At 43.1% G+C, this 72,089-nt stretch overlaps 2 protein-coding genes and 1 long non-coding RNA gene across 3 annotated transcripts in view; all 3 read left to right on the top strand.

Moving 5' to 3' along the window:
- Positions 1 to 16,037: 16,037 nt before the first annotated feature.
- LOC149995087 (uncharacterized) lies at positions 16,038 to 21,059 on the top strand. The gene is made up of 2 exons (XR_016507846.1): positions 16,038 to 16,386; positions 20,722 to 21,059. It is a non-coding gene; the product is annotated as an uncharacterized LOC149995087 (long non-coding RNA).
- Positions 21,060 to 40,657: 19,598 nt separating this feature from the next.
- Positions 40,658 to 46,779, top strand: LOC149995088 (cell adhesion molecule CEACAM21-like). Its single transcript, XM_090259114.1, has 3 exons — positions 40,658 to 40,721; positions 41,580 to 41,732; positions 46,499 to 46,779. Exons 1-3 carry the CDS (start codon positions 40,658 to 40,660, stop codon positions 46,777 to 46,779), a joined length of 498 nt encoding a protein of 165 aa, XP_090115240.1.
- Positions 46,780 to 71,032: 24,253 nt separating this feature from the next.
- Positions 71,033 to 72,089, top strand: part of LOC149995089 (cell adhesion molecule CEACAM21-like) — a 5,972-nt gene continuing 4,915 nt past the window's right edge. Inside the window, exons 1-2 of the mRNA XM_090259115.1 lie at positions 71,033 to 71,096; positions 71,980 to 72,089. The exon at positions 71,980 to 72,089 is cut by the window's right edge and continues 241 nt beyond it. Of these exons, the coding sequence (XP_090115241.1) occupies positions 71,033 to 71,096; positions 71,980 to 72,089 (174 nt within the window). The remainder of the gene's footprint in view (positions 71,097 to 71,979) is intronic.

A 72,089-nucleotide genomic window follows, 5' to 3' on the forward strand; every position in this document is an offset into this window, starting at 1 on the left:
AAGAAATTGAAAGAAAAGGATTAAATCATGAATTAGAAAAAGTGGACGCCTCAGACAGTTTGGTGCATGCTCAAATTTTTCTTTGGATATGCTGTTTGTGAAGTGTCTTGGATGCTGTTCTAATGTTGTCTTGAGCTGACAACTTGGTGTGCTGGTGCTGGGTCTCTTGGGAGCGGCTTTCATGCAGACCAGTGTCAAGTATCGTATTTGCCTTTCTGTCAGCGACCTTTTTAAAACTATAAAGAGTCTACAGTGTATGGGTATCTGTCCTGGCTTCACTACACATGGGAAAAAGTGAGTTGAACTCCAAGATTAGGTTCACCGGCAGCAGGCCTGGGGTAGGTTAGCAAACATTCCGAGGAGCCCTGGGGTCCTTTCTAGTCGGCCAGGTGCTCATTAGGCAGAGTCGCTAAAAAGCTTCTGGTGGGTTCAGGACGCTGAAGCTGGTGGGTCTCCTGTGAGGGTGAGGTGCCATTCAGGGAAGGTGGTGAGTGTCAACCCCTGCCCCAGAGCCACACATCTCAGTCTGTTTCTGAATTTTGTGTGATCTTGGCAAGGCTGAGGCTCTGGTATAAGTCAGTGGGATCTCTAGAGCCCAGAGTTTGAGGCTGCCAGAGGCCAGGGTGTGTGGTTCTATCAGGTCTCTCTCGTGGGGAATTGCCAGTCAGGTCTGTGGGAAAGTGGGTGGAATGGCTACACTCCAAAGCCAGTCACTGACCCCACTGTGTCTGCCCAGACTTCTAAATTCCAGCCTGCACAGCGATTCCTCAGCAGAGGTTAAGAATCATAAAGTGGGCAAGAGGAACTGCAGAAAGTGGGGTAATTGCTTTTCTCCAGGCTGATGCTGCTCAGAGGGAAATCCTTCACGAAAGGAAGATGGCAACTGTGGTGTTAGGCAATGATTCAGTAGAAGGATCCTGGTTGCTGACTCCCCTGCCTTCTTCTCAGAGCCTTAAACCCAAACTCTGCTCAGGCAACTCTAGTCCACACTGCCCTCCATCCCCAAAAGCCCAGGGTGAGTGGCTGTGAACTAACTTTTATGTGTTGGCTCTTTAAGAGGGTGCTTGTGTGTCCAGGATCTTTCATCTCTCCTTGGCAGACAAAAAATCCCCTGCTTTACAAAACCGATATTGTGTGGGTGCCTCTTCCTGGCTTTGATGCCTGGGCTGTGGAGACCAGCGTGAGGTGTAGACTCCATGGTTTTCAGAGTGAACTCCCCAAAACTGAGATATTCCTTCATCAGTTTAGCTTCAACCTTGACAGTGAGGCCAGGCCCTTTTGCATCTTTGACCTTCCTACTCTAAGCCAGCGCTGGTCTGACTGTCTGTCACTCTAAATGCCAATAGTCAAGAGGCAGGTGCTGATGTAAAGACAAGAGGTTCATTGTCATGTGCCAGCCACCTGGAAGATGGGGGACTCATGTCTCAAATCCCATCTCCACATCTCAGTGCAGGGAGAGGTTCTTATAATGAGGCAGAAGGGGACAAAACAGAGATCAAGGGAGGGGTTGAAAAGTCCCTACATGAAGACAAGTACAGCCTATCCTGACAAGGCAAGTTGCATCTGGTGTGTGTCATCCTGGTTCAGTCATCCTGAATTCCTGTCATCCTGGCTTTACATGCTCCTTGACTGAGAGCTGAAGGTCAGCAAATCTCCTATAATTGGGATTCCTTGATGTCAGAGTCCATATATTTCTTTGTTTTTAAAAATAATTTATTTGTTTGTTTATTCATTTATTTTTAGAGAGAAGGGAAAGGAGAAAGAGAAGGAGAGAAACAACACTGTGTGGTTGACTCTCACTCATGCCCCCAACTGGGTACCTTATGAGTAAACTAGTCATGTGCCCTGTCTGGGAATACGAAGCAGCGACACTTGGCTCGCAGGCCGATGCTCAATCCACTGAGCCACAGCAGCCAGGGCTTCAGAGTACGTATTTCAAAGTTAGTTCCTAGGATTCTTATATAAACATGCTGTTTATCTACAAGTTGTAAATTTGTCAGAATCAACATTTGTAGAAACAAGGTCAGACAAATGGTGTGGTGGATTATAATTCCCCACTGTTACAGTACTAGTCTCAATGTGACTTCCTCTGACAATTTTTGGTTATGACTCCTCTTCAACTACTTTTAGTTGGATATACAGGATGAGTTTTAAAAAATTAACGGTATTTCTAGTTTTGTCCTGAAAGGTGGTGAGTGTAAGTTCCACCTGCCATTTTGAAAATCTAATACTCTTTTGAAATGATTAACCATCAACTCGTTTTATATAACTAAAGTTCTTTTACTCACTAAAAGTACAGGAAGGTTCCTGGTTTGCAATACACTTCTATATCAAGAACAGCATTGACTCTTTTTTTTTTTGACCACGTCATGAGTCTTTTTGGAATATCCTTATCTGATGATTAAAAAATAAAGCCATTATAACTTTCAAAACTTTCATGGCTTTGTATATGTGTTCTAACTGTTTCCACATTGTGATAAGTCAGTTCCTTTAAAATTTCCTTTTATAGCAGGCACACAACAAAATGTTTATTTTTAAGCACTATGGTCTGATCTGTCAGCTTCAGATACAATAAAGGCTTTGAGCCACATAGAGTATCAGGTGTAGTTCAAGGAAGGGAATGGGGGCCTTAGAACCGACACAGAAGAAGTGCGTCCTCTGATGCGCTCTCAGTGCCACCAGTGGGGCACTCAGTACCTTGGAAATGAATGGACGTTTAGAACATACCTGTGAGGGCAACACCTGGGAGAGGTGGATAAGCTCAAAAAGGCAGGAGACTGTGGGGCAACCTGTAGGGGGCAGGGAATATTTCTTCAAAGGAGGGAGCTGAAAAGAGTGCAGACTCCAGCCTCCAAGGGCACAGAGATTTGCCCAGTAGGAGAGGACACCAAGTGAGCAGACGCACATAGAAAAAGGGACAAGACACAGGGTGAGAGGGGACAGAATCCAGTGGGGACTAGGAGTCTAGAGTGAGGAGGGGTCCAGATGTCATGACACGCAGATGTGCAGGGTGGACTTTAGGGCTTAATGGGTTCACCTCCCACTGAGGAATGACTAGAGAAAAGAAGGGAAGACCAGCAGAGGTCCCAGGACAGAACACCAGCCAGGGAGTTGCCATGACTAAACACTGGGGGTGGGACCAAGGTGAAGGGACCATGAGCACAAATTGAAGACAGGGTTCACAGTGTCTGCATCAGTCCTGGGGAGCTGAACTGATGGTTCTCCTTGGAGGCTATGGCCTGACTGTGGAAGCATCATCTGCAGCACCAGGGCAGCAAACTCTTCACCCTCATCCAGGCTCATCCTGTGGCAGAGACTTCGAGTCTGCAAGAGCTCTGGGGCTTCGAGGAGGGGAAACTGACTGAGGCCTCAGACCTCTGAAGAGGAGCCTGGGGATTGGAAAGGGAGAGAGTTGGAAGGAAGACAAGAGCCTGATGACCTTAAAGTTCATCGAACCCAAAATCAAAAGAAAGGCTCTTTAGAAGAATTGGTGATATGGGATTTCTCCAGACCTCAGAGCTATTTCCACAGCTTTCTGTCTTCAGACACTGAAGTCTCTCCCTTCAGTATGGTCTGCTGTTAAAAAGATGAATCCAAAATTACTCATCTAGTTCATACTTTTTCAACCACAATACATTCTGGCATTGTGTAGGAGGTCATCATGCCCCCAAATCATCTGGTTTTAAAGAGTTTTCACCCTCAGGAGCATGCTGACAACACTGGAGCAGAGGATCCAAGAGAACAAAAGGAAATAAGGACAGGATTTTTCCCTTGTGTATAAAGCGGCGTGGCTTCTTATTGTTGCTTAGAGGTTAATATTTATCCTCCTGTTTTGAATGAAATATGTGGATGATTGGAAGTCTTTCAATCCATAAACACATATGCTTTTCAATTTATTTTTTATTTAAAATTTTCCTAAACCTTTGGTAGTTTTCAGTGCTTACCTCTTCCACATAGTTGGCTGATTTTTTCCTAAGTATTTTATTCTTTCTGGTGCTATTGAAAATGAAACTGTTTCTCTAATTCCATTTTGGGTTTGTTCATTATTGTTAAAAAGAACGGGAAGTCACGTTGACTATTTTGTTGTCTGTTGCAACTTTTCTGAAGTTATTAATTCCAGGAGTTCTTTGTATGTGAAGTGTAGAACTTCTAGTGTTTTTATATATAAGATTAAGTTGTCTGGGGGAGAGAGAAATTTTCTTCTGTATTTTCCAATTTGAATACCACTTTCCATCTAACTGTTTCATCCAGAGCTTCCCCTAGTATGTTGAATACGTTGGAAAAATTCCCTTTCTTATTGTTCACAATTTTAGTTACAGTTTGGTGTTTGTCCGTGGAGTATTGTGTTAACTATGGTTTTCATCTGTGGCTTCTACCGTCTCGAGTAGTTTTCATCAAATCCTGCAGTCCCCTCTTTCTTTACACCATAAATACATCTCTCTGTAGAGTTGTTTCAGCACATTATTCAATTTGCAAGCCAGGACATAAAGTTCTGTTCAAAATAGACAACAATTTCAAATTAAAAAAACTTCTTCAAAACTTCCGGCCAAGGAGCCATAGACAGACACGCTGTGTCTCACTCCACAACTCAGAAGGAATACAACTACCTCAAAACTAGAAACAACAAGATGTTCCAGATAATCAAGCTACATGGAAGTCCAGCAAACAAAGGATAAAGAAGAAGTATTCATCCAGACAGGTAGGAGGGGCGGAGCCAGGGCGGAGAGGATGTGTCTGGCAGAAAACTCAGCACAAGTTTTAAAAAGTCAGGAGGGACACCTGGGGAGCGTTCCCAGCTCCTCACTGAAGCTTGCAGCCCAAGGTTCCAGCACTGGGAAAAATCAAGCCTCATTGCTTATGACTGTGCAGACCAGTGGGGATTGGGGTGGAGGCAAACACTGCCAGTCTCATCAGAGTCCATTTGTTTAAAGGGCCCCAACGGTCCTAGAACGTCCACAGACCCACCCACTCTGGCAACGACAGCCAGGGCAGCAGCGAGAGGGCACCAGTCTGGCGCACAAGTGGGAGAAGAGGCTGGGAAAGGGGTGAGTGCTGAGCAGGCGACATTGTTCCCTCTCAGACCCCTCCCACACATACAGCGCCACAATGTAGTGAAACAGGTCTCCCTGTACAGACAAATCCCTAAGGCTCCGCTCCTCACAACATAAGAGGAGTGACAGCTCTACCTGGGACATGGAGGCAAACAAACTCAGGAGCCTTTTAGAATGAGGAAACGGATCAAGGTTCCAGTGGGAGAACTAAATGATGAGGAGATAGTCAACATAACAGATGAGGAGCTAGACAACCTAACAGATGAAGAATTCAAAACACTGGTGATAAGGATGCTCACAGGTTTGAAAGAAATGCTTGAGTATGGCAAACGCATAAGAATTGTAAAGGCTATGCTAAGTGAAACGAATAAAAATCCTTACAAAACCAATGGTGAAGGGAAGCAAACCAGGTTCAAATCCATAATTTGAAACATAAGGAAGAAAAAAATAGTCCGCCAGTGTGGAATGTGAAAACAAGAATTGAAAAAAATGAGGAAAACTTCCCAAATATTGCGAGGAGATGGATGTACAGGTCCACGAAGCACAGAGGGTCCCATGCAAGCTGGATCCAAAGGGGACCACACCAGGATGCATCATGATTGAGATGCTAAAGAAGAAAGATAAAGACAGAGTTACGGGAAAAACAAGAGAAAGGCAGAGAGTTGCCTACAGTGGGGTGCCTATAGTGTTACGGCTATGTAGGCGAGGTTGAACACTCTGAAGCGGTGTATAAAGTAAGCAAAAGATTTAATAATGGCCAGGAGTTGGGCAGACCCTGAGCTGGTCTCTAACATGCTCCAACCTACGATAGAGTCTAAAATGCTGAGTTTTTATACTGATGAGTCCCCCTTTGTTTCTTCTTTGGTGGGAAACAATCTTAGGAAGAGGGGGCTGGGCAGGACTGCAGGAATGTCTTGGCAGTAACAGGAACAGAAATTCGCAAGGCTGTAAGATTATCTCTGGCCGCAGCATAGCTCTTCAGCCAGGGATAAACTCCCTGTGAAGCAATCTACCTTCAAAGGGCTAGACATTCTGCCAAGCACAACCTTCACAATGTTATAAACCAGACACAAGTAAATGGAAGGTGATAGGGGCTGAGGTGCTTTTACCTTGTAAATCACTAATTGCTAGAACACTCCTTTTTACATTTCTTTTTTTAAAGCCTTTTAGCAAGTCCTTGCTACTTCTTACAAAGAACATTTAAAGCCTTTACATACTTGTATATTTAGCAAACCTTTGAAACTTTTTTACAGGGAATTTTGGTGCCCCTACAATAAGACTATCAGCTGATTTCTCAGAGGATACTTTGCAGGCAAGAAGGGACTGGCAAGCAGTATTCAAAGTGATGGAAAGCAACCTACAACCAGGACCACTCTATCCAGCAAAGCTATCACTTGGAATGGAAGGGCAGATGAAGTGCTTCCCAGACAAGGTGAAGCTAAGGGAGTTCATCATCCCCAAGTCATTATTATATGAAATGTCAAAGGGACTTCCTTAAGAAAAAGATCAAAACTATGAACACTAAAATGACAACAAACTCACAACTATGAACAACTGAATCTAAAAAATAAAAACAAAATCCAACTAAGCAAACTGGAATAGGAACAGAATCATAGGTATGGGGATCATTTGGAGGTTTATCAGTTGGGAGGGGGGATGGGGAGAAATGGGGAAATAGTGCAGGGACTAAGAAGCATAATTGGTTGGTACAAAATAGATAGGGGGAGGATAAGAATAATATAGGAAAGGGTGAAGCCGAATAACTTATATGCATGACCCATGGACATGAACTACGGGGTGTAGGATTGCTGGAGTGAAGGAGGATAGTGGAAAGACGGGAGCAAAGGGTAAAAAATTGGAACGACTGTAACAACATAATCAATAAAATATACTTAAAAAATGAAAAAAAACTTCTTCAAATGCAAGTTCACGAAGACTAGGTTGGGCTGTCTTTAATGAATAATAAAGTATTTAACACCAGGTAAATGCCTTCCTACTCACTGTCCAGTTCCCTAGGCCCAAGTGTTGGACAGAGGACATAAGCCTGCCTCCACAACGTACACAAATATTTGTATGAGGGTCAGAACATGTTTTTTTTTTAAAAACCTAATAATTTCTAAGAAAAGATCAATGAAAGGTTATGACAGGAAAATTTCACCTGATGGTGATGTTATAGGACATGTGGGCTGGGAAGGGGTTCTTGGTGCTGATCATACAGAAATGCCCATGGAAAGATTTCAGGGCTCTCTCTGGGACTTAATGCTCCCTCAGAATAGGAATCTTTAGGCAGGTCCTTTATGAAGAGGCCTTTGATTACTATTTCTTAGATCATTCCATTAAAATGTAATTGAAATTTGGTAATTGCCAATTCTTTATCTGGTCTCTTGAAACACACATAAGTCTATTTTAAAGTTTGTTGCCAGTGTTGAGAACCAAAATCTACCAGTCTCAGATAATAGGGCCCATTACTTTGAATTTTTTTCCTCCTGATGTTCCTGCGTCCCACCCTCTGAGGAAGAGGAGAAGCCTACTTTGGGTTGGGGACTTTTACAGCCAAAATGTAAGAGGACTTGTGGCCAGCATTTTATGATAATTTTTGCTTTGTTTTGTGTCAAGTAAATTAGCAAACACAAATGCATATGGTTCCTTCTTTTCTTAACATCATTCCAGCCTTTGATCAGGAGTGTCAAATTCTGTCTCACTGCCCTATTGCATGGCCTTTAGTAAAGCCTTACCTTTATTTTTAAACTTGCTTGATGCAAGTTTTATTTTAACAAAACCTCCCTATAGGTACCTCATCACGTCATCTTACGCAAAGTGTCAATAATTAACACATCTTTAATTTTTCCAATTTTTCCTTAATGTTAATTTTTAAACAGGTTTTGCAATTGCCTTGTCTCTCTTCTGACTTGATGTCCACAGCGGGAGATGACCTGTTTTCTCAGACCCTCCTTGTCCCCAAGTTGCCTCCAAGCAGCCCTGGCTTAGATCCGTGAAGACGTGCCTGCATGAAAGGGCACGTTTCCACAGCGCCCTAACCATCCAGTGTTCTCATTCCTCGTTCTTGTTTACTGCATCTTCAAGGACAAGACCACAGAGATTATGAGAGATACTCTGTCATAAAACTTGACTCCTCTAGTAAACATGCAGGTCTGTTACGTCAGCCACCCGCAGGCCTGCACTGAAGGAGCATCATTCAAGCCCTCTCTGACCTGCAGCTTAGGGCAGATCTCAGTGTTCTTATTCTTTGTCTTTATTGTTTGTACAAGTTCCACGTACCTGTCCCTAGAGAGCCTGCAACCAGAATTGGGGAATGGGAATTAAATCTCTTCTCTGGTTCTCTTCTTTCTCTGCTTCCTGTGGCCTCTGGCATATTTGACTAAGATCCTTGGGGACCTGGCCACAGGTGGACTGTGTACAAATATAGGTGAACACGGAGCAAAGTCATTGAGGAATAGGGTTTGCTCACGGTCATGACGAGAAACGAAAGCCTGGGAGGTGTTAGTGTGGTTTCATGCAGACCTAAGGAGTCAAGCAGGAGGGTTTATTGTGGAGGCTCAGAATGAAGTTGATAATGTTAGTGAGGGTCTGACCTGCTTGTTGAGGGAGGAGCCACTGGAACTCGTGTGTTGAGGTGGGGGAGCCATTCTCCCAGACTAGGATGGGCATGTGGGTAAAACACAGGGTTGGGAGAAAAAACTTAGCTTTGAAGACTCAGATTAGTTTCCTGACATTGGTACAAGTGGGAGCAAGCGATGTACAAGCAGACAGGTGCCATGACAGGGTGTACGGGACAGAAAATAAGGAGAAGAAGAGAGATTAAGATTGGCACTTTCCATAGTCAGGGATGACGTAATGGGGAGCAATCTCTCCATGGTTACAGTGATGTATTAGTGTGATTAAAATATTTTAGTAGTAGGTAGACGTGGTGGCTGCACCCAGTGTGACTGCACTAAATGCCACGGAATTAGTCACTGTTAATGATTTTTTTATTATGTAAATTTTACCTCATACAACAATCGTGCTGAATTAAGGAAACTGGATTCAAAAGAGAAAATTCTTCTGATTTTATTTATATAAAATTTTAGAAAATGGAAAGTTATCTATCAAGAAATAAAGAAAATGAGTAATGGCCCGAAATCTCTGGGAGTTGACTGGGGAACAGTGGAAGGGTTTACAAATGCAGATGAGAAACTGTTGGCTGAAATGAATACACGTGGAGTACGTATGCATGCCAATACTCAAAAGATTTTAAGTCCACATATAGGCGGTTTATTGTCTGCTACATACAGATTAGTCAAGCTGTAATCCATGCTGATTGTCATGAATTGCTTGTGTGGTCAGGAGGGGAGCATATTGTTTCTTTATTGGTGCTTTTCTGAGTGGGCAGACCTCGGGGGCACCCACAGGGGTACAATAATGAGAATACAGGCCATTGTTTAGCAGTGACGTGTACTGGTTATCTCCAGCATACTAGCTCACTAAATCACCAAAGTGAGTCAGTAAAATATCTTACTTCCCTCAACTCTCCTGCCTCCTGGCCTTTGCACATGCTGAGTCCTCTGCCTGGACCTCTCATTCCTGCCCCCTCATGAGCTCTGTGTTTGCCTGGGCTCATTCTCTACTAGATGCTTCTCCTTAAAAGTTTTAATTGGTCTTTTGTCTAGCTCAGAATTCCAGTTATGTGTGGTCATAATGCTCCATATTTTCCCTCTTTAACCATTATCATATTTGTAAATGTTGTACTCATTAATCAAAGAACACACACCCTGTGATCAACCTCTGTCTGACTCTCCATTAATGACTAGAGAAAGAAACAGACAAAATCTATCTCAGTCCTCAGAGACCTGACGTGCTGGTGGGGGAGTCACACAGTAATCCAAACAGCAGCAGCAACTATAATGCGTGACAGTGTGTTAGAATAAAATAAGGCATACTTGGGGTGATTTTCTTTTTTCAATTCAATAATGTTGGCTCAGCAAAGATGATGTGAACTTATAGGAGCAGAGAGATCAGAAGGTGAGAGTAGATGAGGTCAGAATAAAGAAGCCATCAGCCAGAACCTTGGCTTTCCTCTCAGTGAACTGGGGAGCCACTGAGGGGTGTGAGTAATCTCTGTTTGTTGAAGGAAACCAATGTCTTGCCACCCTGACAACCTGGTTTCAGAATCTTGATGTTAAGCTCTTTATTCAGAAAAATCTCTTCACACTCCCCACATTCCTGCCAAGAGATTCAGAGAAAATGTGCTTCAGGAGAAACATTAGGATGCTCACTTTAGGCTCCTTTGATCACATATGTTAAATAAAAAGATTCAGGAAGGTACCTGCTGGCCCGATACCACCTGTGTCCCACGGATTCTGAGTTATTCAGAAAAAAAGTCTTGCCATGAAGAATCTGCTCTCCTAAAATGCCTGTAAAGTGCTCATTCTGATTTCTGAAACATGAGATCCAATTTTCCTTTTTTTTTTCCTTTTTCAAAAATGTTTTATACACCCAATGTTGCCTCACAATCATTGGAATTTTTATGCTTATGTGTATTCTCCGTGACATATATTAAAAACTTTATTTTCTCTGCTAATTTGTCTCCATTCACTTGATGATTAGTGCAGCCAAAGGGGAAGAAAAAATGTGGGAGGGAAAGATTTACTATTTTATAGCCTCCACCTTAGGCAGAATTAGTGAGGCTGCTTGGTTGCAGGCACGGGGTTCAGTGAGAGGACAAGTGCAGTCCATCCTGGGACAGGTGGGAATGGTCGGACAAGCATGAAAAAGAGTGCCAGTTTCTGTACTCATTAAGAACATTAAATCAAAGAATTATCTGAAGAATAAAATATGGGGAGTAAGAAAAAGAGAGGAGTTGTGCAAAAGATTTGGGAAAATTTTAGAAGAGCACATTGAGGTCAATAATTTGGCTGGGATTCAAAATCTTAAGGCATCCTGAAGTGTGTTTAAACTATTAGTTGTCAAGTAATTGTTAAAGGAGTTGTCAAATAATTGTATTCAGTCAAGAAGCCAACCTTGGCCTAAAATTACATACTTTCTGATAAACTTCGTGAAAATTCCAGAAATTGCAAATGAAAAAGCCAGTCAAAGTTTCCTTAACATTATAAAACAAAGTGGAAAGGTGAATAGTAAAGAGATTACAAGAGGCATGAAAAGACTTTAACAGTGAGGGACATGTTTATTTTCATTGTAACAACTTCTCTGGTGCATGCATTTTGAACAACTTCACAAATTTATACTTTCAATATGTTAAGCTTTTTATATTGAATTAAAATTCAATAACTACATTAAATTATATAGACATATGTAAAACGTTGCCTGAAGTATAAGTTGAGTAGAAAGTACAAAACTGAAAAAACCAAAACCAAACTCTACATGACATTTTCTTGTCCATTGTGCTTTTTGTTCTCTAGGGGCGGCAGAATTACTCTGCAGCTGGAGCCTTTTTGGGTCAAGACTGACGGCCCCTCAGAAGCACCCACAGCCCAGCAGGGTCCAGCCTCACCAGTGTCATCCTTTACTCAGTCTTTCTCACTCTCCCGGCTTCCCATGCAGGACTCCGTCTGCTCCTCCATCCAGCAGACCGTCAGCCCACCAAAGCGCAGTCCTCTGCAGGCTGCTTTTGTGTGTGTAACACCCTATGTTCTCTCAGGGGAAAATGGCCCTTAACTCTTCAGGATCAGACAGAGGTCACTTTCTCAGAAGTGCTCTCTGTGATCCCCGGACCAGCAGTGGTTCACGTACATGGTGTGGACGCACCAGAAATTCCTTCAGGTCCCTTCACTGGATTGTAACTAACTCCCCAGAGAGCCTCTCTCTGTTACAAGGTGAACTCGATAGCTCACATATGTCTCATTCTCTTCAGAGTTTCCAGGGCCCAGCCAAGAGCCTGACACATCAGACATGTTTCGTAACACTTATTAAATCGATAAGGAACCCAACAATGGAGGCCTGTCACCCTGTGTGACACTTGCAGTCAAGTTCTGTTCCTTATAGACACAAAGGCATTGGTGTCAGCATGAGAGGAGGCCACCGCATGCTGGGGAACATGCCAGGGTCAGGTCTTTACTTCTTATACAATCAGGTGGAAGGAAAAAGATCCTCTAACACTGAGGGGTTGGGCCACCCTTTATTCCCCCCAAAATCACAGCCCTCCACATCCCACCTGTGAGTTACATCTCATCACCCCTGACCTGTGCCTTTCCTCTTCTCATAGATACCTGATGCACAGAAAATGTGGATCCTCAGCCCCTGGTAGAGTTACTACCACAGCGGGGAAGGAGCACACACACCCTGACCTTAGAGGAACCAGAGATGAATTTTCATTCCCATAGTTTCTGGTTTGTGGGACACCTGCCTGTTGTTTTTGAAACCTCTCTCTAGTCCATGATGTCCGGGGCGACACGGGACACGTCCTGTGCAGAATGGGACAGGAGAACCCAGAATGTGTGGTTGCTTACATTTCGGAATGGCAGAGGGTGCTATGAGAACGCCTCTTTCTCTGGTTGATTTGTCATGTTCAGCTGCTCCACCTCCTGGGCCCTGTGGGCAGACAGGGACCATAAATGACTTACATGCAACACCCCAATACAGCGATGGAAGACACTCAGGGTATTTTTGGGACAAACCCTCCAGAACAGCACCTTCTCCCAAAATCATCAGGAGAACCCCTACCAGGCCCTTCCTTTGAACCCTTGAAAGCAGAGAGCTGTGTCTGAAACAGCACATCCCCCTGGTGGCACTGTTCTCCTGACACTGGACTCATAGTACTCGGGACGATGTGGCCTTTTCACTGATCTTACCTTGCACTGACTGGTCAGCGTCCCTGTGCAGCTGCTGACATTGGCTGCAGGTCTACTCCTGACCCCCAGGGGGCAACAGTGAGACACACAGGAAGGAGTCCGGTGGCCGTGGCTTTGGCTGAGAAGATAGAGAAGGAGCCTGATTTTCCTCTTCTGCTTCAACAGGCCTTTCTCGGGCGTCCCTCCCGCCTGCTGTGCCCCACCTGGTTCTTTAGAGACTGTTATAAAAGAGGGGCTGTGCAATCACCTGACAAGCTCAGCGGGCCACATGGCAGGCCTGCCAAGCCTCACAGGATATTCTGTTCAGAAATTTGTATCTGGGCAGGTGACCACAGGTTGTTTACCTCCCAGGCCTATATTTTCCTTAGCAGAGGTCAGTCCTTACCTTTGAGTCCTGGCCCATTTTCTTCATCTCTGACAACATAACTGACACGTCAGAGGGATGTTCTTTGTTGGACAATCTGAAGACACAGAGTCTGGGACAAATGTAGGAAACCACAGAACCTTTAACTTACCTGGTCCCCTGCATACCTTCTTTGTGTCCTTTACATGCAATTATTCTGTATCCACCAATGTAAAAACTATGTTTCTCTATTTTGCCTTTGTTTTCCTATTCTAGATTTCCATACTATGTTTTCACACCTATTTGAATGAATTTTCTGTAACTTTTTTCACCTTCTACTTTGAGTATAATGTATAAAATAAGCTGCGAAACTACTCATCTTCACAGGACTTGAGACCTTACTCCCAGGCATATGAGGTCAGTTTACTTCAGATAAACTTGCTAAATTGCTCCAGAGGTTGGCGCATTTCTTAGTTTGGTGGAGACTGGAGGCACCTCCTCTCTCAGGGCTCTCTGTCCATCTCTCTACCACATGCCTGGCACCACCATGTGCAAGTTTTTGTGACCACAAGAGAGCCACCCAGGCAGAAACTAGAGGTGGTCCCAACAGTCAGCGAGCTCAAGGACAGGCATGACAAACATACATGGAGACAGATGACAGATGCTCTACCTGAAATTGTCCTTCAAAGACCAGGAAACGCACAGGCCACCAATGTTCACCACAATCCTTTCTTCCTGGAACATGCAGGACACCTCCCTCTTCACTCATAAAACTTCAGGTCCCACTGAGACTCCTGGTTTTGAGCCTTTGTTTCTGGAAGCAAAAGACAGTCTGGTGACAACTGAGATAAAAGAAGGGTCTCTGCCGTTATTACTTAGCTTGACCCCTTCTTACCCCAAAGCCATCCCTATTACCTTCCTGCTGGGAGGAAATAAAACTTCCTCAGAGCATTAAGAACTTGGGGAAGACCCAGTGCTCACCTGGTTTTCTGTGTCAGAAACAGAAGAAAATTCTGATTTTTGAGGACTCTGGGGGCTCTGTGTGTGGTGGTGAGATCAAGACCAAGACACAGCAGAGGACAATGCAGGAGTGAGTGGGTCACCTTCTCAGAGATACATGTGCCCCCATCAGCCTTGCTATTGCACATGGGTAACCACAGGCCAGTAATGTCAACTTCTCCTGAGTCCTTGTTAGTTGCAGAGTCTCTGACCCCCTGCGTTTCTGCTGAATCTGAATCTGCAATTTAACAGGATCTGGAGACTTCCCCTGTTCACAGGAGAGGAACAGAAGCGTTTCTACCTTCACATGAAGGGATTTCATGCTGAATGGGCAGCCCATTAGCTGGAGAGGTGCTGAAGGTGTACTTTTTTGGTGAAACCTGGGCATCACAATGTTTCAAAATTTCCCAGGTAATTCGATGCACAGCAGGGGTGTCATCCTTGTGAAAGGTTGTTCTAAGGCAGTTCAAGAACTTCTCTCCGGAGGGAAAAGTTAAATGTGAAAGAGAGGCTGTGGGAGAAGCTACTGTGCACCTGACAGGGAGCTGTGGGGAATGCCTGGAGCCTGGACATGAGAGGTTTGTGCTTCTCCGAACACAGTCTGTGTGTGTGTGTGCAGTGTTCATAGGCCCCAGCGATATCCAGGACAACAATATATTGAAGGACAATAAACTGGTAAGAAGGCATACTGCCGGCAAATATGAGGGCAGAGAGTGGGAGGGTCCTGGGCACTGACCCTGCCCCTAGCCCACATGACAAGAACAGTCACCTTGCCCCAGAATAAAGCTCAGCACACAGGTAGAACTCACAGCATCTTTCACCATCCCGACAGTGGTGCCTGGGAGCCTTACTGAACCTCAAGCTTTTCTCAAAGTGGGAGCCACAGAGCAGGTGGCAGACACCATGGGATCACTTTCAGTCTCTACCTACAGAGGGCTGGTCCACCGGCAAGGACTCCTGCTGGCTGGTAAGTAGGAGATAATCCCATAGGTTAGACAAAGTATCTGACACAGATGTTGGCTGGGATCTCCTGAAAAAATCAACGCTCTGAGAAAAGAGAGAAGGCTTCTGTTTGGACCTGAGGGTAAAGGACAGAGGAGCAGAGTAGGGTGGGGAAGGGGACCCAGAAACGGGAAAATCTCATAATCTGTAAGTGGTGAGAGGCAAGAATACAATTGCTATTCATTTCCTGTTATTCATCATTTAGTATTGAAGCATGAAAACTGAAAATAATAATAATTAATATTAAAAAGCATCACAAAAATTAACCAGAAGCTCTAGATATATCTTTACTAAAATCTCAGAAATTTGCAAATGTACCCCGTGATCTAAAGGACCCTGGCATCACTCGTTCATTCAACCCCATGTATCGGCAGCCTGTTGCGGTTGAGGAGGCACAAGATGAGACAAGGCCCCCTTCACCTTGATCCCATGTTCTATGTAGAAGAGAGGGACAAGGAAAGATCTTGCTATGATGTCAGGTACCCACAAGCACCGTGAACGGACAGAGCAGGGGAGGAGAGAATGTGAAGACAGAGAATGTTTAGAGAACTTAGTCAGTAAACGTGTCTTTCAGGGTGTCAGTGGGGGTCTGTGTACAGTGAGGCGGTGAAAAGACAGACATTGGAGAGAATTATTGGCACCAGTAAAAGTAACATCTTCAGAGGTGCTGAAGTAATGATGTCCGTGCTCTTGACCTTGATCATGGGAGACACTCATTCATCCCCAGACCATGGTTGAGAGATTAAGAGACTTGCTTTGGATTCAGGGCCTCATGTTTCCATCACAGTGCATTGATATGAATACTGATCAATTTTTTTTTCTTATTTCCTAGTCTCACTGTTATCCTTCTGGTGCCTGCCCACGACAGCCAAATATGGTTTTCACAGTGATCTTTATTTTGAAGGGAGCGATGTGACTCTATTGATCCGCAATAAACCTTGCAATGTTTCAAGCTACATTTGGTATAGGGGGACATGCCAATACAATAGTAATATAATTGCAATTCTTATACCTGATATAAATAAGATTATGAGAGGTCCTGCACACAGCGGAAGAGAATTAATGAGTTTGGATGCATCCTTGAGGTTAGTGAACGTCACCGAGGCAGATACAGGAATATACACTGCCGCGGTCTACCTACCTGGTGTGATAAAAGAAGAAGGATCTACAGTTCTTGTTGTAAAGAGTGAGTGATTGTTCTCTGACTTTGGTGTGTTGGGTGGGGTGACTTCTTATTCACATATGGGACTAACAGCCCTGGACTCTGCCTCCATCCGCCTCCCATTTTGTCTCAGGTTCGACTTTGGCATTTAATGCAGGATACACATGGTACAGACAAACTTCCTAAAATCTCACTTCCCTTCCCAAATTCTAGCCCTGCAGACAGTCCCTGAACACAGAAGGACCAGTCCGATGACAGTAACTCAGCAGAGGGAGAGCAGCCTCAGTTCATCCCCCTGAGCACCTGCCTATGTGCTTGACCCCGAGAATGACCCTGCTGTACTAGGTCAGAGAACGGTCTGAGAGGACCCCTGAAATCCTTATAGAGCTCAGCTCAGAAACCCCTCCCGAGAACCTTGTCACAGGCATCTTAATCCAGGGCCCCTTGTGAGCCTGTGCAGGTTGGGTTTGGCCTCCTGGAAGGGCGCAGTGTGTAATGCTTTAATGGGTGCCCAAGTCACAAGGCTCCTGAGCTACTCAGCATTCAGGGCTCAGGCCCAGGAGCCACATCTTGGCAGAAATGGAGTTCAGTCTATCAACCGAGTGTGAGTGTAGAGGGCAGAGTTAGGCATAGTCCTTGATATAGCAGACCGTTTTGAGCAACTTAGAAAAGTTCAGAAAAAGGTCAGCATCCCCAGAAGTGAACTGAGAAAAAAAGACCTTGTGGCAGCACGTCATTCACCAGGATCAGCTCAGGGGGTTCTCAATAGGAATTGATCAATAGCAGTTGCCTCTTATTTGAGCAGCTCTTCTATCCTAAGATTTAGGTCAGATACAGTCACCTATACAGAGTCACACAGACCATGAGCCGCTGATCACAGTCAGTGGAGATCTGTCTGCAGCCATAGACTTAATTTCTCTACCTTGGGGGCCTTATGAGGTCTCTGGATTCTTAAACCAATGAATTGGTTCAGATTCTTTTTTCTTAGCTGTCCTCTGCTCAAAGAATACACTTTTGTCTGTGGAATGTAAAAAAAAAAAAAAAAAAAGAGAGAGAGAGAGAGACAGAGAGAGAGAGAAATAATCTCTTTTTACTGTAGAGCCACATGACGTGCAGTAACAATCAGAGCCGGTGCATAGAACATCCAGGCCTCTAGTTTCCACCCACACCTCCCTGCTCTGGACTTAGATTCACTTAGTTATTTGTTTCCTTATGGGTTGGAGTCTTACCACCAGATATAGAACAGGCCTTGTCTTCACATTCCCTGTTCTACCACTGACCCAGCTCAGGTGCCGCCATGTAATAAGCACTCAGTTGCCTTTGATGGATTAAGAAAAAATAAATAGTGATTTAATGAATAAACGAATGATCCAAAATCTCTTCAGAGCCTGGAACCTGGATGCAGAGTCCTTGGAATCTGGCCCCAGGGGACAGGCTCTCTGTGCCCGCAGGGACTAAGGCCCACATCTCAGATCCTCTTCTTTCTTCTAATAAAATAGCCATTCTTGCAATTGGTCTTAGGCTCTGGGGTACTAATAATAATTTTCACAAAGAGGCGAATTTTACGTTTTTTCCAAATTTCTATCTCATGGCTACCTAACACAAATTGCCCATAAGCTCCAGAATTTCAGCAAGTCCATGCTCCCCACTTGCTATAAGTCACCCATTTTGCATTTGCACACGTCCTCACCTGCCCTCAGGGGAGAGAGAATGGCTTTAATGATCAAGGGCAGAGCACCTGGCTCTACTGCCATAGTCAGCTTCCAGCTGTCCTTTTTACCCTTTTCTAAATCATTTGTTGGACTTTGCTGTATCGTTTATTGGCTCACTGGCTCATTCAAGTCACACTCACCTGGAAAGACCTGACCCAGCCCTTGGCCTAGAGGTGTGAGTAGTCAACTTACAGCTGGCTTGCTTCTGGTCTCTATGTGTTATTTCTGCTGAAACCCCAGCCTGTAGGATGGTGCCTCATGAAAGCACGCCTCAGCTGGGTGATAGAAGTCTGTGTAGCTGGAAGGACAGGCTTCTGGTCCACCAGGCAGTCAGGTGGTCAGTGAAGAACCAGAAGTGCAGGGGTGTCTCTGACTCCTGAGCTTATGTCTTTCCAAAGCCAAACACTGATACTTGCACAATGCCAGAAGTAGTCTGTGCTTTCCCCCAGATGTACAGTTGGAGGCTGCACATTCTCTGAGAGATCAGATTCCCATACATTTTCTTTTGATACACAGACCTGCCTTATTATTTCAAAACTCAAGTTGACTGAGAGATCAGAGCAGCCTACTATGGTTGAAGAAGCTTTTGGCGGAATCAAAGGTATCATGCAGGACAATTTTGTTCTCTTACCTAGAGAGCAAAGTTAACCAGACCCACATCACAATCAACAAATATAATCTTGAGAATTTTGATTTTCATTTTCTTTAAATAGTAGTGTTGTTGAACATGTGTTTTTGTGTTTATTGGCCATTTACATGTACTCTTTGGATAAATGTCTATTGAAGTGTTTTGTCCATTTTTAAATCAGATTTTTTGGTTTTGTTATTGTTGACTTGTAGATGTTTTTGTTGTCTTGTAGAAGTATTTGTGTATTAATTTTTTTCATATGATTTGCCATATAATTTTCTTATTTCATAGGTTACCTTTCCAACTGTTGTGTTTTTAGATGAATAGAAATTTTTCATTTTGACAAAATTCAAAGTCTAATTTTTACCTGTGTTTTAATATCATATTCATAAAATCATACTGTTCCTCCCTATACTTTTTCTACACGTTTTATAGTTTTAAGTCTATCCTTCAGCATTTGCTTTATTTTGACTAAATTTCTGTGTATAGTATAACACAAGGATTTATGTCATTTGTATGTGGACATTGTTCTTCAAATTATTTACTCAAAACACTGTCTTTTCTTCACTGAAACCATTTGATTGTGTCTTTGGATGAATAGAAGTTTCCAAGCCAGTGGCAGACTATTTGGGTTACTTTAGCTGTGCAGTAAGCTTTGACCTTAGGAAACGTGAGACCTCCAATTTCAATCTTGTATAAAGATTATTATCACAGTTTGGGGTTCATTGAAATTCCTTATGAAATCTAGCATGAATTTTTTTATTTCTGCAAGAAAGATCTTCAGACTTTGATAGTGGTTGTGTCAAATATGTAGATAGTTTGACGTCTTCTAATAAATTAACATGTTAACATGTATATTTTTCCATTGATTTGCATCTATTTTAAATTCGTTAGAAATGTTTGGTAGTTTTCAGGGTACACATTTTCCAGCCTATTAAGTTTATTCCTATGTGTTCTAGTATTTGGATGATATTATAAATAGAACTGTTTTCTTAATCTTTTTTTGAAATTCTTCATTGTTGTTGCAAAAAAGAAAGTGATGCTAGGTGTTCATTTTATCTCCTGCAACTTTGTATTATTTATTAGGTCTACGTGTGTGTCCGTAACTTTAGGGTTTTCTATATATATGTATATAAGATTCTGTTTTCTTTTTAAAAAGGATAGTTTTTTCTTTTCTGCAATTTGGATACAACTTATTTCACCTTTTTTGCATAAATGTTGTGTTCAAAACTTCCAGTACTGTGTTGAATATGTGGAAAAACAACATATTTTTCTTGTTCGTGATTTTTGTAAAGACTTCCATGTTTCTCTATGGAATACATTTTTAGCTATGAGCTTTTATGTATGGCCATTATTGTAGTGAGCAATTTTCTTCTACTCCTACAGATTAATTTCACCATGATCTGAATCAGTAGGCCAGGAAATAAAGTCTTGTTCAGACTGAGGATTCTTTTAGATGGAGAAGCTCCAGGTCTACAGTCATGAGGACTTGACTGGACCATCTTTACTGCCTAATTAATTATTTAACAAAGTGTAAATGTTTTTTCACTTACTGTAAATTTCCCTTGGCCCCAGAGATGGACAAAGGTGGTAGGTAGCCTGCCTTCACCAACACACCTAAAAGTTTACATAAAGAGCAGGACCTGATGTTTTGTGAAATCAAAACAAGTTCTAGGAAAAGATCAGGAAAAGCTCATGAGAGAAAAATTCTCCCTGATGATGAGGTAATAGGACATATGGGCTGTGAAAGGGCTTTGTGTGTTGCTACTGCAGAGGTGTCTGAGGGAACGGTTGTGGAATCACCCTGAGGTTATATAGGGTCAGAGGGGTGATGCAGATTTTTATTACATATTGTCACCTGAACTTAGACAGCTGTTCTTCTTCAAATGTCAGGACCATACTCTGGTGACCTTTACAGAGCTCATTGTGGACTCTGAGTGGCTCAGATATCTAAGAAAACATTATGGCTCCATATTGCAAGACCATTCCCCGTGAGTCACATTCTCCGTTTCTCCACAGAGCATCCGATATATACCTCTATCTCAGCCAGCAACACCACCGTCACAGAGAATAAAGATGCCGTTGTCTTCACCTGCTCCACAAATGCAAGGGACATCAAGTGGTTTTTTAATAATTGGTCTTTGCGGTTCACGGAGAGAATTAAGCTGTCTGAGGACCACTCTAGAGTCACCATAGACCCGGTCAAGAAGGAAGATACTGGGATATACCAGTGTGAAGGCTCCGAGCACTCCAGATTTGTTTATAGTTGGCCTCTGGAGCTGGATGTGCGTCATAAGTGACTCTTCCCATCCCCTATGTTGTTAAACTCTAAATAAAGTTATTTTGCATTATTATAATATATTTGTTCTGAAGGTGAATAGTTCTTATATGATTTGTATTGAGTCAACAGACACTCAACAATGGGAGTTGACATTGTTGTTATTGTTTAAATAAGGTCACATTTCAGACCAACCCCTGCTTCAGTATGGCCTCATTTGTACCATGTACACAGTGGACATGACACCACGGTCTCTCTCAGAGGAAGTTCAGTGGTCATGTGACAACCAATGGGAGCAGATGATTAGCTCAAAAAATCTGAGCTCTGTCCCTTCTCTAAGCAAACATGTGGAGATCACTGGAAACAGTTGTAGACAAGAGGACACACATATGGGTAGCAACAGTGATCTTTGTCTTCCTCTTTGATGCCTTTAAAAAGATTTCTAAAGTCTCTATAGTATTCTTATTTAGATGACAGTAAAATTATTTGCATAACCAGTACATTTCTGTTCCTTTTGTTAATAAGCTCTGGTATAAAGCCAAGGCTTTAGTTCAAATATCCTAGTTTGGAGTGATGCCCACAGACATAGAAATGATTTCGCACTTTATGAAACTAAGCTTGATCTCTGTGGTCTTTGGTATCTCTTGCAGAAGAGGCCATAAACCAAGGCTAGAGAGATTGCAGGTCGAGTGTGAATGTGAAACTTCCTAACCTCAAGTGACTAGAAAGAGAGAAAAAGAAAAAGAAGAAATTGAAAGAAAAGGATTAAATCATGAATTAGAAAAAGTGGACGCCTCAGACAGTTTGGTGCATGCTCAAATTTTTCTTTGGGTATGCTGTTTGTGAAGTGTCTTGGATGCTGCTCTAATGTTGTCGGGAGCTGACAACTTGGTGTGCTGGTGCTGGGTCTCTTGGGAGCGGCTTTCATGCAGACCAGTGTCAAGTATCATATTTGCCTTTCTGTCAGCGACCTTTTTAAAACTATAAACAGTCTACAGTGTGTGGGTATCTCTCCTGGCTTCACTACACATGGGAAAAAGTGAGTTGAACTCCAAGATTAGGTTCACCGGCAGCAGGCCTGGGGTAGGTTAGCAAACATTCCGAGGAGCCCTGGGGTCCTTTCTAGATAGCCAGGTGCTCATTAGGCAGAGTCGCTAAAAAGCTTCTGGTGGGTTCAGGAGGCCAAAGCTGGTGGGTCTCCTGTGAGGGTGAGGTGCCATTCAGAATTCAGAGAAGGTGGTGAGTGTCAACCCCTGCCCCAGAGCCACACATCTCAGTCTGTTTCTGAGTTTTGTGTGATCTTGGCAAGGCCGAGGCTCTGGTATAAGTCAGTGGGGTCTCTAGAGCCCAGAGGTTGAGGCTGCCAGAGGCCAGGGTGTGTGGTTCTATCAGGTCTCTCTCGTGGGGAATTTCCAGTCAGGTCTGTGGGAAAGTGGGTGGAATGGCTACACTCCAAAGCCAGTCACTGACCCCACTGTGTCTGCCCAGACTTCTAAATTCCAGCCTGCACAGCGATTCCTCAGCAGAGGTTAAGAATCATAAAGTGGGCAAGAGTAATTGCAGAAAGTGGGGTAATTGCTTTTCTCCAGGCTGATGCTACTCAGAGGGAAATCCTTCATGAAAGGAAGATGGCGACTTTGTGTTAGGCAATGACTCAGTAGAAGGATCCTGGTTGCTGACTCCCCTGCCTTCTTCTCAGAGCCCTAAAGCCAAACTCTGCTCAGGCAACTCTAGTCCACACTGCCCTCCACCCCCAAAAGCCCAGGGTGAGTGGCTGTGAACTAACTTTTATGTGTTGGCTCTTTAAGAGGGTGCTTGTGTGTCCAGAATCTTTCATCTCTCCTTGGCAGGCAAAATGTCCGCTGCTTTACAAAGCCGATATTGTGTGGGTGCCTCTTCCTGGCTCTGATGCCTGGGCTGTGGAGACCAGCGTGAGGTGTAGGCCCCATGCTTCTCAGAGTGAACTCTCCAAAACCGAAATATCCCTTCAGCACTTTAGCTTCAACCTTGACAGGGAGGCCAGGCCCTTTTGCATCTTTGACCTTCCTACTCTAAGCCAGCGCTGGTCTGGCTGTCTGTCACTCTAAAAGCCAATAGTCAAGAGGCAGGTGCTGATGTAAAGACAAGAGGTTTATTGTCATGTGCCAGCCACCTGGAAGATGGGGGACTCATGTCTCAAATCCCATCTCCACATCTCTGTGCAGGGAGAGGTTCTTATAATGAGGCAGAAGGGGACAAAAGAGAGATCAAGGGAGGGGTTGAAAAGTCTCTACATGAAGACAAGTACAGCCTATCCTGGCTTTACATGCTCCTTGACTGAGAGCGGAAGGTCAGCAAATCTCCTATAATTGGGATGCCTTAATGTCAGAGTCCATATATTTCTTTGTTTTTAAAAATAATTTATTTGTTTATTTGTTTATTCATTTATTTTTAGAGAGAAGGGAAAGGAGAAAGAGAAGGAGAGAAACAACACTGTGTGGTTGACTCTCACTCGCACCCCCAACTGGGTACCTTACCAGTAAACTAGTCATGTGCCCTGACTGCGAATCAAACTGGCAACACTTGGATCGCAGGCCGATGCTCAATCCACTGAGCCACAGCAGCAAGGGCTTCAGAGTCCGTATATTTCAAACTTAGTTCCTAGGATTCTTATATAAACATGCTGTTTATCTACAAGTTGCAAATTTGTCAGAATCAACATTTGTAGAAAGAAGGTCAGACAAATGGTGTGGTGGATTATAATTCCCCACTGTTACAGTACCAGTCTCAATGTGACTTCCTCTGACAATTTTTGGTTATGACTCCTCTTCAACTACTCTTTAGTTGGATATACAGGATGAGTTTTAAAAAATTAACGGTATTTCTAGTTTTGTCCTGAAAGGTGGTGAGTGTAAGGTCCACCTGCCATTTTGAAAATCTAATACTCTTTTGAAATGATTAACCATCAACTCGTTTTATATAACTAAAGTTCTTTTACTCACTAAAAGTACAGGAAGGTTCCTGGTTTACAATAGACATCTATCTAAAGAACAGCATTGACTCTTTTTTTTTGACCATGTCATGAGTCTTTTTGGAATATCCTTATCTGATGATTAAAAAATAAAGCCATTATAACTTTCAAAACTTTCATGGCTTTGTAGATGTGTTCTAATTGTTTCCACATTGTGATAAATCAGTTCCTTTAAAATTTCCTTTTATAGCAGGCACACAACAAAATGTTTATTTTTAAGCACTATGGTCTGATCTGAAGCTACAGAGCCTGGGCAGGGTGATATGGAGGGTCTGCTGTTGCCCATGCAGTAGACCCCCCCTCTCTGCGCAGCTGAAGGGTCCAAGGGAAAGACGAAGTCAATACAGCTTGGCTTCAGGTGCGCCGCAGGAGTTGCCGGTGTTGACTACAATGTCAAACCGCCTTAGGGACTCCGGCTCCGGATTTTCTGTCGGGGTTTACTCCCTTAGCCTTTCCCCTAAAGAGGTATGCCGCAAGGCAGCGGAGGCCCAGGCTCTGTAGCTTCAGTTTCACTGGAGAGGACACTCCAGCGTCATCGCAAGATGTCGACTCAACACGGGAGGAGACAGATACCGGTTATAAGCTCATCCGATTGGCGAAGGAAACGAGCGCCAGAGGTCTCCTCTGACGGCGGGAGAGGTCATCGCACCTCACTGGACAGCTACCGCCCGCCTCAAGCTGGGCAGCGCCAGCCAATTAGGTGCCGTCTCGCCATGGCTCGCCTGCCCCACTGGGTGCGTGGGGATCAGAGAGGCGCCTCTCGAAAAGTGGGCCACAAAACACCCGCACCAGTTAATTCCAAGCAAACAACAAGAAAGAAGCCTCCAGCTCTTTGCCTCGCTAGCTGGAACATCAGGACCATGTGCCCCGGACTTACTGCAGACCTTCCGTGGATCAATGGTGCCAGGAAAACCGCTGTCATCGATAGGGAACTGGCACGACTAAACATCGACATTGCGGCTCTACAGGAGACCCGGTTGGCCGACAACGGAACTATCAGAGAAACCAACTACACCTTCTACTGGCAAGGGAAGTCTCCGGACCAACCAAGACAGCACGGTGTTGGGTTCGCTGTGAAGAACACGCTTGTTAACTCCATAGAGCCACCCACAGGAGGCACAGAGAGATTACTTACCCTCCGATTGTCAACAACTTTCGGCCCAGTCAGCATTCTTAGCGCGTACGCCCCAACCCTCTGCGCCACCATCGAAGAGAAAGAACAGTTCTACCATGCACTGGACAAAGCCTTATCCAAGATCCCCAGAAGTAACGCTCTCTATCTCCTTGGAGACTTCAACGCAAGAGTAGGAGCCGACCACATGGCCTGGCCCACCTGCCTTGGAAACTTTGGGAGAGGAAAGATCAATGAGAATGGTCAGCGACTGCTTGAGCTTTCGTGTCACCACGGCCTGTGCGTGACAAACACATTCTTCAAGTGCAAAGAGATCCACCAGGTGTCATGGAGGCACCCCCGCTCCCGCCATTGGCACCAGCTTGACCTCGTCATCACCAGAAGAACGGATATTGGCAGCACCCTCCTCACCTGCAGCTACCACAGTGCAGACTGCGACACGGACCATGCCCTCGTGGTAAGCAAGGTGCGCATAATGCCGAAGAGGTTGCACCACTCCAAGATGAAGGGTCGCCCACGCATCAACACCAGTTGTGCCAGCAACCCAGTTAAGACCCAGCAATTCATCAACAAGATGGAAGATGCACTCGGCGAGGGAGTGGCGGCAGATGACATTATCGAATCTAATTGGCTACGTCTCCACGACGCCATATACAACTCCGCCATTATTGCTTACGGGAAGAAAGAGCGGAAGAACGCTGACTGGTACGAGGCTCACTGGGAAGAAATGGAACCCGTGATCGAGGCTAAGAGGAAGGCCCTACTGGCTTACAAGGCCACGCCCACTCCCAGTACACTTCAAGCTCTACGGGCTGCCAGGAACAAAGTCCAGAAGACCACCCGCCACTGTGCCAACACCTATTGGCTAAACCTGTGCAGAAGCATTCAGGAAGCCGCCGATATAGGCAGCGCACGGGGAATGTATGAGGGTATCAAGAAGGCAACAGGCCCAATCCCCTCCAAGATCGCCCCCCTTAAGTCCAAGACAGGTGAGGTCATCACTGACCAGGAACAGCAAATGCGGCGGTGGACCGAGCACTACCTCGAGCTGTACGCAACGAAGAACACCGTAACAGACACTGCTCTTAACGCCATCCCAGACCTACCAGTCATGGAGGAGCTAGACACCCCACCTACTGCGGCAGAGCTCGGCAAAGCCATCGACCGCCTTGCTTGCGGGAAAGCACCAGGAAGCGACGGAATCCCTCCAGAAATCCTAAAGAGCGGGAAACCAGTCCTGCTACAGCCGCTCCACCATCTACTCTGTCTCTGCTGGAAGGAGGGTTACATGCCCCAGGATATGAGAGACGCCAACATTATCACCATGTACAAGAACAAAGGAGACCGCAGCAACTGCAACAACTACCGGGGCATCTCTCTCCTCAGCGTCGTCGGCAAAGTATTCGCCCGGGTCGCTCTTGCCCGCCTGCAGACCCTTGCTTCCCGCGTCTACCCAGAGTCCCAGTGTGGCTTCAGAGCTGGCCGATCAACAGTGGACATGATCTTCTCCCTACGCCAGTTGCAGGAGAAGTGTCACGAGCAGCATAAACCACTCTACCTCGCCTTTATCGACCTTACGAAGGCGTTCGATCTGGTCAGTCGAAGCGGTCTCTTCAGCTTGCTACGGAAGATTGGCTGTCCACCACATCTGCTTGCTGTGGTCATGTCCTTTCATGACAACATGCACAGCACGGTGTCCTACAACGGCGCAACCTCTGAGGCCTTCCCAGTCAGCAGCGGAGTAAAGCAGGGCTGCGTCCTCGCGCCTACGCTGTTCGGAATCTTCTTCTCCATGCTCCTCCAATACGCCTTTAAGGACTGCAGCGAGGGTGTCTTCATTCACACCAGATCCGATGGCAAGCTCTACAACCTGGCCCATCTACGAGCCAAGACCAAAGTCAAAGAGGTGCTCATCCGTGAGATGCTCTTCGCCAATGACGCAGCCTTGACATCACACTCCGAAGAGGGACTCCAGCAGCTAGTCACTTGCCTTTCCCACGCATGCAAGGAGTTCGGACTAGCCATCAGCCTGACGAAGACGAATGTTATGGCTCAAGGCACGGGGACTCCCCCATGCATCACCATCGACGGATACACCCTGGAGGTTGTCAACGACTTCACTTACCTCGGGTCCACCATCTCGAGCTCTCTGTCAGTCGACTTGGAGGTCAACCGGAGAATCGCCAGGACAGTCACAGTTATGGCCAGACTGAACCGACGAGCGTGGAACAATTCCAGCCTCACTGAGAAAACCAGACTGCGCATCTACCAAGCCTGCGTACTCAGCACTCTCCTCTATGGCAGCGAGACGTGGACCACCTACGCAAGGCACGAAAGGAAACTCAACAGCTTCCACATGAGGTGCCTGCGACGCATCCTGCATGTCGCCTGGCAGGATAAGGTCCCCAACACCGAGGTGCTGAAGCGAGCCAATATGAGCAGTTTGCATGCAGTTCTTAGCGAGAGACGCCTCAGGTGGCTCGGCCATGTCAAAAGAATGGATGCAGGCCGTATCCCCAAAGACCTCCTCTACGGCGAGCTAGCAGAAGGCAAGAGGATGACAGGGCGCCCAAAACTGCGGTTCAAAGACATCTGCAAAAAGGACATGACACAATGCTCCATCAATCTCAACACATGGGAAGTTCAAGCAGACGACCGCCTAGCCTGGAGGCTCGCGGTCAGGCAAGGTACGTCACGTGCAGAGGCTGCGCGCAACGAGGAGGCGGTCCAGAAAAGATCGAGGCGGAAGCAGCGTCAACAGCAGCAACAACAGCCATCTGCCTTCACCTGTAACAAGTGTGGCAGGGATTGTCACTCCCGAATCGGACTGCACAGCCATTCTCGGCGGTGCAGATAGACTCTCAAGGAGCTACGCCATCGTCTTTCTAGACGGACGGCTGCCGACGACGACGACGATGGTCTGATCTGTCAGCTTCAAATACAATAAAGGCTTTGAGCCACATAGAGTATCAGGTGTAGTTCAAGGAAAGGAGTGGGCGCCTTAGAACCGACACAGAAGAAGTGCGTCCTCTGATGCGCTCTCAGTGCCACCAGTGGGGCACTCAGTACCTTGGAAATGAATGGACGTTTAGAACATACCTGTGAGGGCAACATCTGGGAGAGATGGATAAGCTCAAAAAGGCAGGAGGCTGTGGGGCAACCTGTAGGGGGCAGGGAATTTTTCTTCAAAGGAGGGAGCTGAAAAGAGTGCAGACTCCAGCCTCCAAGGGCACAGAGATTTGCCCAGTAGGAGAGGACACCAAGTGAGCAGACGCACATAGAAAAAGGGACAAGACACAGGGTGAGAGGGGACAGAATCCAGCAGGGACTAGGACTCTAGAGTGAGGAGGGGTCCAGATATCATGACACGCAGATGTGCAGGGTGGACTTAGGGCTTAATGGGCTCATCTCCCGCTGAGGAATGAATGGAGAAAAGAAGGGAAGACCAGGAAAGGCCCCATGACAGCACACCAGCCAGAGAGTTGCCATGACTAAACACTGGGCGTGGGAACAAGGTGAAGGGACCATGAGCACAAATTGAAGGCAGGGTTCACAGTGTCCACATCAGCTCTGGGGAGCTGAACTTATGTTTCTTTTGGGGGGCTATGGCCCGGCTGTTGAAACATCACCTGTAGCACCAGGGCAGCAAACTCCTCACCCTCATCCCGGCTCATCCTGTGGCAGAGACTTCGAGTCTGCAAGAGCTCTGAGATTTGGAGGAGGGGAAACTGACGGAGGTTTCAGAGCTCTGAACAGGAGCCTGGGGCTTGGAAAGGGAGAGAGTTGGAAGGAAGACAAGAGCCTGATGACCTTAAAGTTCATCGAACCCAAAATCAAAAGAAAGGCTCTTTAGAAGAATTAGTGATATGGGATTTCTCCAGACCTCAGAGCTATTTCCACAGCTTCCCTTCTTCAGACACTGAAGTCTCTCCCTTCAGTATGATCTGCTGTTAAAAAGATGAATTCAAAGTTACTCATTTAGTTCATACTTTTTCTACCACAATAAATTCTGGCATTGTGTAGGAGGTCATCATGCCCCAAATCATCCGGTTTTAAAGAGTTTTCACCCTCAGGAGCATGCTGACAATACTGGAGCAGAGGATCCAGGAGAGCAAAAGGAAATAAGGACAGGATCCGTCCCTTGTGTATAAAGCGCATGGCTTCTTATTGTTGCTTAGAGGTTAATATTTATCCTCTTGTTTTGAATGAAATATGTGGATGATTGGAAGTCTTTCAATCCATAAACACACATGCTTTTCAATTTATTTTTTATTTAAACTTTTCTAAACCTTTGGTAGTTTTCAGTGCTTACATCTTCAACATTGTTGGCTGATTTTTTCCTAAGTATTTTATTCTTTCTGGTGCTTTGAAAATGAAACTGTTTCCCTAATTCCATTTTGGGTTTGTTCATTATTGTTAAAAAAAAGGAAAGTCACATTGACTATTTTGTTGTCTGTTGCAACTTTTCTGAAGTTATTAATTCCAGGAGTTCTTTGTGTGTGGAGTGCAGAATTTCTAGTGTTTTTATGTATAAGATTAAGTTGTCTGGGGGAGAGAGAAATTTTCTTCTGTATTTTCCAATTTGAATACCACTTTCCATCTAACTGTTTCATCCAGAGCGTCCCCTAGTATGTTGAATACGTTGGAAAAAGTCCCTTTCTTATTGTTCACAATTTTAGTTACAGTTTGGTGTTTGTCCGTGGAGTATTGTGTTAACTATGGTTTTCATCTGTGGCTTCTACTGTCTCGAGTAGTTTTCATCAAATCCTGCAGTCCCCTCTTTCTTTACACCATAAATACATCTCTCTGTAGAGTTGTTTCAGCACACTATTCAATTTTCAAGCCAGAGCATAAAGTTGTGTTCAAAATAAGCAACAATTTCAGATTAAAAAAACTTCTTCAAAACTTCCGGCCAAGGAGCCATAGACAGACACGCTGTGTCTCCCTCCACAACTCAGAAGGAATACAACTACCTCAAAACTAGAAACAACAAGATGTTCCAGAAAATCAAGCTACATGGAAGTCCAGCAAACAAAGGATAAAGAAGAAGTATTCATCCAGACAGGTGGGAGGGGCCGAGCCAGGGCAGAGCGGACGTGGTTGGCAGAAAACTCAGGCACCCGTTTTAAAAAGTCAGGAGGGACACCTGGGGAGCGTTCCCAGCTCCTCACTGAACCTTGCAGCCCAAGGTTCCAGCACTGGGAAAAATCAAGCCTCATTGCTTCTGACTGTGCAGACCAGTGGGGATTGGGGTGGAGGCAGACACTGCCAGTCTCATCAGAGTCCATTTGTTTAAAGGGCCCCAATGGTCCTAGAACGTCCACAGACCCACCCACTCTGGCAACGACAGCCAGGGCAGCAGCAAGAGGGCACCAGTCTGGCGCACAAGTGGGAGAAGAGGCTGGGAAAGGGGTGAGTGCTGAGCAGGCGACATTGTTCCCTCTCAGACCCCTCCCACACATACAGCGCCACAATGTAGTGAAACAGGTCTCCCTGTACAGACAAATCCTTAAGGCTCCGCTCCTTACAACATAAGAGGAGTGACAGCTCTACCTGGGACATGGAGGCAAACAAACTCAGGAGCCTTTTAGAATGAGGAAACGGATCAAGGTTCCAGTGGGAGAACTAAATGATGAGGAGATAGTCAACATAACAGATGAGGAGATAGACGACCTAACATATGCAGAATTCAAAACACCGGTGATAAGGATGCTCACAGGTTTGACAAAAATGCTTGAGTATGGCAAACGCATAAGAATTATAAAGGCTATGTTAAGTGAAATTAATGAAAATCCATACAAAACCAATGGTGAAGGGAAGCAAACCAGGTTCAAATCCATAATTTGAAACATAAGGAAGAAAAAAATAGTCCGCCAGTGTGGAATGCAAAAATAAGAATTGAAAAAAATGAGGAAAATTTCCCAAATATTGCGAGGAGATGGATATACATGTCCAGGAAGCACAGAGGGTCCCATGCGAGTTGGATCCAAAGGGGTCCACACCAGGATGCATCATGATTGAGATGCTAAAGAAGAAAGATATAGACAGAGTCATGGGAAAAACAAGAGAAAGGCAGAGAGTTGCCTACAGTGGGGTGCCTATAGTGTTACGGCTACATAGGCGAGATTGAACACTCTGAAGTGGTGTATAAAGTAAGCAAAAGATTTAATAATGGCCAGGAGTTGGGCAGACCCTGAGCTTGTCTATAAAATGCTGCAACCTACAATGGAGTCTAAAATGCTGAGTTTTTATACTGATGAGTCCCCCTTTGTTTCTTCTTTGGCGGGAAACAACCTTTGGAAGAGGGGGCTGGGCAGGACTGCAGGAATGTCTTGGCAGTAACAGGAACAGAAATTCGCAAGGCTGTAAGATTATCTCTGGCCACAGCATAGCTCCTCAGCCAGGGACGAACTCCCTGTGAAGCAATGTACCTTCAAAGGGCTAGACATTCTGCCAAGCACAACCTTCACAATGTTATAAATTAGACACAAGTAAATGGAAGGTGATAGGGGCTGAGGTGCTTTTACCTTGTAAATCACTAATTGCTAGAACACTCTTTTTTACATTTCTTTTTTTAAAGCCTTTTAGCAAGACCTTGCTACTTCTTACAAAGAACATTTAAAGCCTTTACATACTTACATATTTAGCAGACCTTTGAAACTTTTTTACAGGGAATTTTGGTGCCCCTACAATAAGACTATCAGCTGATCTCTCAGAGGACACTTTGCAGGCAAGAAGGGACTGGCAAGCAGTATTCAAAGTGATGGAAAGCAACCTACAACCAGGATCACGCTATCCAGCAAAGCTATCACTTGGAATGGAAGGGCAGATGAAGTGCTTCCCAGACAAGGTGAAGCTAATGAAGTTCATCATCATGAAGTCATTATTATATGAAATGTCAAAGGGACTTCCTTAAGAAAAAGATCAAAACTATGAACACTAAAATGACAACAAACTCACAACTATGAACAACTGAATCTAAAAAATAAAAACAAAATCCAACTAAGCAAACTGGAATAGGAACAGAATCATAGGTATGGGGATCATTTGGAGGTTTATCAGTTGGGAGGGAGGATGGGGAGAAATGGGGAAATAGTGCAGGGACTAAGAAGCATAATTGGTTGGTACAAAATAGACAGGGGGAGGATAAGAATAATATAGGAAAGGGTGAATCCGAATAACTTATATGCATGACCCATGGACATGAACTACGGGGTGTAGGATTGCTGGAGTGAAGGAGGATACTGGAAAGAGGGGAGCAAAGGGTAAAAAATTGGAACGACTGTAACAACATAATCAATAAAATATACTTAAAAAATAAAAAAAAACTTCTTCAAATGTAAGTTCACGAAGACTAGGTTGGGCTGTCTTTATTGAATAATAAAGTATTTAACACCAGGTAAATGCCTTCCTACTCACTGTCCAGTTCCCTAGGCCCAAGTGTTGTACAGAGGACATAAGCCAGCTCCCGCAACATACACAAATATTTGTATGATGGTCATAACATGTTTTTTTTTTTTTTTTAAACCTAATAAGTTCTAAGAAAAGATCAATGAAATGTTATGACAGGAAAATTTCACCTGATGGTGATGTTATAGGACATGTGGGCTGGGAAGCGGTTCTTGGTGCTGATAATACAGAAATGCCCATGGAAAGATTTTGGGGCTCTCTCTTGGACTTAATGCTCCCTCAGAATAGGAATCTTTAGGCAGGTCCTTTATGAAGAGGCCTTTGATTACTATTTCTTAGATCATTCCATTAAAAATGTAATTGAAATTTGGTAATTGTCAATTCTTTATCTGGTCTCTTGAAACACACATAAGTCTATTTTAAAGTTTCTTTCCAGTGTTGAGAACCAAAATCTACCAGTCTCAGATAAAAGGGCCCATTACTTTGAATTTTTTTCTTCCTGATGTTCCTGTGTCCCACCCTCTTAGGAAGAGGAGAAGCCTACTTTGGGTTGGGGACCTTTACAGCCAAAATGTAAGAGGACTTGTGGCCAGCATTTTATGATAATTTTTGCTTTGTTTTGTGTCAAGTAAATTAGCAAACACAAATGCTCATGGTTCCTTCTTTTCTTAACATCATTCCAGCCTTTGATCAGGAGTGTCAAATTCTGTCTCACTGCCCTATTGTATGGCCTTTAGTAAAGCCTTACCTTTATTTTTAAATTTATTTGATGCAAGTTTTATTTTAATAAAACCTCCCTATAAGTAGCTCATCACGTCATCTTACGCAAAGTGTCAATAATTAACGCATCTTTAATTTTTCCAATTTTTCCTTAATGTTAATTTTTAAACAGGTTTTGCAATTGCCTTGTCTCTCTTCTGACTTGATGTCCACAGCGGGAGATGACCTGTCTTCTCAGACCCTCCTTGTCCCCAGGTTGCCTCCAAGGAGCCCTGGCTTAGATCCGTGAAGACGTGCCTGCATGAAAGGTCACATTTCCACAGCGCCCTAACCATCCAGTGTTCTCATTCCTCGTTCTTGTTTACTGCATCTTCAAGGACAAGACCACAGAGTTTATGAGAGATATTCTGTCATAAAACTTGACTCCTCTAGTAATCATGCAGGTCTGTTACGTCAGCCACCCGCAGGCCTGCACTGAAGGAGCCTCTTTCAAGCCCTCTCTGACCTGCAGCTCAGGGCAGACCTCAGTGTTCTTATTCTTTGTCTTTGTTGTTTGTACAAGTTCCATGTGCCTGTCCCTAGAGTGCCTGCAACCAGAATTGAGGAATGGGAATTAAATATCCTCTGGTTCTCTTCTTTCTCTGCTTCCTGTAGCCTCTGGCACATTTGACTGAGATCCTTGGGGACCTGGCCACAGGTGGATTGTGTACAAACAGAGGTGAACGCAGAGCAAAGTCTTTGAGGAATAGGGTTTGCTCAGGGTCAGGACGAGAAACGAATGCCTGGGAGGTGTTAGTGTGGTTTCAAGCAGACCTAAGGAGACAAGCAGGAGGGTTTATTGTGGAGGCTCAGAATGAAGTTGATAATGTTAGTGAGGGTCTGACCTGCTTGTTGAGGGTGAAGCCACTGGACCTCGTGTGTTGAGGTGGGGGAGCCATTCTCCCAGACTAGGATGAGCATGTGGGTAAAACACAGGGTTGGGAGAAAAAACTTAGCTTTGAAGACTCAGATTAGTTTCCTGACATTGGGACAAGTGGGAGGGAGCGATGTACAAGCGGGCATGTGCCATGACAGGGCGTATGGGACAGAAAATAAGGAGAAGAAAAGAGATTAAGATTGGCACTTTCCATAGTCAGGGATGATGTAATGGGGAGCAATCTCTCCATGGTTACAGTGATGTATAAGTGTGATTAAAATATTTTAGTAGTAGGTAGACGTGGTGGCTGCACCAAGTGTGACTACACTAAATGCCACAGAATTACTCACCATTAATGATTTCTTTTTATTATGTAAATTTTACCTCATACAACAATTGTGCTGAATTAAGGAAACTGGATTTAAAAGAGAAAATCCTTCTGATTTTATTTATATAAAATTTTAAAAAATGAAAAGTTATCTATCAAGAAATAAAGAAAATGAGTAATGGCCCGAAATCTCTGCGGGTTGACTGGGGAGCAGTGGAAGGGTTTACAAATGCAGGTGAGAAACTGTTGGCTGAAATGGATAAACGTGGAGTAGGTATGCATGCCAATACTCAAAAGATTTTAAGTCCACATATAGGCGGTTTATTGTCTGCTACATACAGATTAGTCAAGCTGTAATCCATGCTGATTGTCATGAATTGCTTGTGTGGTCAGGAGGGGAGCATATTGTTTCTTTATTGGTGCTGTTTCTGAGTGTGCAGACCTCAGTGGGCACCCACAGGGGTACAATAATGAGAATACAGGCCATTGTTTAGCAGTGACGTGTACTGGTTATCTCCAGCATACTAGCTCACTAAATCACCAAAGTGAGTCAGTAAAATATCTTACTTCCCTCAACTCTCCTGCCTCCTGGCCTTTGCACATGCTGAGTCCTCTGCCTGGACCTCTCATTCCTGCCCACTCATAAGCTCCGTGTTTGCCTGGGCTCATTCTCTACTAGATGCTTCTCCTTAAAAAGTTTTAACTGGTCTTTTGTCTAGCTCAGAATTCCAGTTATGTGAGGTCATAATGCTCCATATTTTCCCTCTTTAACCATTATCATATTTGTAAATGTTGTATTTATTAATTAAAGAACACTCACCCTCTGCTCATCCTCTGTCTGACCTCCATAAATGACTAGAGAAAGAAACAGACAAAATCTATCTCAGTCCTCAGAGACCTGACGTGCTGGTGGGGGAGTCACACAGTAATCCAAACAGCAGCAGCAACTATAATGCATGACAGTGTGTTAGAATAAAATAAGGCATACTTGGGGTGATTTTCTTTTTTCAATTCAATAATGTTGGCTCAGCAAAGTGGATGTGAACTTATAGGAGCAGAGAGATCAGAAGGTGAGAGTAGATGAGGTCAGAATAAAGAAGCCATCAACCAGAACCTTGGCTTTCCTCTCAGTGACAAGGGGTGCCCCTGGAGGGTGTGAGTAATCTCTGTTTGTTGAAGGAAAGCAATGTTTGGCACCCTGACAATTTGGTTTCAGAATCTTGATGTTAAGCTGTTTGTTCAGAAAGAAAACTCAGAAAAATATGTTCACACTCCCCAAATTCCTGCCAAGAGTTTCAGAGAAAATGTGCTTCAGGAGAAACATTAGGATGCTCACTTTAGGCTCCTTTGATCACATATGGTAAATAAAAAGATTCAGGAAGGTACCTACTGTCTCAATACCACCTGTGGCCCACGGATTCTGAGTTACTCAGAAAAAAATGTCTTGCCATGAAGAATCTGCTCTTCTAAAATACCTGTAAAGTGCTCATTCTGATTTCTGAAACATGAGACCCAATTTTCCTTTTTTAAAATTCTTTGTCAAAAATGCTTTATACACCCAATGTTGCCTCACAATCACTGGAATTTTTATGCTTATGTGTATTCTCTAAGATCATATATTAAAAACTTTATATTCTCTGCTAATGTGTCTCTGTTCATTTGGTGATTAGTGCAGCCAAAAAATATAGAGAGAGAGAACGTGAGAGAGAAAGATTTACTATTTTATAGCCTCCACCTTAGCCAGAATTAGTGAGGCTGCTTGGTTGCAGGCACGGGGTTCAGTGAGAGGACAAGTGCAGTCCATCCTGGGACAGGTGGGAATGGTCGGACAAGCATGAAAAAGAGTGCCAGTTTCTGTACTCATTAAGAACATTAAATCAAAGAATTATCTGAAGAATAAAATATGGGGAGTAAGAAAAAGAGAGGAGTTGTGCAAAAGATTTGGGAAAATTTTAGAGGAGCACGTTGAGGTCAATAATTTGGCTGGGATTCAAAATCTTAAGGCATCCTGAAGTGCGTTTAAACTATTAGTTGTCAAGTAATTGTTAAAGGAGTTGTCAAATAATTGTATTCAGTCAAGAAGCCAACCTTGGCCTAAAATTACATACTTTCTGATAAACTTCGTGAAAATTCCAGAAATTGCAAATGAAAAAGCCAGTCAAAGTTTCCTTAACATTATAAAACGAAGTGGAAAGGTGTATAGTAAAGAGATTACAAGAGGCATGAAAAGACTTTAACAGTGAGGGACATGTTTACTTTCATTGTAACAACTTCTCTGCTTCATGCATCTTGAACAACTTCACAAATTTATACTTTCAATATGTTAAGCTTTTTATATTCAATTAAAATTCAATAACTACATTAAATTATATAGACATATGTAAAACGTTGCCTGCAGTATAAGTTGAATAGAAAGTACAAAACTGAAAAAACCAAAACCAAAACCAAACTCTACATGACATTTTCTTGTCCATTTTGCTTTTTGTCCACTAGGGGCGGCAGAATTACTCTGCAGCTGGAGCCTTTTTGGGTCAAGACTGACTCCCCCTCAGAAGCACCCACAGCCCAGCAGGGTCCAGCCTCACCAGTGTCATCCTTTACTCAGTCTTTCTCACTCTCCTGGCTCCCCACGCTGGACTCCGTCAGCTCCTCCATCCAGCCAAGCATCAGCCCACCAAAGCGCAGTCCTCTGCAGGCTGCTTTTGTGTGTGTAACACCCTATTTTCTCTCAGGGGAAAATGGCCCTTAACTCTTCAGGATCAGACAGAGGTCACTTTCTCAGAAGTGCTCTCTGTGATCCCCGGACCAGCAGTGGTTCACGTACATGGTGTGGATGCACCAGAATTTCCTTCAGGTCCCTTCACTGGATTGTAACTAACTCCCCAGAGAGCCTCTCTCTGTTACAAGGAGAACTCGATAGCTCACATATGTCTCATTCTCTTCAGAGTTTCCAGGGCCCAGCCAAGAGCCTGACACATCAGAGATGTTTCGTAACACTTATTAAATCGATAAGGAACCCAACAATGGAGGGCTGTCACCCTGTGTGACACTTGCAGTCAAGTTCTGTTCCTTATAGACACAAAGACATTGGTGTCAGCATGAGAGGAGGCCACCACATGCTGGGGAACATGCCAGGATCAGGTCTTTACTTCTTATACAATCAGGTGGAAGGAAAAAGACCCTCTAACACTGAGGGGTTGGGCCACCCTTTATTCCCCCCAAAATCACAGCCCTCCACATCCCACCTGTGAGTTACATCTCATCACCCCTGACCTGTGCCTTTCCTCTTCTCATAGATACCTGATGCACAGAAAATGTGGATCCTCAGTCCCTGGTAGAGTTACTACCACAGCGGGGAAGGAGCACACACACCCTGACCTTAAAGGAACCAGTGATGAATTTTCATTCCCATAGTTTCTGGTTGGTGGGACAGCTGCCTGTTGTTTTTGAAACCTCTCTATAGTTCATGATGTCCGGGGCGACACGGGACACTTCCTGTGCAGAATGGGACAGGAGAACCCAGAATGTGTGGTTGCTTACATTTCGGAATGGCAGAGTTTGCTATCAGAACGCCTCTTCCCCTGGTTGATTTGTCATGTTCAGCTGCTCCACCTCCTGGGCCCTGTGGGCAGACAGGGACCATAAATGACTTACATGCAACACCCCAATGCAGCGATGGAAGACACTCAGGGCATTTTTGGGACCAAGACTCCAGAACAGCACCTTCTCCCAAAATCATCAGGAGAACCCCTACCAGGCCCTTCCTTTGAACCCTTGAAAGCAGAGAGCTGTGTCTGAAACAGCACATCCCCCTGGTGGCACTGTTCTCCTGACACTGGACGCATAGTACTCGGGACGATGTGGCCTTTCCGCTGATCTTACCTTGCACTGACTGGTCAGCATCCCTGTGCAGCTGCTGACATTGGCTGCAGGTCTACTCCGGACCCCCAGGGGGCAACAGTGAGACACACAGGAAGGAGTCCGGTGGCCGTGGCTTTGGCTGAGAAGATAGAGAAGGAGCCTGATTTTCCTCTTCGGCTTCAACACGCCTTTCTCGGGCGTCCCTCCCGCCTGCTCTGCCCCACCTGGTTCTTTAGAGACTGTTATAAAAGAGGGGCTGTGCAGTCACCTGACAAGCTCAGCGGGCCACATGGCAGGCCTGCCAAGCCTCACAGGATATTCTGTTCAGAAATTTCTAACTGGGCAGGTGACCGCAGGTTGTCACCTCCCAGGCCTATATTTTCCTTAGCAGAGGTCAGTCCTTACCTTTGAGTCCTGGCCCATTTTCTTCATCTCTGACAACATAACTGACATGTCAGAGGGATGTTCTTTGTTGGACAATCTGAAGACACAGAGTCTGGGACAAATGTAGGAAACCACAGAACCTTTAACTTACCTGGTCCCCTGCATACCTTCTTTGTGTCCTTTACATGCAATTATCCTGTATCCACCAACGTAAAACTATGTTTCTCTATTTTGCCTTTGCTTTCCTATTCTAGATTTCCATACTATGTTTTCTCACCCATTTGAATGAATTTTGTGCAACTTTTTTCACCTTCTACTTTGAGTATAATGTATAAAATAAGCTGCGAAACTACTCATCTTCACAGGACTTGAGACCTTACTCCCAGGCATATGAGGTCAGTTTACTTCAGATAAACTTGCTAAATTGCTCCACAGGTGGGCACATTTCTTAGTTTCATGGAGACTGGAGGCACCTCTTCTCTCAGGGATCTCTGTCCATCTCTCTACCACATGCCTGGCACCACCATGTGCAAGTTTTTGTGACCACAAGAGAGCCACCCAGGCAGAAACTAGAGGTGGTCCCAACAGTCAGCGAGCTCAAGGACAGGCATGACAAACATACATGGAGACAGATGACAGATGCTCTACCTGAAATTGCCCTTCGAAGACCAGGAAACGCACAGGCCACCAATGTTCACCACAATCCTTTCTTCCTGGAACATGCAGGACACCTCCCTCTTCACTCATAAAACTTCAGGTCCCACTGAGACTCCTGGTTTTGAGCCTTTGTTTCTGGAAGCAAAAGACAGTCTGGTGACAACTGAGATAAAAGAAGGGTCTCTGCCGTTATTACTTAGCTTGACCCCTTCTTACCCCAAAGCCATCCCTATTACCTTCCTGCTGGGAGGAAATAAAACTTCCTCAGAGCATTAAGAACTTGGGGAAGACCCAGTGCTCACCTGGTTTTCTGTGTCAGATACAGAAGAAAATTCTGGTTTTTGAGGACTCCGAGGGCTCTGTGTGTGGTGGTGAGATCAAGACCAAGACACAGCAGAGGACAATGCAGGAGTGACTGGGCCACCCTCTCAGAGATACATGTGCCCCCATCGGCCTTGCTATTGCACATGAGTAACCACAGGCCAGTAATGTCAACTTCTCCTGAGTCCTTGTTAGATGCAGAGTCTCTGACCCACTGCGTTTCTGCTGAATCTGAATCTGCAATTTAACAGGATTTGTAGACTGCCCCTGTTCACAGGAGAGGAACAGAAGCGTTTCTACCTTCACATGAAGGGATTTCATGCTGAATGGGCAGCCCATTAGCTGGAGAGGTGCTGAAGGTGTACTTTTTTGGTGAAACCTGGGCATCACAATGTTTCAAAGTTTCCCAGGTGATTCGATGCACAGCAGGGGTGTCATCCTTGTGAAAGGTTGTTCTAAGGCAGTTCAAGAACTTCTCTCTGAAGGGAAAAGTTAAATGTGAAAGAGAGGCTGTGGGAGAAGCTACTGTGCACCTGACAGGGAGCTGTGGGGAATGCCTGGAGCCTGGACATGAGAGATTCTTGCTTCTCCAAACAGAGTGTGTGAGTGTGGGTTAGTGTGTGTATGTGTGTGTCTGCGTGTGTGTGTGTGCAGTGTTCATAGGCCCCAGCGGTATCTACGATAACAATATATTGAAGGACAGTAAACTGGTAAGAAGGCATACTGCCGGCAAATATGAGGGCAGAGAGTGGGAGGGTCCTGGGCACTGACCGTACTCCTAGCCCACATGACAAGGACAGTCACCTTGCCACAGAATAAAGCCCAGCACACAGGTAGAACTCACAGCAGATTGCACCATCAGGACAGAGGTGCCTGGGAGCCTTACTGAACCTCAAGCTTTTCTCAAAGCAGGAGCCACAGAGCAGGTGGCAGACACCATGGGGTCCCTTTCAGTCTCTACCTACAGAGGACTGGCCCACGGGCAAAGACTCCTGCTGGCTGGTAAGTAGGAGATAATCCTGTGGGTTATACAAAGTATCTGACACAGAGGCTGGCTGGGATCTCCTGAAGAGATCAGTGCTCTGAGAAAAGAGAGAAGGCTTCTGTTTGGACCTGAGAGTAAAAGACAGTGGAGCAGAGTAGGATGGGGAAGGGTACCCAGCAAGGGAAAATCTCATAATCTGTAAGTGGTGAGAGGCTATTCATTTCCTGTTATTCATCATTGAGTATTAAAGCATGAAAACTGAAAATAATAATAATAATTAATATTAGGAAATATCACAAAAAATTAACCAGAAGCTATAGATATATCTTTACTAAAATTTCAGAAATTTGCAAATGTAACCTGTAATCTAAAGGACTCTGGCATCACTCGTTCATTCAACCCCATGTATCGGCAGCCTGTTGTGTTGAAGGAGGTACAGGATGAGACAAGGTCCCCTTCACCTTGATCCCATGTTCTATGGAGAAGAGAGGGACAAGGAAAGATCTTGCTATGATGTCAGGTACCCACAAGTGCCGTGAACAGACAGAGCAGGGGAGGAGAGAATGCGAAAACAGAGAATGTTTAGAGAACTTAGTCAGTAAACGTGTCTTTCAGGGTGTCAGTGGGGGTCTGTGTACAGTGAGGCGGTGAAAAGACAGACATTGGAGAGAATTATTGGCACCAGAAAAAGTAACAGCTTCAGAGGTGCTGAAGTTATGATGTCCGTGCTCTTGACCTTGATCATGGGAGACACTCATTCATCCCCAGACCATGGTTGAGAGATTAAGAGACTTGCTTTGAATTTAGGGCCTCATGTTTCCATCCCAGTGCATAGATATGAATACTGATTAATTTTTTTTTTTCTTATTTCCTAGTCTCACTCTTAACCTTCTGGTGCCTGCCCACCACAGCCGAACTTGAGGTAGTGACTAATGTTAAGTTTGAAGGCGGCGATGTGATTATGTTTATACTCAATAAACCTTCCAATATTTTAAGCTACGTGTGGTATAAGGGGGAATTCCCGGACAGTAATAATATAATTTCAATTTTTATAACTGATGGAAGAAAGTTTATAAGAGGTCCTGCAAGCAGCGGAAGAGAATTAATGCATTATGATGGATCCTTGAGGTTAATGGAGGTCACCGAGGCAGATTCAGGAGCATTCACTGCAGCGACCTACCTACCTGGTCCAAGAAGAGAAGTAGGATCTGGACTTCTTGTTGTAAACAGTGAGTGATAGTTCTTTGACTTTGGGGTGTTGTGTTGGATGAGTTCTTCTTCACACATGGGACTAACAGCCCTGGACTCTGCCTCCATCCCCCTCTCATTTTGTCTCAGGTTGGACTTTGGCATTTAATGCAGGATACACATGGTACAGACAAACTTCCTAAGATCTCAGTTCCTTTCCCAAATTCCAGCCCTACAGAAGTCTCTGTAGACAGAAGGACAATTCTGATGACATTAACTCAGCAGAGGGAGACCAGTCTCAGTTCATCCCCTTGAGCACCTGCCTATGAGCTTGACCCCGAGAATGACCCTGCTGTACTAGGTCAGAGAACGGTCTGAGAGGCCCCCTGAAATCCTTATAGAGCTCAGCTCAGAAACCCCTCCCGAGAACCTTGTCACAGGCATCTTAATCCAGGGCCCCTTGTGAGCCTGGGCAGGTTGCGTTTGGCCTCCTGGAAGGGCGCAGTGTGTAATGCTTTAATGGGTGCCCAAGTCACAAGGCTCCTGAGCTGCTCAGCATTCAGGGCTCAGGCCCAGGAGCCACATCTTGGCAGAAATGGAGTTCAGTCTATCAACCGAGTGTGAGTGTAGAGGGCAGAGTTAGGCATAGTCCTTGATATAGCAGAGCGTTTTGAGCAACTTAGAAAAGTTCAGAAAAAGGTCAGCATCCCCAGAAGTGAACTGAGAAAAAAAGACCTTGTGGCAGCACGTCATTCATCAGGATCAGCTCAGGGGGTTCTCAATAGGAATTGATCAATAACAGTTGCCTCTTATTTGAGCAGCTCTTCTATCCCAAGATTTAGGTCAGATACAGTCACCTATACAGAGTCACACAGACCATGAGCCGCTGATCACAGTCAGTGGAGGTCTGTCTGCAGCCATAGACTTAATTTCTCTACCTTGGGGGCATTATGAGGTCTCTGGATTCTTAAACCAATGAATTGGTTCAGATTCTTTTTTCTTAGCTGTCCTCTGCTCAAAGAATACACTTTTGTCTGTGGAATGTAAAAAAAAAAAAAAAAAGAGAGAGAGAGAGACAGAGAGAGAGAGAAATAATCTCTTTTTACTGTAGAGCCACATGACGTGCAGTAACAATCAGAGCCGGTGCATAGAACATCCAGGCCTCTAGTTTCCACCCACACCTCCCTGCTCTGGACTTAGATTCACTTAGTTATTTGTTTCCTTATGGGTTGGAGTCTTACCACCAGATATAGAAAAGGCCTTGTCTTCACATTCCCTGTTCTACCACTGACCCAGCTCAGGCGCCGCCATGTAATAAGCACTCAGTTGCCTTTGATGGATTAAGAAAAAATAAATAGTGATTTAATGAATAAACGAATGATCCAAAATCTCTTCAGAGCCTGGAATCTGGATGCAGAGTCCCTGGAATCTGGCCCCAGGGGACAGGCTCTCTGTGCCCGCAGGGACTAAGGCCCACATCTCAGATCCTCTTCTTTCTTCTAATAAAATAGCCATTCTTGCAATTGGTCTTAGGCCCTGGGGTACTAATAATAATTTTCACATACAGACAAATTTTACGTTTTTTCCAAATTTCTATCTCATGGCTACCTAACACAAATTGCCCACTATCCCCAGAATTTCAGCAAGTCCTTGCTCCCCCTTGCTATCAGTCACCCATTTTGCATTTGCACACGTATTCACCTGCCCTCAGGGGAGAGAGAATGGTTTTATTATTATTTTTTTTATTTTTTTACTGTTTTATGCCCATGAGTAGCTTTATTATTTTTTTTCTCTTTTATTTTTTTGTTTTTCAATTATAGTTGTCCCATTTTTCCCCCACTGCTCCCCCCCCAGCCCACACCTTCTCCCGCGATCATATCCCTCCCCGTTGTCCATGTCCATGAGTCATTTATACACGTTCCTTGACTAGACCCTTCCCTTACTTATCCCCCTTCTCTCCCTCCCCGAATGGTTTTAATAATCAAAAAAACAGCACCTGGTTCTACTTCCATAGTCAACTTCCAGCTGTCCTTTTTACCCTTTTCTAAATCATTTCTTGGACTTTGCTCTATCATTTATTGGCTCACTGGCTCATTCAAGTCACACTCACCTGGAAAGACCTGACCCAGCCCTTGGCCTAGAGGTCTGAGTAGTCAACTTATAGCTGGCTTGCTTCTGGTCTCTATGTGTTATTTCTGCTCAAACCCCAGCCTGTAGGATGGTGCCTCATGAAAGCACGCCTCAGCTGGGTGATAGAAGTTTGTGTAGCTGGAAGGACAGGCTTCTGGTCCACCAGGCAGTCAGGTGGTCAGTGAAGAACCAGAAATGCAGGGATGTGTCTGACTCCTGGGCTTATGTCTTTCCAAATCCAAACACTGATACTTGCACAATGCCAGAAGTAGTCTGTGCTTTCCCCCAGACGTATAGTTCGAGGCTGTACATTCTCTGAGAGCTCAGATTTCCATGCATTTTCTTTTGATGCACAGACCTGCCTTGTTATTTTAAAACTCAAGTTGACTGAGAGATCAGAACTGCCTACTATGGTTGAAGAATCTTTTAGCGGAATCAAAAGTATCACACAGGACAATTTTGTTCTCTTACCTAGACAGCAAAGTTAACCAGACCCACATCACAATCAACAAATATAATCTTGAGAGTTTTGATTTTCATTTCCTTAAAATAGTAGTGTTGTTGAACATGTGTTTCTGTGTTTATTGGCCATTTACATATATTCTTTGGATAAATGTCTATTGAAGTTGCTTGTACATTTTTAAATCAGATTTATTGGTTTTGTTATTGTTGACTTGTAGAAGTTTTTGTATATTAACGTTTTTTCATATGATTTGCCATATAATTTTCTCATTTCATAGGTCACCTTTCCAACTGTTGTGTTTTAGATGAATAGAAATTTTTCATTTTGACAAAATTCAAACAGTCTAATTTTTACCTGTGTTCTTAGTATCATATTTATAAAATCATCACCAAAACAATGTCATACTGCTCCTCCCTATACTTTTTCTACACGTTTTATAGTTTTAGGTCTATCCTTTAGGATTTGCTTTATTTTGACTTAATTTCTGTGTATAGTATAACAGAAGGATTTATGTCATTTGTCTGTATGTGGACATTGCTGTTCAAATCATTTACTCAAAGCACTGTCTTTTCTTCACTGAAACCATTTGATTGTGTCTTTGGATGAATAGAAGTTTCCAAGCCAGTGGCAGACAATTTGGGTTACTTTAGCTGTGCAGTAAGCTTTGACCTTAGGAAACGTGAGACCTCCAATTTCAATCTTGTATAAAGATTATTATTACAATTTGGGGTTCATTGAAATTCCTTATGAAATCTAGCATAGATTTTTCTATTTCTGCAAGAAAGATCTTCAGACTTTGATAGTGGTTGTGTCAAATATGTAGATAATTTGACATCTTCTAATAAATGAACATGTATATTTTTCCATTGATTTGCATCTATTTTAATTCTGTTAGAAATGTTTGGTAGTTTTCAGGGTACACATTTTCCACCCTATTAAGTTTATTCCTATGTGTTTTAGTATTTGGATGATATTATAAATAGAACTGTTTTCTTAATCTTTTTTGAAGTTCTTCATTGTTGTTACAAAAAAAGAAAGCAATGCTAGGTGTTCATTTTATTTCTTGCAAATTTGTATTATTTATTAGATCTACATGTGTGTCCGTAACTTTAGGGTTTTCTATATATATGAATATAAGATTCTGTTTTCTTTTTAAAAAGGAATTTTTTTCTTTTTTACCAATTTGGACATAACTTATTTCACCTTCTTGCATAAATGTTGTGTTCAAAACTTCCAGTACTATGTTGAGTATGTGGAAAAAGAACATACTTTTCTTGTTCATGATTTTTGTAAAGACTTCTATGTTTCTCTATGGAATATTTTGTTAGCTATGAGCTTTTATGTATGGCCATTATTGTAGTGAGCAATTTTCTTCTACTCCTACAGATTAATTTCACCATGATCTGAATCAGTAGGCCAGGAAATAAAGTCTTGTTCAGAGTGAGGATTATTTTAGATGGAGAAGCTCCAGGTCTACAGTCATGAGGACTTGACCATGTTCACTGCCTAATAAATTATTTAACAAAATGTAAATGTTTTTCCACTTACTGTAAACTTCCCTTGGCCCCAGAGATGGACAAAGGTTGTAGATAGCCTGCCTTCGCCAACATACCTAAAAGTTTACATAAAGAGCAGGACCTGATGTTTTGTGAAATCAAAACAAGTTCTAGGAAAAGATCAGGAAAAGCTCATGAGAGAAAAATTCTCCCTGATGATGAGGTAATAGGACATATGGGCTGTGAAAGGGCTTTGTGTGCTGCTACTGCAGAGATGTCTGAGGGAACGGTTGTGGAATCACCCTGAGGTTATATGGGGTCAGAGAGGAGATGCAGATGTTTATTACATATTGTCACCTGAACTTGTACAGCTGTCCTTCTTCAAATGTCAGAACCATACTCTGGTGACCTTCACAGAGCTCACTGTGTACTGTGAGGGGCTGAGAGTCTAAGGAAGCATCATGGCTCCATGTCGCAAGACCATTCCCAGTCAGTCACATTCTCTGTTTCTCCACAGAGCATCCGATATATGCCTCCCTCCTAGCCAACAACAGCACGGGCACAGAGAATAAAGATGCTGTTGTCTTGACCTGCTCCACAAATGCAAGGGACATCAAGTGGTTTTTCAATAGCTGGTCTTTGCGGTTCACGGAGAGAATTAAGCTGTCTGAGGACCACTCTAGAGTCACCATAGACCCGGTCAAGAGGGAAGATGCTGGGATATACCAGTGTGAAGGCTCCGACGACTCCGGATCTGTTTATAGTTGGCCTCTGGATCTGGATGTGAATCATAAGTGACCCTTCCCATCCCCTATGTTGTTAAACTCTAAATAAAGTTATTTTGCATTATTATAATATATTTGTTCTGAAGGTGAATAGTTCTTATATGATTTATATTGAGTCAACAGACACTCAACAATGGGAGTTGACATTGTTGTTATTGTTTACATAAAGTCACATTTCAGACCAACCCCTGCTTCAGTATGGCTTCAAATGTACCATGTACACAGTGGACATGACACCACGGTCGCTCTCAGAGGAAGTTCAGTGGTCATGTGATAACCAATGGGAGCAGGTGATTAGCTCAAAGAGCCTGAGCTCTGTCCCTTCTCTAAGCAAACATGTGGAGATCACTGGAAATAGTTGTAGACAAGAGGACACCCATGTGGGTAGCAACAATGATCTTTGTCTTCCTCTTTGATGTCTTTCAAAAGATTTCTAAAGTCTCTAGAGTATTCTTATTTATATAACAGTAAAATTATTTGCATAACCAGTACATTTCTGTTCCTTTTGTTAATAAGCTCTGGTATGAAGTCAAGGCTTTAGCTGAAATCTCCTAGTTTGGAGTGATGTCCACAGACATAGAAATGATTTCACACTTTATAAAACTAAGCTTGATCTCTTTGGCCTTTGGTATCTCTTGCAGAAGAGGCCATAAACCAAAGCTAGAGAGACTGCAGGTCGAGTGTGAATGTGAAACTTCCTAACCTCAAGTGACTAGAAAGAGAGAAAAAGAAAAAGAAGAAATTGAAAGAAAAAGATTAAATCATGAATTAGAAAAAGTGGACACCTCAGAGAGTTTGGTGACTGCTCAAATTTTTCTTTGGATATGCTATTTGTGAAGTGTCTTGGATGCTGCTCTAATGTTGTCGGGAGCTGACAACTTGGTGTGCTGGTGCTGGGTCTCTTGGGAGTGGCTTTCATGCAGACCAGTGTCAAGTATCATATTTGCCTTTCTGTCAGCAACCTTTTTAAAACTATAAACAGTCTACAGTGTGTGGGTATCTCTCCTGGCTTCACTACACATGGGAAAAAGTGAGTTGAACTCCAAGATTAGGTTCACCGGCAGCAGGCCTGGGGTAGGTTAGCAAACATTCCGAGGAGCCCTGGGGTCCTTTCTAGTCGGCCAGGTGCTCATTAGGCAGAGTCGCTAAAAAGCTTCTGGTGGGTTCAGGACGCTGAAGCTGGTGGGTCTCCTGTGAGGGTGAGGTGCCATTCAGGGAAGGTGGTGAGTGTCAACCCCTGCCCCAGAGCCACACATCTCAGTCTGTTTCTGAGTTTTTTGTGATCTTGGCAAGGCCGAGGCTCTGGTATAAGTCAGTGGGGTCTCTAGAGCCCAGAGTTTGAGGCTGCCAGAGGCCAGGGTGTGTGGTTCTATCAGGTCTCTCTCGTGGGGAATTGCCAGTCAGGTCTGTGGGAAAGTGGGTGGAATGGCTACACTCCAAAGCCAGTCACTGACCCCACTGTGTCTGCCCAGACTTCTAAATTCCAACCTGCACAGCGATTCCTCAGCAGAGATTAAGAATCATAAAGTGGGCAAGAGGAATTGCAGAAAGTGGGGTAATTGCTTTTCTCCAGGCTGATGCTGCTCAGAGGGAAATCCTTCACGAAAGGAAGATGGCAACTGTGGTGTTAGGCAATGACTCAGTAGAAGGATCCTGGTTGCTGACTCCCCTGCCTTCTTCTCAGAGCCCTAAAGCCAAACTCTGCTCAGGCAACTCTAGTCCACACTGCCCTCCATCTCCAAAAGCCCAGGGTGAGTGGCTGTGAACTAACTTTTATGTGTTGGCTCTTCAAGAGGGGGCTTGTGTGTCCAGGATCTTTCATCTCTCCTTGGCAGGCAAAAAGTCCGCTGCTTTACAAAGCCGATATTATGTGGGTGTCTCTTCCTGGCTTTGATGCCTGGGCTGTGGAGACCAGTGTGAGGTGTAAGCCCCATGCTTCTCAGAGTGAACTCCCCAAAACCGAGATATCCCTTCAGCACTTTAGCTTCAACTTTGACAGTGAGGCCAGGCCCTTTTGCATCTTTGACCTTCCTACTCTAAGCCAGCGCTGGTCTGGCTGTCTGTCACTCTAAAAGCCAATAGTCAAGAGGCAGGTGCTGATGTAAAGACAAGAGGTTTATTGTCATGTGCCAGCCACCTGGAAGATGGGGGACTCATGTCTCAAATCCCATCTCCACATCTCAGTGCAGGGAGAGGTTCTTATAATGAGGCAGAAGGGGACAAAAGAGAGATCAAGGGAGGGGTTGAAAAGTCTCTACATGAAGACAAGTACAGCCTATCCTGACAAGGCAAGTTGCATCTGGTGTGTGTCTTCCTGGTTCAGTCACCCTGGTTTAGTCACCCTGAATTCCTGTCATCCTGGCTTTACATGCTCCTTGACTGAGAGCTGAAGGTCAGCAAATCTCCTATAATTGGGATGCTTTGATGTCAGAGTCCATATATTTCTTCGTTTTTTAAAATAATTTATTTATTTATTTATTTATTCATTTATTTTTAGAGAGAAGGGAAAGGAGAAAGAGAAGGAGAGAAACAACACTGTGTGGTTGCCTCTCACTTGCACCCCGAACTGGGTACCTTATGAGCAAACTAGTCATGTGCCCCGACTGGGAATCAAACTGGCAACACTTGGCTCGCAGGCCGATGCTCAATCCACTGAGCTACAGCAGCCAGGGCTTCAGAGTCCGTATATTTCAAAGTTAGTTCCTAGCATTCTTATATAAACATGCTGTTTATCTACAAGTTGTAAATTTGTCAGAATCAACATTTGTAGAAACAAGGTCAGACAAATGGTGTGGTGGATTATAATTCCCCACTGTTACAGTACTAGTCTCAATGTGACTTCCTCTGACAATTTTTGGTTATGACTCCTCTTCAACTACTTTTAGTTGGATATACAGGATGAGTTTTAAAAAATTAACGGTATTTCTAGTTTTGTCCTGAAAGGTGGTGAGTGTAAGGTCCACCTGCCATTTTGAAAATCTAATACTGTTTTGAAATGATTAACCATCAACTCGTTTTATATAACTAAAGTTCTTTTACTCACTAAAAGTACAGGAAGGTTCCTGGTTTACAATACACTTCTATATCAAGAACAGCATTGACTCTTTTTTTTTGACCACGTCATGAGTCTTTTTGGAATATCCTTATCTGATGATTAAAAAATAAAGCCATTATAACTTTCAAAACTTTCATGGCTTTGTATATGTGTTCTAACTGTTTCCACATTGTGATAAGTCAGTTCCTTTAAAAATTCCTTTTATAGCAGGCACACAACAAAATGTTTATTTTTAAGCACTATGGTCTGATCTGTCAGCTTCAGATACAATAAAGGCTTTGAGCCACATAGAGTATCAGGTGTAGTTCAAGGAAGGGAATGGGGGCCTTAGAACCGACACAGAAGAAGTGCGTCCTCTGATGCGCTCTCAGTGCCACCAGTGGGGCACTCAGTACCTTGGAAATGAATGGACGTTTAGAACATACCTGTGAGGGCAACACCTGGGAGAGGTGGATAAGCTCAAAAAGGCAGGACGCTGTGGGGCAACCTGTAGGGGGCAGGGAATATTTCTTCAAAGGAGGGAGCTGAAAAGAGTGCAGACTCCAGCCTCCAAGGGCACAGAGATTTGCCCAGTAGGAGAGGACACCAAGTGAGCAGACGCACATAGAAAAAGGGACAAGACACAGGGTGAGAGGGGACAGAATCCAGTGGGGACTAGGACTCTAGGGTGAGGAGAGGTCCGGATGTCATGACACGCAGATGTGCAGGGTGGACTTTTATGCTTAATGGGCTCACCTCCCGCTGAGGAATGACTGGAGAAAAGAAGGAAAGACCAGGAAAGGCCCCAGGACAGCACACCAGGCAGAGAGTTGCCATGACTAAACACTGGGCGTGGGAACAAGGTGAAGGGACCATGAGCACAAATGGAACACAGGGTTCACAGTGTCTGTATCAGCCCTGGGGAGCTGAACTTATGTTTCTTTTGGGGGGCTATGGCCCGGCTGTTGAAACATCACCTGCAGCACCAGGGCAGCAAACTCCTCACCCTCATCCCGGCTCATCCTGTGGCAGAGACTTTGAGTCTGCAAGAGCTCTGAGATTTGGAGGAGGGGAAACTGACTGAGGCCTCAGACCTCTGAAGAGGAGCCTGGGGCTTGGAAAGGGAGAGAGATGAAAGGAAGACAAGAGCCTGATGACCTTAAAGTTCATGGAACCCAAAATCAAAAGAAAGGCTCTTTAGAAGAATTGGTGATATGCGATTTCTCCAGACCTCAGAGCTATTTCCACAGCTTTCCGTCTTCAGACACTGAAGTCTCTCCCTTCAGTATGGTCTGCTGTTAAAAAGATGAATCCAATGTTACGCATTTAGTTCATAATTTTTCTACCACAATAAATTCTGGCATTGTGTAGGAGGTCATCATGCCATCCGGTTTTAAAGAATTTTCACCCTCAGGAGCATGCTGACAATACTGGAGCAGAGGATCCAAGAGAACAAAAGGAAATAAGGACAGGATCCGTCCCTTGTGTATAAAGCGGCGTGTCTTCTTATTATTGCTTAGAGGTTAATATTTATCCTCTTGTTTTGAATGAAATATGTGGGTGATTGGAAGTCTTTCAATCCATAAACACACATGCTTTTCAATTTATTTTTTATTTAAACTTTTCCTAAACCTTTGGTAGTTTTCAGTGCTTACCTCTTCCACATAGTTGGCTGATTTTTTCCTAAGTATTTTATTCTTTCTGATGCTATTGAAAATGAAACTGTTTCTCTAATTCCATTTTGGGTTTGTTCATTATTGTCAAAAAAAAGAGAAGTCACATTGACTATTGTGTTGTCTCTTGCAACTTTTCTGAAGTTATTAATTCCAGGAGTTCTTTGTGTGTGGAGTGCAGAATTTCTAGCGTTTTCATATATAAGATTAAGTTGTCTGGGGGAGAGAAATTTTCAATACCACTTTTCATCTAACCGTTTCAGCCAGAGTGTCCCCTAGTATGTTGAATACGTTGGAAAAAGTTTCTTTCTTATTGTTCACAATTTTAGTTACAGTTTGGTGTTTGTCCGTGGAGTATTGTGTTAACTATGGTTTTCATCTGTGGCTTCTACCGTCTCGAGTAGTTTTCATCTAATCCTGCGGTCCCGTCTTATTTTACACCATAAAAACATCTCTCTGTAAAGTTGATTCCACACATTATTCAATTTGCAAGCCAGGACATAAAGTCCTGTTGAAAATAAAAAGAATTTCAGATTAAAAAAACTTCTTCTTGACTTCCGGCCAAGGTGGAGGCATAGACAGACACGCTGCGTCTCCCTCCACAACTAAGAAGGAATACAGCTACCTCAAAACTAGAAACAACACGATGTTTCAGAAAATCAAGCTACATGCGAGGCCAGCAAACAAAGATATAAAGAAGAAGTATTCATCCAGACAGGTAGGAGGGGCAGCGCCAGGGCGGAGAGGACGTGGCTGGCAGAAAACTCAGCCACACGTTTTTAAAAGTCAGGAGGGACACCTGGGGAGCATTCTCAGCTCCTCACAAGACATTGAAGCTCACGGTCCCAGCACCAGGGAAAATCAAGCCTCATTGCTTCTGGCTGTGCAGACCAGTGGGGATTGGGATGGAGGCAAACACTACCAGTCTCAGCAGAGTCCATTTGTTTAAAAGACCCCAACAGTCCTGGAACGTCCACTGACCCACCGACTCTTGCAATGGCAGCCATGGCAGAAGCTAGAGGGGACCAGTCTGGTGCAAAAATGGGAGAAGTGCTTGGAAAAGGGGTGAGTGCTGAGCAGGCGACATTTTTCCCTCTCAGACCCCTCCCCTACATACAGCGCCATAACGTGGTGAAACAGGTCTCCCCGTAATGACAAATCCCTAAGGCTCTACCCCTTACAACATAACAGGAGTGACAGCTCTACCTGGGACACGGAGGTAAACAAACACAGGAGCCTGTCAGAATGAGGAGACAGAGAAATATGGCCCAAAATGGGAAATGGATCAAGGTTACATTGGGAGAACTAAATGATGAGGACATAGCCAAACTAACAGATGAGGAGATAACAAACCTAACAGATGCAGAATTCAAAACACTGGTGATAAGAATGCTCATAGTTTTGACAGACATGCTTGAGTATGGCAAACGCATAAGAATTATAAAGGCTATGCTAAGTGAAACAAAGGAAAATCCATACAAAATCAATGGTGAAAGGAAGCAAAACAGGTTCAAATCAATGATTTGAAACATAAGAAAGAAAAAAAATAGTCCACCAGTGTGGAATGCAAAAACAAGAATTGAAAAAAATGAGGAAAACTTCCCAAATATTGCGAGGAGATGGATATACAGGTTCAGGAAGCACAGAGGGTTCCATGCGAGTTGGATCCAAAGGGGATCACACCAGGATGCATCATGACTGAGATGCTAAAGATGAAAGAGAAAGACAGAGTCATGGGAAAAACAAGAGAAAGGTGGAGAGTTGCCTACAGTGGGGTGCCTATAGTGTTACGGCTATGTAGGCGAGATTGAACACTCTGAAGCGGTGTATAAAGTAAGCAAAAGATTTAATAATGGCCAGGAGTTGGGCAGACCCTGAGCTGGTCTATAAAATGCTGCAACCTACAATGGAGTCTAAAACGCTGAGTTTTTATACTGATGAGGCCCTCTTTGTTTCTTCTTTGGTGGGAAACAACCTTAGGAAGAGGGGGCTGGGCAGGACTGCAGGAATGTCTTGGCAGTAACAGGAACAGAAATTTGCAAGGCTATAAGGTTATCTCTGGTGGCAGCATAGCTCTTCAGCCAGGGACAAACTCCTTGTGAAGCAATCTATCTTCAAAGGGCTAGACATTCTGCCAAGCACAACCTTCACAATGTTATAAACCAGACACAAGTAAATGGAAGGTGATAGAGGCTGTGGTGCTTTTACCTTGTAAATCACTAATTGCTAGAACACTCCTTTTTACATTTTTTTCCAAGGCCTTTTAGCAAGTCCTTGCTACTTCTTACAAAGAACATTTAAAGCCCTTACATACTTATATATTTAGCAGACCTTTGAAACTTTTTTACAGGGAATATTTGGTGTCCCTACAATAGGGCTATCAGCTAATTTCACAGAGGACACCTTGCAGGCAGGAAGGGACTGGCAAGCAGTATTCAAAGTGATGAAAAGCAACCTACAACCAAGATCACTCTATCCAGCAAAGCTATCATTTGGAATGGAAGGGCAGATGAAGTGCTTCCCAGAGAACATTAAGCTAAAGGAGTACATCATCATGAAGTCATTATTATATGAAATGTCAAAGGCACTTCCTTAAGAAAAAGATCAAAACTGTGAACACTAAAATGACAACAAACTCACAACATCAACAACTGAATCTAAAAAATAAAAACAAAATCCAACTAAGCAAACTGGAATAGGAACATAATCATAGGTATGGGGATCATTTGGAGGGTTACCAGCTGGGAGGGGGGATGGGGAGAAATGGGGAAATAGTGCAGGGACTAAGAAGCATAATTGGTTGGTACAGAATATATAGGAGGAGGATAAGAATAATATAGGAAAGGGTGAAGCCGAACAACTTATATGCATGACCAATGGACATGAACTACGGGGTGTAGGATTGCTGGAGTGAAGGGGATACTGGAAAGAGGGGAGCAAAGGGTAAAAAATTGGAATGACTGTAACAACATAATCAATTAAATATACTTAAAAATGAAAAAAAACTTCTTCAAATGTAAGTTCACGAAGACTAGGTTGGGCTGTCTTTATTGAATAATAAAGTATTTAACACCAGGTAAATGCTTTCCTACTCACTGTCCAGTTTCCTAGGCCCAAGAGTTGAACAGAGAACATAAGCCTGCCTCCACAATGTACACAAATATTTATATGAGGGTCAGAACATGTTTTTTTTTTTTAAAGCTAATAAGTTCTAAGAAAAGATCAATGAAAAGTTATGACAGGAAAATTTCACCTGATGGTGATGTTATAGGACATGTGGGCCGGGAAGGTTTTCTTTGTTCTGATATTACAGAGACGTTCATGGAAAGATTTCAGGCTCCCTCTGGAGTAATCTGGGGTCAGAGAGCAGTTCCAGCCCTCTCTTTACGCATTGTCACCTCAACAAAGGCAATCATTTATCTGCAGAATTAAGGACCATCCTCAGGTGACCTGTACAAACTTACCTGTGGTCTGTGTGAGTGGCTGAGATGTCGGAAGGCGCGCAGTGGGCCCAGAGCCCAAGCCCACTCTCTATCTGTCACAGTCTCTGTCTCTCCACAGAGGTGTGACAGTGCCCAGCTTCCCTAGGCAGCAGCACCACAGTCACAGGGCATGAGGACGCTGTGGTTCTGCTGCTACACAGGTGTGCTCTCCCCTCGGTGGTTTTACAGCAGCAAGAGCCTGTGGCTCTTTAAGAGGATGAAGCCGTCCTGTGGCTACAGAACTTTAAGTACAAACGTCAGGGTAAAGGATGTGGGAATTAGTGTGATGTCACCAACCTCATAGTTTCTGTAAAAATGAATTTCTCAAACTGGGTGTAAAATATGAGTGACTCTTCTTTCCCCAGCTGTTATTAAACTCCGAATAAATATTTTATGCTTTTTAAGATTTGTTGTCAAAGTGGAAAACTGTTAAAAAAACTTGCATTGTGTCAATAAATACTCAATAATAGAGGCTGACATTGTCATTGTTGTTGGCTTAAGGTTACACTTTACCCCAGATTCTAGCATTGGTTGGCCTCAGAGGCACCATACTTACAGTGCAGGAGACACTGAGTCCCTCAGAGTAGCTGCAGTGGTCATGTGGTGACCAGTGGGAGTGTGTGATAAGCTTGTTGAAATTCAAGTTCTGTTCTTTTTCCAGGGATCACGTGGAGGGCACCTGGGCACTGTTTTGGACAACAAGAAAAAGCTAAAAGACACCTATGGGGATAAGAGCACTGATCTCTTTCTCTCTGTTTGGCTTCTTCCCATATATTCTAAAGTCTTCTTGAACATTCTTATTTCTGTGGCCATAGGCTTATTTGCATAAGTTTAGCATAACTTGGTCCCTTTTATAATAGAATATAATTGGAATCATTGGTAACGCAAACAAGGTTTGGGATCAAATGTCCTAGTTCACACTTATACCCACGGAATTAGAAATAAGCTCACTCTTTATGAAACTAAGTTTAACCTGATGGTTATTTTGGTATTTCTTTTAGAGGAAGGCACCACTGCAAACTAAGGAGAATGCAGGTGAGGTGTGAGAAGGAGGTTCCCTAACCTCAAGAGGATGTAAAAACTCCCATCTTAGATTTTATAGAAAAACGTGCATCAGAGCAAACTAAGTGCTGATTGTCAGTTTCCACTCGCTTCAGTAACTATCAGGACAAATGCTATTCCAGCGGCCATGTTGTGGGATCAAGAATACTCTTGGTTTAACATGCCATTTGAGAAAAAAAAAGGTGATTGCGGAGAGTCGTAAACTCCTGGCTCTGTTCAAAGACTCTCAGCTATTTTGTTTGTGTGTCTACATTGCTTAAAATTGATACCTCTTTATAAATTGTAGGAACAGAGAAGATGTCAACTGAGTCGTGGCTGCAAGAGATTTAGTTGTGTTTCCCTCTACTGTGATGAGAGCATTATTGTTCTTACCAAGAGGACTTAATGCTCCCTCAGAATAGGAATCTTTAGGCAGGTCCTTTATGAAGAGGCCTTTGATTACTATTTCTTAGACCATTCCATTAAAAATGTAATTGAAATTTGGTAATTGTCAATTCTTTATCTGGTCTCTTGAAACACACATAAGTCTTTTTTTAAAGTTTCTTGCCAGTGTTGAGAACCAAAATCTACCAGTCTCAGATAAAAGGGCCCATTACTTTGAATTTTTTTCCTCCTGATGTTCCTGTGTCCCACCCTCTTAGGAAGAGGAGAAGCCTACTTTGGGTTGGGGATCTTTACAGCAGAAATGTAAGAGGACTTGTGGCCAGCATTTTATGATAATTTTTGCTTTGTTTTGTGTCAAGTAAATTAGCAAACACAAATGCTCATGGTTCCTTCTTTTCTTAACATCATTCCAGCCTTTGATCAGGAGTGTCAAATTCTGTCTCACTGCCCTATTGCATGGCCTTTAGTAAAGCCTTACCTTTATTTTTAAATTTATTTGATGCAAGTTTTATTTTAACAAAACCTCCCTATAAGTAGCTCATCACGTCATCTTACGCAAAGTGTCAATAATTAACGCATCTTTAATTTTTCCAATTTTTCCTTAATGTTAATTTTTAAACAGGTTTTGCAATTGCCTTGTCTCTCTTCTGACTTGATGTCCACAGCGGGAGATGACCTGTCTTCTCAGACCCTCCTTGTCCCCAAGTTGCCTCCAAGCAGCCCTGGCTTAGATCCGTGAAGACGTGCCTGCATGAAAGGGCACGTTTCCACAGTGCCCTAACCATCCAGTGTTCTCATTCCTCATTCTTGTTTACTGCATCTTCAAGGACAAGACCACAGAGATTATGAGAGATATTCTGTCATAAAACTCGACTCCTCTAGTAATCATGCAGGTCTGTTACGTCAGCCACCCGCAGGCCTGCACTGAAGGAGCCTCTTTCAAGCCCTCTCTGACCTGCAGCTCAGGGCAGACCTCAGTGTTCTTATTCTTTGTCTTTGTTGTTTGTACAAGTTCCATGTGCCTGTCCCTAGAGTGCCTGCAACCAGAATTGAGGAATGGGAATTAAATATCCTCTGGTTCTCTTCTTTCTCTGCTTCCTGTGGCCTCTGGCACATTTGACTGAGATCCTTGGGGACCTGGCCACAGGTGGATTGTGTACAAACAGAGGTGAACGCAGAGCAAAGTCTTTGAGGAATAGGGTTTGCTCAGGGTCAGGACGAGAAACGAATGCCTGGGAGGTGTTAGTGTGGTTTCATGCAGACCTAAGGAGACAAGCAGGAGGGTTTATTGTGGAGGCTCAGAATGAAGTTGATAATGTTAGTGAGGGTCTGACCTGCTTGTTGAGGGAGAAGCCACTGGACCTCGTGTGTTGAGGTGGGGGAGCCATTCTCCCAGACTAGGATGAGCATGTGGGTAAAACACAGGGTTGGGAGAAAAAACTTAGCTTTGAAGACTCAGATTAGTTTCCTGACATTGGGACAAGTGGGAGGAAGCGATGTACAAGCGGGCATGTGCCATGACAGGACGTATGGGACAGAAAATAAGGAGAAGAAAAGAGATTAAGATTGGCACTTTCCATAGTCAGGGATGATGTAATGGGGAGCAATCTCTCCATGGTTACAGTGATGTATAAGTGTGATTAAAATATTTTAGTAGTAGGTAGACGTGGTGGCTGCACCAAGTGTGACTACACTAAATGCCACAGAATTACTCACCATTAATGATTTCTTTTTATTATGTAAATTTTACCTCATACAACAATGGTGCTGAATTAAGGAAACTGGATTTAAAAGAGAAAATCCTTCTGATTTTATTTATATAAAATTTTAAAAAATGAAAAGTTATCTATCAAGAAATAAAGAAAATGAGTAATGGCCTGAAATCTCTGCGGGTTGACTGGGGAGCAGTGGAAGGGTTTACAAATGCAGGTGAGAAACTGTTGGCTGAAATGGATACACGTGGAGTAGGTATGCATGCCAATACTCAAAAGATTTTAAGTCCACATATAGGCGGTTTATTGTCTGCTACATACAGATTAGTCAAGCTGTAATCCATGCTGATTGTCATGAATTGCTTGTGTGGTCAGAAGGGGAGCATATTGTTTCTTTATTGGTGCTGTTTCTGAGTGGGCAGACCTCAGTGGGCACCCACAGGGGTACAACAATGAGAATACAGGCCATTGTTTAGCAGTGACGTGTACTGGTTATCTCCAGCATACTAGCTCACTAAATCACCAAAGTGAGTCAGTAAAATATCTTACTTCCCTCAACTCTCCTGCCTCCTGGCCTTTGCACATGCTGAGTCCTCTCATTCCTGCCCACTCATAAGCTCCGTGTTTGCCTGGGCTCATTCTCTACTAGATGCTTCTCCTTAAAAAGTTTTAACTGGTCTTTTGTCTAGCTCAGAATTCCAGTTATGTGAGGTCATAATGCTCCATATTTTCCCTCTTTCCATTATCATATTTGTAAATGTTGTATTTATTAATTAAAGAACACTCACCCTCTGCTCATCCTCTGTCTGACCTCCATAAATGACTAGAGAAAGAAACAGACAAAATCTATCTCAGTCCTCAGAGACCTGACGTGCTGGTGGGGGAGTCACACAGTAATCCAAACAGCAGCAGCAACTATAATGCGTGACAGTGTGTTAGAATAAAATAAGGCATACTTGGGGTGATTTTCTTTTTTCAATTCAATAATGTTGGCTCAGCAAAGATGATGTGAACTTATAGGAGCAGAGAGATCAGAAGGTGAGAGTAGATGAGGTCAGAATAAAGAAGCCATCAGTCAGAACCTTGGCTTTCCTCTCAGTGACAAGGGGTGCCCCTGGAGGGTGTGAGTAATCTGTTTGTTGAAGGAAACCAATGTCTTGCCACCCTGACAATTTGGTTTCAGAATCTTGATGTTAAGCTGTTTGTTCAGAAAGAAAATTCAGAAAAATCTCTTCACACTCCCCACATTCCTGCCAAGAGATTCAGAGAAAATGTGCTTCAGGAGAAACATTAGGATGCTCATTTAGGCTCCTTTGATCACATATGGTAAATAAAAAGATTCAGGAAGGTACCTGCTGGCCCGATACCACCTGTGTCCCACTGATTCTGAGTTACTCAGAAAAAAATGTCTTGCCATGAAGAATCTGCTCTCCTAAAATGCCTGTAAAGTGCTCATTCTGATTTCTGAAACATAAGGTCCAATTTTCCTTTCTTTTGTTCTTTGTCAAAAATGCTTTATACACCCAATGTTGCCTCACAATCATTGGAATTTTTATGCTTATGTGTATTCTCCATGATCATATATTAAAAACTTTATTTTCTCTGCTAATCTGTCTGCATTCATTTGAGGATTATCACAGCCAAAAAAAAAAAAAAAAAGATGAGAGGGAAAAATTTTCTATTTTATAGCCTCCACCTTAGCCAGAATTAGTGAGGCTGCTTGGTTGCAGGCACAGGGTTCAGTGAGAGGACAAGTGCAGTCCATCCATGGGACAGGTGGGAATGGTCGGACAAGCATGAAAAAGAGTGCCAGTTTCTGTATTTATTAAGAGCATTAAGTCAAAGAATTAACTGAAGAATAAAATATGGGGAGTAAGAAAAAAAGAGGAGTTGTGAAAATGATTTGGAAAAATTCTATAGGAACACGTTGAGGTCAATAATTTGGCTGGGATTAAAAATCTTAAGGCATCCTGAAGTGCCTTTAAACTATTAGTTGTCAAGTAAATAGTTGGACATCTGCAATAATGTCCATTTATCTCTTTCACCACCACCGTGTGCCCAGTGCCTCAGACAAGACTTGGCATATTTATAGTATGTGCTCGTTACACTTTTACAGAATGTACAAATGAACAAGTAATGAACAATCAAAATGTTTCCTGGACTCCCATACACCACATATCTTAATGGCCAAGGAAATACATCCATATCAGAAAGTTACCCTCAGTGCAAAGGTAACTGCGGTAAGTGACATCAGGATCTTTCCTGAGCATTCATGCTGTACCCATTTTTGTAAGTAAATAAAGTTAAACATAAAAGAACTTGAATGATATCGAAACTGAGCAGGCCCCTCTCTGTGAGACTTCCCGGTCCCAATTTCTCCACAATAGAAATGGGACTGGGTTCTTTCAGGCAGCAACAAGCTCAGCAAACACTAAGTAAAATTAGGGACATGTAAAAACTCAACAAAAGTGTGATTTAGCTATAGGTAATGATAGCATATACAGTAATCTGAGACATGAGCCAGGGTGACAGGACTCCTAGTTTTTCCTGAGCAGCTTTGATAATATCATACCACATGTGTGGAGGTACTTTCCAGGAACTAAGACCCCCATAAGAGGGAAGCTGTAGACACCAAAGCAGAGAACATTTTTAATAACAGATTCAAATGTATCTTTTAAATTTTTTGTAATAAGTCAAAAGTTGGTTTTGACAAAATAATATTTCAGTAGTTTATCTTGTTTTGTCATAATTTAGGTCCTCAATGACTTTAATTGAATGACTAGGTAGACTAGAATTCAGTTTTAAGTTAGACTTGTTAAGCCAACCTGAGATCCGTGGCTCTGCTCTGATGGGAAGCAGGGTTGCTGCCCAGACCTGCCTTTTATGATATTGATTCTGATCTTGTTGCTGGAAACAGAAGGCTCATAAATAAACCCTTTGAATTTCCCTCTTAACTGCCTAGGAAATATTTAAGTGAAGGACCAGCTCAGGTAGAAGCTTTTACATGGAAATGCCAAGCAAATATTTGTTTCTCATTTATTTGCTTTGGAATCTCCATGGAAATGGCTTTTTTGCACTTTGAAGCCTCAAACTACAATGCTTTTTGTTCCTTTTTTAAAGTATATTTTATTGATTATGCTACTAGAGTTGTCCAATTTTTCTTCTTTGCTCCCTCTTCCTGGTATCCCTCCTTTTCTCCAGTAAGCAACCCCTTAGTTCATGTCAATGGATTGTGTATATAAGTTCTTTTGCTTCTCCCTGTCCTATACTATTCTTAACACCCCCTGTCTACTTTGTACCTACCACTTATGCTTCTTAATCCCTGTACCTTTTCCCCCATTCTCCCCTTTTGCCTTCCCAGCTGATAACCCTCCAGATGATCTCCCAATCTATGATTTTGTTTATGTTCTTGTTGTTTGCTTAGTTTTTTATTTTTATTTTTGATTCAGTTGTTGATAGCTATGAGTGTTGTGTCATTTTAATGTTCATAGTTTTTACATTGTTCTTAAAATTTTTCTTTAACATTTCATGTAATAAGGGCTTGGTGATGATGAACTTCTTCAGCTTTACCTTGTCTGGAAGCACTTTATCTTTCTTTCTAGTCTAAATAATAGCTTTTCTGGGTAGAATAATCTTGGTTGTAGGTCCTTGCTTTTCATCACTTTGAATACTTTTTGCCAGCCCCTTCTTGCCTGCAAAGTTTCATTTGAGAAATTGGCTGAGAGTCTTAAAGGAACTACTTTGTAATTAACTCTGCTTTTCTCTTGCTGCTTTTAAGATTTTTTAATATTTAACCTTTGGTACTTTAATTACGCTGTGTCTTTGTTTGGTCCCCCTCAGGTCCAACTGGTGTGCGACTCTGTGCTTTCTGGACTTTTATGTCTATTTTTTTCCATCAAATTTGGGAAGTTTTCCTTCATTATTTTTTCAAATAAGTTTAAAACGTTTTGCTCTTTCTCTTCTCCTTCTGCCACTCCTAGGATTCGGATGTTGGCACTTTTGGATATGTCCCAGAGTCTTCTTAAATTCTCCTCATGCTTTTGAATTCTTGTTTCTTCATTTTGTTCTGGTTGAATGTTTAGTTTTTTTTTTTTTTTTTTTTAAGTTCCAAATAATTGATGTGAATCCCGGCTTCCTTTCCTTCACTGTTGGTTTCCTGTGGACTTTCCTTTATGTCATTTAGCTGAGCCTTCACTTCTTCTCTTATGCTTTTGCCATATTCAGTGAGATCTCTGAGCATCCTTATCACCATTGTTTTGAACTCTGCATCTAATAGATTGACTTCTCCACTTCAACTAGCTCTTTTCCTGGGTTTTTCTGTTCCTTCATTTGGGCCTATTTCTTGTCTCCTCAATTTGGCAACTTCCCTGTGTTTGTTTCTGTGTACTAGGTAGAGCTGCTTTGACTCCCTGTCTTAGCACACCTGTTAAGTTGCATGGATCGAAGTCTTGGGTATCCATGAGGGTGGAGCAATATGTTTCACAGCTTTGTGGGTCCATGTGTGGGGAGGGTCTGAAAAGGGGACTTGTCCCTGCTGCCTGATTCTGGAGGCTTGCCTGGCACTTATCCCATATCAAGTCACTTCACCCATTTTCTGTATACAACTGGTGCCCCTTCAGCTGTGGTCCTCATTTGGTTCCCAGAGTGGGTGGGTTTGTATATGTTCCTGGCCCATGTGGTAAACTGGCTGTTTCTTCCCCATCCCAATGCCATGTGGTTTTTATAGCATGCAGTTATAAGGCTTTATTTTTCCTGGCGATGAAACCTGGGCTAGCCTGGGGCTAGGATCGCTTGCTCACAAGGTATCCCTTCAAACTGTTATCTATCAAACATGAATGTGGGACTTCCCGTTCCACTGGCTGCCACATCACTGCTACCTCCACACTAAGTCCTTTCTGCCCTGGCTCCCCATCTTCAGCCCTTCTACCCATCTGGATGAATATAGAGTCTTTAAATGCTTAGCTGTTGGACTTCCATTCAGTTCAGTTTTCTGGCAGTTCTGGGTTTTTCGTTTTGTTTTGTTTTGAGGTTAGTGGTGATCCTTCTTATGTTTGTGCAAGGAGATGAAGAGTGTCTACCTACACCTACCTCTTGACCGGAAGTGTTTTGTTCAGTTTCATCAGAATAGCATAAGTTTCAACTAACTTATAATCTTTTGGGTCTCTATTTTTGTCACTTCAGAAAATTCATCACTGTAATAAACTTTGTGCATTGTTTCTTATTAACCTGTCTCTCTTAATTTATTAGCTTAGTTAGAGGCATTTAAAAGATAGAAGAAATCTCTGTCACTCCCACAGCTGGCTGTCACGATTTCTAGTTGAAAAATAAATAGAAATCTGGCTTGTGTGGCTCAGCTGGTTTGGCACTCTTCCACAGAGCAAAATGTTGTCACTGACTTGATAAAAGGTCAGGGCACATTCCTGTGTAGCAGGTTTGGTCCCCTGTCAAGATACGCACAAGAGACAACCAACTAATGTTTCTCTCTCACATCAACGTTTCTCTCCCTGTCTTTCTCCATCCCTTCCCCTTTCAAGAAAAAAATAAATAAGTAAGTAAGTAAGTAAATAAATAAATAAATAAAATTCTAAAGAATAAAATGGAAAAGGAAAACAACCTGGCAGTTGTGAGTAAAAGAGTGGAAACTTGTCAGTAAAACAGGCTGCAAGAGATATATTTCTCAAGATAAGAAAAGGGTGTAGCTTGCTAAACATAGATGGATATCTCTGTTTCCTGCTCTTAAATTAACATCATCAGCACGATCCCAAAACTGATCACAGAACTTAGTGATGTCTGGAAACAAGAAGACTGTGGGCTGTAATTACAAATAACCCCAAAATACATTATTTCAGGGGAGAAATATATCAGATTTAAAAGATCATAAAGACATATAATAACTGAGAAATTCTCACAGCCCATGCCTTTGAAATCCATAATCATGATTTTTTTTTCTCGTCTTTTTCTTAAAAGACCTCAAATGCACTCTCTGCTCTCAGAGCATTAGCTGCTGATCTTCCCCTTCAACATTTCCTCTGAAGTGCTCATGTTTGCTTATTATTTCCCTTTCACTGCAAACTGGTGTCACTCTTTTTGGCTTTTTAGACATTGGACAATAGCCAGCTTAGGGGACACAGCAATATGTGTAGGTTATGGGCCTGTACTTCCACTGCCCCTGGGGCGGGATTCACTGCCTCAGGCTTCCCTCTGTGAAAACAAAGAAAAGAAAAACAGTAAATGTGGCTCCTTTTTTTAACCTCAAAATTTTATTGTAGTCCCATTTATCATTTCCCCTTTAAAGTCAGTGCTTTTTGTTCTTATTAAGTAATATTAGCCTATACAAGTTCTTAAAATTTTTTTTGGCCCAGCTGGTGTGGCTCAGTTGGATCAGCATCATCCCACAAACAAAGGGTCGCCAGTTTGATTCCAATTGGGGCCGTATGCCTGGGTTGCAGGTTTGATCCCCAGTCAGGGAATGTATGGAAGGAAACCAGTTGATGTTTCTCACTCACGTGGCTGTTTTTCTCCCTCCCTTCCCTTATCTCCAAAATCAAAAATAAAATAATTTAAAAAGAAAATATTTGTCTAAAATCTTTATTGTTTTACCTCTCACAGTTAGAGCTACCCTCCGTCTGGAATTGATACTTGTGCATAGCCTGAGAGTAGATTTAGTTTTTAGCATATAGATAACCAGCTGACCCAGAACCGTTTATTAAAAAGACCATGCTTTCTCCACTGCACTGTAGCACCACCCATGTTATAAACAATAGCACCATATTTCAATACTACCTCTTCTATCTCATGCGTGTCTGTTTCTCATCTCTGTTCTGTTCCACTGGTCTATTTTTATCACCATTGAATGACAGCATACTATCTGAATTGCTATCACTTTATAATAAGCCTTGATATGTGGACAAATCTTACAGCTCTGTTCTTTTCCAACATTATGTTAGTTATTTTTGGTCCTATATTTTTCAAGTAAGTTTTAGAATCAACTTGTCAATGTCTACAAAAATATCTTTCAGGGATTCTGATTTGGATTGCATTGAATCTACAAATAAACTTGGGGAGAACTGGTATCTCTACAATAATGAACATCCTAATCCATGGGTAGCATACAGTCTTCAATTTATTTAGATGATCCCTAATGCCTTTCAATATTTCAGACTTTCCATTGAAGAGGTCTTTTGAATACTTTGTTGGATTTATAACGTTGATTTATTTGATGCTACAAAAATATCTTCCTGATCTACCATCTCTCATTATCTTTGAGAATGTCTTCATTTATCTCATTTATTGCCTCAAATCTATTTCTTTGATACTACTATAGCTTGACAAGCTTGTGATTGGTTAATGCTATATCCTTTTATTTTCTACTTTTTGGTATTTGTATTATTTAAGGTGATTTTATTATAAGCAGCATTTAATAAGATTTTGATTTTTTATTCAATCTAATAATAATACACTTATATATGTGTTTATTGTTCCTACCATGTTACTATTTATCTCTAGTAAGACCACTTGTTTTGTGTTTCCATTTTTGTCTTTTTTTAAAGTATTTAACTATTTTTATTACTCTGTTTTTCTCCTTGATTAATTTCTTTTTTAAGTATATTTTATTGATTATGTTGTTACAGTAGTCCTAATTTTTCCCCTTTGCTCCCCTCTGCCCAGTATCCCCCTTCCCTCCAGCAATTCCACTCCCCCCCTAATTTTGTGTCCATGGATTGTGCATATAAGTTCTTTGGTTTGACATTTTCTTATATCATTCTTAACATCCCCCTGTCTATTTTGTACCAACCAGTTATGCTTTTTAATCCCTGCACCATTTCTCCTGCTTCGCCCTATCGACTGATTATCCTTTAAATAATCCCCATACCTGTGATTCTGTTCCTATTCTTGTTTGCTTAGATGGATTTTGTTTTTATTCTCTATATTCAGTTGCTGATAGTTGTGAGTTTGGCCTTATCTTGTCTGGAAAGAACTTTTTCTGCCCTTCCAATCTAAATGCTAGCTTTGCTGGATAGAGGAATCTTGGTTGTAAGTCCTTGCTTTTCATCACTTTGAATACTTCTTGTCAGTCCCTTCTTGCCTGCAAAGTTTCTTTAGAGAAATGAGCTGGTAGTCTTATAGGAACTCCTTTGTAAGTAAAGTTTTGCTTTTCTCTTGCTGCTTTTAAGATTCTCTCTTTATCTTTAACCTTTGGCATTTAATTATGCTGTGTCTTTGTATGGTCCTCTTTGAGTGCAACTTGTTTGGGACTCTCTGTGCTTCCTGGACTTGTATGTTTATTTCCTTTGCCAAATTTGTAAGTTTTTTTTCATTATTTTTTTACATAAGTTTTCAATTTCTTCCTCTTCCTCTTCTCCTTCTGGCACTCCTATGATTTGGATGTTGGCAGGTTTAAAGTTGTCCCAGAGGTTTCTATGCCTCTCTTCATTTTTTTCAATTCTTGTTTCCTCATTCTGTACTGGTTGACTATTTTTTTCATCCTATGTTCCAAATCATTGATTTGAACCCTGGTTTCCATCCTTTCATCACTGGTTTTGTGTGAATTTTTCTTCATTTCGCTTAGCATAGCTTTCACTGCTTCCTTTATGCATTCACCATACTCAAGCATATTTGTCAAGTCTGTGAGCATCTTTATCACCAGTGTTTAGAATTCTGCATTTGTTAGGTTAGCTATCTGCTCATCACTTAGTACTCCCACTGGAACCTTGTTCCTTTTCCTCTTTTGGGCCATAATTCTCTGTCTCCTCATCTTGACAGGCTCCTGTGTTTGTTTGCCTCTGTTAAATGTAGCTTCTTAAGGTATGAGAGGTCTTAGGGAAAGAGGAGAATGTACATAAGGTCTTCTCAAATTTCCTGAGCTTCTGATATAGACAGATAACATACATTCAATCAAATCCAGCATCATACTGACCTGGAAAGCTGCCATGCAATGTCTCTAGAAATCTACTTAGACTCTGCAAATATCCAAACAAAAGTAAAAATGTTGTGAGAAATCATGCTTCCAAGGCTAAAAACTCTCAGCCCCAGGCCCCTCATGACTACTCCTGCAGATAAACAATAAATAAAAAGCTTTTACTTGCAAGTCTACAGAAATGTAAAGATTTTATTAGAAGAGAAGTACAGATAGCCTTATCTTTAAAAAAGTTTAAAAAGTTTTATGGACTGTCTTGGAACTAAAGAGGACTTCTGTAGCTAATAAATGCCAGCACCCTATTCCTCCTCCTGCAGAATTATTAGATGTTACACAGATACTGAAAAAACTGGCAATTATCAGAATTTCAAGACATTCTAAAACTGCTATCAGGAAAACAAAAGGAATTTATAGAGCTGATGTTGCAGCTACATGGGCAGCATTAAACAGCCCAATTATTTTGACCTGAGAATGCTTGTTGCTTTCTATTAAATCAATAAGAGACTACCCTTTACAGTTCAAATGGACAGATGTAGAAAAAGAAAACTGTAAGTAAATGTTATGCAGATGCAAAATACAGAGAAATGAAACAGCAAAACTTAGTCCATGATAGTTATAGGTTAAAAATGATCCAGAGTGTTTTTCTAATAAAGGCCTGTGGGCCTGACTGCCTCCCATTTACCTGCTTTTCACTTCTGGGAACATTGGGCTTTGATTTCCAACCAAGGTTAAAGTCTTTTTATGTCACCAAAGGTTTATCATTCAGCAAGACAACACAGACTCTAAAACTTCCAAAATCCCTTTCTAGCACCGAGAGACAATATTTAACCAAAAGTTTTGTCATGAATGCATTCTTTATGTTGATTTATTTCCAAAGGGGCAGAGCAGATAAAAATGGGGCCACATAGTTAACCTGACAAGCTCTGGGGAGGCCTGCATAGTGAAATCTATATACTCAGAGACCACAAGTAACCACATAGGATTGTCTGAAATGAAAACTTTTAACTAAAAGCGAGTTGTGATAGATAGTCATGTACTAGGCCAGTATCTTCCCTGACAAAGGTCAATCTTTACCTTAAATGGGAGTATTTATTGTCCTTTGGCTCTACCAGAGCATACCTTTAAAGTGTCAGGGTAATATTGTTTTTCCAGACCCTTCATGGCACCAGAGCAGAGACCACATAAATTTTTATTACTATCATTATTGTGTTAATTATTAACTGCTAACTCTCCTGTGCCAACCAACCTAATAATTGTATGTGTCTATTTGCTATACTTTTTACCCAATCTCAGAGATTTCTGCACTTTGCTTTCTGCCACCTCCATAATCTATTGCCAGTGGGTTTCATGTAGCCCCTTAGGCCTCTGGCTTTGACTGTACCATTTAAAATAAGGTGCATATTGACTTGATCCAGGGAATTTTCTCAGTCTATTGAGATTTTGCTTCCTGGCAATAGTCATCATGTTTGGCTCAAGTAGACTCACAAAAATTCTCTTCAGGTTTAAATATTTCCTATGTTGACAGCTGAACTTTTCAAGGTTCCTATCAAAACTTGGTCTTTCTGTTGACCTGCCCTCACTCTGAAGCTACCCAGAAGCCAGCCAGGAGTTGCGTCATCACAACAAAGACACTCTTATCACCCTTGTCACTTAGAAAATGCCAAAAGTTTCATCTGCTCTATTCTAAATTCCATGAAGGAAGACCAAACATCTTTTTGCGATGTCATATGGGAGAACTGAGGCTTACTGAGGTGGGATGACTCACCCAGAGCCACACCACCTGCAAGTGGACACAGACATGCCACATACTGTATATGGGCACTTGGCATCTATGTTTTAGTTTTGTATGTCACAGGGCCCGATACATGAAACACTCCTTATCCCTGACTCCTAGTGATTGAGAATCCAACATGAGTGAAATGCAGTTTCTGAAGTGCACTTGTTCATAATTTAGAAGCTGGACGTGAGATGGAGCCATTATTTCTGCTACTGTGTTGACTGGTGGGCGGGCTGTGGCAGACACGGCTCTATGTGAGGAAGCAGGTGTTTCTCCACCTCTGGGTCGGGCTGTGGTGGTGCGACCTTGAGATAAGACATTCAGTGTCTACTTCCTCATTTCCATTTCTCTAGCTACTCAGTGGTTTTACAAGCACTGATTCTTTGCGTTAAAGACTTTCGTGCACAAATGTTCATGGCAGGCTTACCTGTAGTAGCCCCAAATGGGAACCAACACAAATGTCCACAAAGAGGTGAATAGAAAAACAAGATTAATGCATCTCTGGAATGAGATATAACTAGAGAATAAAATGAAAACTTGTCAAAATAATTATGCTGAGTCAAGAAGCCAAACTTGGCCTAAAGTTACATACTTTACGATAAAAATTTTGAAAATTTCAGAACTTGCAAATGAAAAAAAGCTGAAGAGAGTTTTCTTTACACTAAAAAAGAAGGTGGAGGTGAAGAATAAAGAGATTACAAGAGGGCATGAAAAGGCTTTAATAGTAAGGTACATGTTTATTTTTATTGTGACAACTTCTCTGTTTCATATCTCTGGATGTGCACCTCTAGGGGAACCTCCTCTCTGAGGGGTCTCTGTACTGTTCTCTACCCCTTGCCTGGTAGATGACCCACGGACAAGTCTTGGTGACTGAAAGGAAGCCTCCCAGGTAGCAATCAAATGTTGTCCCAACAGTCAGGGAGCACAAGGACAGGCCTGAAAAACAGACATTGAGAGGGATGCTCTACCTGAAACTGTCCCTTGAGGACCAGGAAGCCCAGAAGCCCCTCACTTTTACCAAAGTCCATTCTTCCTGGAACAAGCAGGACACCTTCCCTTTCACACTAAAACTGCAATCCTACTGAGTTTTCTGGTTTTGAGCTTTGGTCCCTGGAAGAAAAAATAGTCTGGTGACAACTTAAGATAAAAGAAGATCTATATGCAATTATACTCAGCTTGATCCCTTCTCACCTGAGACATCTCTATGACCTTTCTGTTGGGAGGAAATAAAACTTTCTCAGAGCATTTGAGAACCCGGGGAAGACCTGGTGCCCAGCTGGGTGAGTATCAGAAACAATCCTCATTTTTGAGGATACCTGCTGCTCTTTGTGTGGTAGTAAACTCAAGAACAAGACACAGCATAGGCCGAAGCTAGCGTGAGTGGGTCACCCTCTCAGGGATACATGTGCCCCCATCAGCTTTGTTGTTGCAAGTGTACCCCACAGGCCAGTAGATCAGCCTCTCCTGAGTCCTTGCAGATGCAGAGTCTCTGACCCACTGCACCCCTGCTGATCTGAATCTGCAGTTTAACAGGATCTGGAGGCTTCCCCTGTGCACAGGAGAGCAGCAGAAGCATTTCTACCTTCACTTGAAGGGATCTCATTTTGAATGGACATCCCATTAGTTGAACAGCTGCTGAAGGTGAATTTTTTAGGTGAAACCTGGGCAATGCAATGTTTAAAAGTTTCACAGGTGATCTGATGCACAACAGGGGTGACATCCTATGACAAGTTGTTCTGAGTAGCTCAAGAATTCCTACTCTGAAGGGAAAAGACAAATGTGAAAGAGAGATGTGGGGAAGGCTACTGTGCACCTACCTGATAGGGAACAGTGGGGAATACCTGGAACCCTGACACCCTAGACTTGTGCTTGACCAAACAGCGTGAGAGCATGTCCTTCTGAGTGTATGTGTATGTGTATGTGTGTGTGTTTGCGTGTGTGGTGTTCAGAGGTCACAGCAGTTCCCAGGACAACAAAATATTGAAGGACAGTTAACTGCTAGTAAAGGACAAGAGTGGCTAAAATGAGGGCAGGGAGTGGGAGGGTCCTGGGAACAACCCTGCCCCCAGCCCACATGACAAGAATAGTCACCTTGCCACAGAATAAAGCCCAGCACACAGGTAGGACTCACAGCAGATTGCACCATCAGGAAAGAGGTGCCTGGGAGCCTTACTGAACCTCAAGCTTTTCTCAAAGAGGGAGCCACAGAGCAGGTGGCAGACACCATGGGATCCCTTTCAGTCTCTGCCTACAGAGGAATTACCCACTGGCCAGGGCTCCTGCTCACCGGTAAGTAGGAGACAATCCCTTGGGTAACAAAGGATCTGACACAGAGGCTGGCTGGATCTCCTGAAAAGGTCAGTGCTTTGAGAAAAGAGGGGAAGGCTTCTGTTTGGACCTGAGGGTAAAGGACAAAGAAGCAGAGTAGGATGGGGAAAGGGACTGAGAAAGGGGAAGATTTCAATGTGGAAGTGGCGAGAGACAGGATAACATCAGTTGCTGTTAAGTTTCTGTTATTCATCACTGAGTATTGAATTATGAAAACTGATAGTAATAATAATGATTTATGTCAGAAAACAAAGGAAAAGTACTTAAGCAGGGGTGCTAGATATTCTTTAACAAAAACTCAGAAATGAGCAAATACACCCCACAATGTACAGGACCCTGGGATCTCTCATTCATTCAACCTTATATATTTTCAGCCTGTTGCAGTGAATGAGGTACAAGATAAGACAGGGCCCTGCTCTCATTTAGCCCATGTTCTATGGAGGAGGGAGAAACAAGAAAAGATCTAGCTGTGATGTCAGGTACCCACAAGTGAAAAAAAATAACTTAGCAGGGGCAGTTCAGAAAGTAAAGGCAGAGAATCTTTACAGAAGGTGGTCAGCAAAGTTGTCTTTCAAAAATGCCCCTGAGTGTTAGCAGGGGTCTGAGCACAGTGAGGGGGTGAGGAATCAAACATCTGAAAAGAAGTATTGGCAACAAAAAAAGTAGCAGCTTCAGAGGTGCTCAAGTAATGGTGGCCATGTTGTTGAGCTTGACCATGGGAGACACACACTCTCACCCAGACCAAGGCTGAGAGATAAAGAGACTTACTTTGGATTCAGGGTCTCATCTTTCCATCCCAATACACAGATACAAATATTGACCAATATTTTTTCTTATTTCCTAGTCTCACTCTGCAACTTCTGGTGCCTGCCCACCACAGCCCACCTCGGTATTATTTCAACCACTGTTGCTGAAGGAAATGATGCGATTCTTACTTTTGGCAAAAATGTACCC

This window comes from Furipterus horrens, unplaced genomic scaffold (assembly GCF_987537825.1).
Source record: "Furipterus horrens unplaced genomic scaffold, mFurHor1.1.pri manual_scaffold_13, whole genome shotgun sequence".
Lineage (NCBI taxonomy): Eukaryota > Metazoa > Chordata > Mammalia > Chiroptera > Furipteridae > Furipterus > Furipterus horrens.

Coding starts and splice junctions, on each gene's coding strand:
- LOC149995088 (XM_090259114.1), top strand. CDS start 40,658: ATGGGGTCCCTTTCAGTCTCTACCTACAGAGGACTGGCCCACGGGCAA. Junction 40,722..41,579: donor GCAAAGACTCCTGCTGGCTG/GTAAGTAGGAGA, acceptor CTTATTTCCTAG/TCTCACTCTTAACCTTCTGG. Junction 41,733..46,498: donor TAAGGGGGAATTCCCGGACA/GTAATAATATAA, acceptor GTTTCTCCACAG/AGCATCCGATATATGCCTCC.